The sequence below is a fragment of the Nyctereutes procyonoides genome, unplaced genomic scaffold (assembly GCF_905146905.1).
Source record: "Nyctereutes procyonoides isolate TBG_1078 unplaced genomic scaffold, NYPRO_anot_genome, whole genome shotgun sequence".
Classification (NCBI taxonomy): domain Eukaryota; kingdom Metazoa; phylum Chordata; class Mammalia; order Carnivora; family Canidae; genus Nyctereutes; species Nyctereutes procyonoides.
The window spans coordinates 27809917-27874557 of record NW_026575024.1 but is presented as its reverse complement, the minus strand read 5'-3'; the positions used below and the strand labels follow the sequence as shown (position 1 = coordinate 27874557).

The window sequence follows — 64641 nt, the reverse complement described above, 5'->3', positions numbered from 1 at the left end:
TACATGAGCTCAAAGAGAAAATTAAGAATTCTAAGATGTGACAGCAGAGCATTAAAACAATTAAAAATTTTTAATTGTTTTAATGCTCTGCTGAGCCCTGGGACCCTACATACAAGGTCAGTGTGTTATGGAAGCCACATAGCAGGCATTGCAGACCCATATTCAAAAGGAGTGCAGGGAACTAGCGTACATATACCCTCTTGCATAGACACTCGCTCCATTGTCCCATCAGACTTCACTTAAAAAACACAAGTGCAAAGATATACTCATTAGGAATTTCAAGACTGCAGCAGAGCATGAAAACAAGTGAATGGCCCTTCTGAACACAAGGCTCTATGCCACTAAATAGGTCATACGACCACAAAGTCCGTCCTGGTTCCTAAGCCAAATGAACAGAAGATACATGGCCTTTTATGACCTAGATGCTAAATCACATTTTAAAAGCATCACTTCCACCTATTCTACTGGCCAAAGCACTCAGATGAGCCCCAGTCCAGATCTGGGGAGTAGGAGGTCCTAGACCCCACCTCTCAATGGGAAGAGTATCAAGGAATATACAACCTTTTAACTACACACACACACACACACACACACCCTACATTGGGTGGTAATGTGCCCATAAAAAGTCACACTTCTCAGACTTCTTTGATATTAAAGTAAGACATATGACTGAGGGATACCTGAGTGGCTCAGGGGTTTAAGCATCTGCCTTTGGCTCAGCATGTGATCCTGAAGTCCCAGGATCAAGTCCCACATCGGGCTCTCTGCACGGAGCCTGCTTCTCCCTCTGCCTGTGTCTCTGCCTCTCTTTCTCTGTGTGTGTGTCTCTCATGAATAAATAAATAAATAAAATCTTAAAAAAAAAAGACATGTGACTGGTATCTGGGCAATTATATGTAAGAAGAGATGTCAAGTCAGGAAAATAAGAAAGCTGACTCACTGGAGGTGGACCCTTTGCCCTCCCTCTTTTCTTTTACCTGAGGTGCAGGTGTGATGGCTGGCACACCAGCAGCCTGGACCATGAGGTGAGCTGATAGACTAAAGCCACAAACTGGGCTGGAGGCAGAATGATGGAAGGAGCATGGAAACTTTGCAGAGCTGCCTCACCAGCCCTGTGAGAAACAGATTTTTATCTTCTTTAAGCTAGTGCTGTTTGGGGATTAAAATCTTAAGCAATACACATTTTTTTCCCCAGACAATGTGGGAAGATGTGAGATCTCAAGAAAGGCATCCAGAATGCTGCCTGGTGCTAACTCCACTGTGATTCTTCTACAAGAAAGGATTTTTAGAGAATGAATTTGTTTGTAATGACCATTCTGGACTTGCATCTTGGCTGATGGGATCTTCTCAGAACTCAAATAAAATCAGGTTATTCGCATGCTCAAAATCCTTCCATGGCTGCCCATGGCCACTAGACTCCAGAGTAAAGAAGAAAACTGAGCAGAGAGGTGAGGAGCATCTGACACCTTGCTACCTTTCCGGCCTCATCTCCCATGTTGCTTAATGCTGTTGGCATTTTGCTTTCCAAGATGAGCCTGCCTGTGCATGAGGACAAGAGAAATGCAGGGTCTGGGGATGATGTCAGTGTCTTGAACCAGCCCCCCCGCCCCTCACCGCCACGGAAGCCAGCATCACTGCAGGCTTTTCAGCTCCTTGAATCAATGGAAGGTCTGGTTTTGCTCAAGCAATTCTGAGTTGGGTTTCTATTACCTGCAGAGTAAAGAAACCCAAATGGCACAAGAGCCCAGCTGTGAAGGGTTTCAGAAGTCAGCAGAGGATGTCGGGTGTCTGTTGTGGTCCTCCCCGGTCTTCACAACTAAGCCATGCTGTGGTGACCTGCCCTGAACAATTGTTCTCATCTTTTCTGAGATGAGAAATCACAAACAGGGGCACCTGGGTGGCTTAGTCAGTTAAGTGTCAACTCTTGGTTTCGTCCCAGGTCATGATCTCAGGGTCATAAGATAGAGCCCTGAGTCAGGCTCATGGCTCAGCAGGGAGTCTGCTTGGGGTTTTCTCTCTCCCTTTCCCTCTGCCCCTCTGTCCCTCCCTTACACTCGCCCACTCTCTCTCTCTCTCTCCCCCAAATAAATAAATAAATCTTTTAAAAAAAATCACAAATAAGAACTTCCAGAGCCCCTGCTATGAGACACATCGTCCTCTAACTCACACATGTGGAAACATTTATGGGTGATGCACATGCTCATTACTTTGACCGTGGGGGTGGTTTCACAGGTGCACACATATGGTAAAACTTAACAAATGATTCACTTCAAATATGTGCGGTTTATCACATGTCAATTTAACTTCAATAAAGCTATTTAAAAGAACAAAAGTTACCGAATTAGACATTAGAGACAAGATACAGCTTTGTCTTCATGCCCAAAGTTCCTCAGACATATGTCCACCAGACATGGAGGCTACTACCATTTAGAATTGAGAAAACACAATATTTCATTTAGTCCTCACAGCCCAGCGTGTAATTGTCCCTGTTCTTTAAAGATTTTATTTATTTGAGGGGGGAGCAGAGGGAGAGGGACAGACTCCTTGCTGAGTGCAGACCCTGATGTGGGGCTTGATCTCAGGACCCCAAGATCATGACCAGAAGTGAAACCAGAGTCACATGCTTAACTAATTGAGCCACCCAGGTGCCCTGGTCTCTGTTCTTTATATTTATTTATTTATTTTAGATTTTATTTATTTATTCATGAGAGACACACACACAGAGAGAGAGGCAGAGACACAGGCAGAGGGAGAAGCAGGCCCCATGCAGGGAGCCTGACATGGGACTTGATACCGAGTCTCCAGGATCACATCCTGGGCTGAAGGCAGCGCTAAACCACTGAACCACCTGGGCTGACCTCCCTGTTCTTTAAATGAGAAAATGAGATAAAATGACTTGCTGTAATTTTTCCATTCTCCCCTGATGCCTTATAAAGCACCTCACAGAACTGTAATACCTGATCCAATGTGGCAGAGGTATGAGAATTAGCAAATAATGACCACAAATAGTCCATGTGGCATATAAGTACTATTTTTACTGATGTCAGTTAAGCTTGAGGAAGAAAAGAACTAACCAGAGTTGCTATCAAAGGGATGCTTCTGGGCAACCCCTTTCCCAGGGGTCATGGAGTAGGAGGAGCCTTCAGTTCTCTGACTGGGATGGCCCACATCCAAAGGCCTTTCTGAGGACTCACTGCCTTCAGGCTAGGGACCCCAGCGCCCCTGTGTGGGTGGCAGGTTTTACTAGGTTCCTGTGATGTTATGGTTTATAATAAGAAACATATAGATTTGCTCTTCATCTCCATTTCAGGCACACAGTTCCTAAATGCTTGGAATTTCCTGAACAATAAGAGCCATGAGAGTATCTTCTGTTATATTTGGTCGGTTTTCATTGGTTCCTGAAAATGCTCTCCAGCCCTGTTGGTGAAAGGAATTTCTCTTTACTCACCTGTTTGTTAATGAGGTGACTCTCTCGGAAAGCCCCAAGGCTGGGAGCTGGTTGCCAGGGGAACCAAAGCCAACCCGACTTTCAGGCCCCACCTCCAAGCAGTGGGCAGTGGTGGGAGCTGGGGGTGGAATCCTTGGCCAATAGCCAATGATTTCATCAATCGTGCTTATGTAATAAAGCCTCTATGAAAAAGCTCAAAGGGGGTGGCCCGGGTGGCTCAGCGGTTTAGCGCCGCCTTCAGCCCAGAGCATGATCTTGGAGACCGGAGACAGGAGATCGAGTCCCACATCAGGCTCCCAGCATGGAGCCTGCTTGTGTGTCTGCCTCTCTCTGTGTCTCCCATGAATAAATAAATAAGATATATATATATATATATATATATATATATATATATATATATATATAAAGGACAGGGTTTGGAGAGCTGAGGGGTTGGTGAACACATGGAGGAACAGGTTGTGTGGCACGCCCCAGGGAACATGGAGGTCCGCACCCATCCCACATACTCTGGCATCTTTTCCAGGTTCCTGCCTGTATCCCTTTATAACACACAGGTAATCTAGTAAGTAAACCGTTTCCCTGAGTTCTGTGAGCTGCTCTAGCCAATTAGTCAAACCTGAAGAGGGAGCCTTGGGAACCTCTGTTTTATAGCCGGTTTTCAGAAGCATGTCGAGCTTGAAGCAAGTGAAAGGAGAGTGGTCCTGTGTGTCAGAATGGACTTCAGTTGTGGGACACCCAGCTGGTGTCGCAGAAGCTCTTGATGCCTGGAAAACCCTCAGAAGTTCTCGATGCCTGGAAAACCCGCACGTCTGGGCTCAGAAGGGAAGTGGTGTTGCAGTGCAGTGCTGAGAGCCCAGGGGCCTCACACGAGTGTGGCTTTCCTTTCCAGCTCCCCACAGCACCCCCACCCAGGCAGCCTGGCACCGGGACCATGGTCTCAGGTATTCTTGACTCCCAAGTGCCTGGGGGAAGTTCTCACTGTGAGACCTGCATCCTCTTTCCTCCGGATTCTCCATCCCCCAAGCTGTCCCAGGTCACAAGAGTAGCTTCATCCCAGAGGCCAAGCCCTGGAGCTATGCTGGCCCTCCTACCCCATCCACTTCACCTACTGCCCACCTCCCCCCAGCCTGGCCCCTGAACCCTCCCCAGCCCAGTGTTTCAGCCTTGAGGGCCCAAAGAATATGAGGAACAGTTACTCAAAGTGACCCCAGAAGTCACACAGTTGGCCCAGAATGGTCAAGAATTTGTGGTTCTCTTTTCCATGCATTCATTGCACACACCCACACATAGAAATGAAGATCCATAAATCCATGTGTCTGACACCTGCCTCGGGATAATCACATGCATATGCATAATACCGAGGACAAGCCCACAGCAGCTCATAGGCTGTCAAAAGAGCTGGAGGACTTAATAATGCACAACCACAAAGGCGCCTGGGTGGCTCAGTCCATTAAATGTCTGCCTTCAGCTCAGGTCATGATCCCAGGATCCCAGGATCTGCTCAGCAAAGAGCCTGCTTCTCTCTCTTCCTCTGCTGTTCCCCCTTACCGTGCTCTCCTTCTTTCTCTGTCTCTCTCTTCCTGTCAGATAAATAAATAAAATATTTTTAAAAAATAATGCATAACCACTCGATATCTATATGACCATGGGCAAGCGACACACCTTCTCTGTGCCTCATGTCCCCTCCATTAACAAGCTGGTAATAAGACCTGCCTGTGGGGCCATTGGAGGAATGAATCAATGCACAGGGCTCTTCGTGTGTGTCTTGCCGTAGATCCCTTTGGCATCTAGTGAAATCATGAAGCCCTTCTCAGAATGCTGTTTTCAACTGCTTGAAAAAAAAAATACATTGGATTATGAAGGAAACAAATTATATTAATTAAAAACATGATCCTCAAAATATTTCTAAAGAACACAGTTGTACTACAGTCCTAGACATGCTTTTTTATGAACATATAACTAATAAGCTCTAGCAGTCTCAAGATCTCACAAGTACTCTAGTTGCAAAGTAATGATGAGTACTAACCATATTTTCAGATATCCATAATCACTATGGTAGGATATGAAAGTAGCTATGATTTCTAATGGTGGCCAAGTCCCAGGCACTGCTGACACTACTATGGCTTGTGTCTCATGTTCATAATTGAAGGAATTGCTGAGTTTAATTACAGGTGAATGAAGATGAATCCCATTCATAGGCCCCAGTATGACCCCAAGTTAAGAATCCTTGGATTAAGGGGCGCCTAGGTGGCTCAAGCAGTTGAGCATCTGTCTGCAGCTCAGGGCATAATCCCAGGTCCTGGCATGGAGTCCTGCATCAGGCTCCCTTCAGGGAGTCTCTTCTCCCTCTGCCTATGTCTCTGCCTCTCTCTCTGTGTCTCTCATGAATAAATATATAAAATCTTAAAAAAAAACATATAAAGTGCTTAGAACAGCACCTAGTACATAGCAAGTGCTTGATAAATATTATCATTACTATATCTTATTAGCAATATAATCCATTTGTGTATATATTTTTTAAAGATTTTATTGAGGGGATCCCTGGGTGGCTCAGTGGTTTGGCGCCTGTCTTTGGTCCAGGGCATGATCCTGGAGTCCTGGGATCGAGTCCCGTGTCGGGCTCCCAGCATGGAGCCTGCTTCTCCCTCTGCCTGTGTCTCTGCCTCTCTCTCTCTCTCTCTCTCTCTCTCTCTCTCTCTCTATATATATATATATATATATATATATATATATATATAATGAATAAATAAAATCTTTAAAAAGTAATAAAACAAAAATTAAAAAAATAAAGATTTTATTTATTTATTCATGAGAGACACACAGAGAGAGGCAGAGACACAGGCACAGGGCGGAAAAGCAGGCCCCATGCAGGAAGCCCGATGCGGGACTTGATCCCGGGACCTCAGGATCATGCTCTGAGCCAAAGCAGACACTCAACAACTGAGCCACTCAGGTGTCCCAATTTGTGCATATTTAATACTGAAACTGAGATTTAGATATTATTAGTAGAATATGTAAATAGGAAAAGAAAAACTTCTGGGATGAGAGAAGTACTTAAAGATACTGCCCAATTTGAGCAAGAATGAGCTTCTGGCTCCAACTTGAATAATATCTGGAGATCTTTAGGGAGCAGGAATCCTCCCAGACCTACCAGCATTAACTTCAATTGAGAAAGAGAGAGCAGCCCCGACATCTGGCTTGGATGTGATCAGCTGAGCCTGATCCTCACGGGTACCAGCTGATGTCTTGTTGAATAGAAACAAGAAACAGAAACAGACAAGGTATTCTGTGCCCGATGAACCAAGACAAAAAGCCAGACCACTCTGTAATCATGTCTGAACAAAGACAAAACTTGACCATCTCCAGGCCACCAAAATGATGGCACAGGCCCCTACCCTGGCAAATACAGTGACTGCGGCCCCTATAGGACTCACTCAGGGCCTTAGCCCTACTCGAGTCTGGCTTCTCACCCGGAGAAGGTTGATTGGGAGCCCAACTGTGGAACTACTCCCACTTCCTGAAAGCACATAACCTCAAGAGAAACTGACTTCCTTAAACTCTCCTCAAGATGGCCTAACGCAATCCCAGATCCTCCAAGAAGCCTTTTCTTTTTTTGTTGTTTTTAAGATTTTATTTATTTATTCATAAAAAACATAGAGAGAGGCAGAGACATAGGCAGAGGGAGAAGCAGGCTCCCTGAGACGGAGCCCCATGTGGGACTCGATCCAAGACCCTGGGATCACGACCTGAGCCAAAGGCAGATGCTCAACCACTGAGCCACCCAGGTGCCCCTAAGAAGCCTTTTCCTACACGCTCTTCCTTAGACACCTCAGAGGTCCCCACAGTGTGCATTCTCTCTTGCTGCAATGAGTCGTCGGCCCAACTTGCCTGACTCCCAGAGCGCTCCTGGTGGTCGTCAGCTGGTGGACATGGACAGAGAAACACTTGTTTGTGTATACTCATAAAATGGGCTCTCAGCTCCTTTGCTTATAGTTCTCAAAGAACTGGGGGCAGCTAGCTGGCTCAGTTGGTAGAAAGTATGACTCCTCATCTCAATGTTGTGAGTTCTAACCCCACATTGGGTGTGGAGCATACTTAAAAGAAAAAATCTGAACACAGTTCTCAAACAGTTAAAATTTGGGACAAAACTACAAATTAAATACTAACACACTACAAAAATAGTTAATATTGTCATTATTAATCCATCCAAACAATTATATGTACTAATCCTGTCTCATTCATATTTCACCACCTCCCTTGAAATCAATTCTGTGTCCATATAGGGTCAGGTTCAACATCATGTAACAGAAAACTCAAAAGCCATAGACTTACAAAAGAAAGTGGTTTGTGTAAGTCCTTCATTATGCATGGGACTTAAACTAACAAGGGATTTGCTCATGACTCCATGGGTTGGCAGTCTGGACCAGGCTCAGTGGAAACAGCTTGTGTCCATCTCTCATTTGCAATCAGCTGTGGTGAAAGGCCTCCCTCCTGTGGCTGCTTGCTGGCTATAGGCAAGGGGAGTGGAGGTAATTGGGCCACATACTCTCTCATCTTCGAAGGCTGGCCGGGTTGCCCCCATGGTAGTCTCAGAGTCCCGAGTCCCTGGAGCAGTAAGCCCCCATGCACAAGGCCTTTTCAAGCTTTGGCCTTTTCTCATTGACCAAAGCAAGTCACAAGGCTCAGCCCGGATTCCAGGGACTCAGATCTTGATGAGGGAAGCTGCAAAATCACATTGCAAGGGGGGGGGGGGGGGCGAGTATACAGGAATGGGAGGTATTTGAGATCACTACTGTAAAATACCTACCTCAGTTTGTTTTCCTCTCATGTCAAAAACTCTGGGGAGCCAACTGGAAAAAACCTCAATGACCAAAGTTGGAACAATTTGAGCGAAAACATAAAGTTGTTTTGAGTTATAACCCAAAGAATAAAGTAAATATCCCTGAGTCCATTCTGAAGCATGGATATATTCAGATATGATATTTATTGTATCAAATAAATGATTAAGTAAATTAGTAGATAGATGGATAGATGATAGATAGATAGATAGATAGATTAAATAAATCTCTTGTGCAGAAAAATTCCAAGTAATTTATGTAAGATACTCCACCCTTAAGAAAGAGAAAAAAAAACCTCCCCACGCCTTAAGTGTGGGCTGCACATAGTGACCTGATTCCAAAGAGCACTGCATGTAAAGAAAGAAAAAAGAGTGACTTTACAGTAGAGAATCTGACAGTGACCAAAGTTCAGGTTCATACTAATAAGTCATGGTGGCAGTATCTACCTTTGAGAGGAGGTGAGAATAGCCACTTTATCTCTGAGGTCTTCCTCCCCAAACACATTCCTCTGGTCTAATCGTCACAAAATCTTCAGACAAACCAGGCACAACATACCTGACCATTTCTCCTCAAAACTGTCTAGGTCATCAGAAACAAAAACAAACAACCTGAGAAACTGTCATAGCCAAGAAAAGCCTAAGAAAACATGACAACTAAATATAATGTGGCATCTTAGATAATATCCTAAAACAGAAATAAAGGACATTTAGAAAAACCTGAGGAAATCTGAATGAAGTATGGAATTTTTTTTTAGTTAATAATATGTAACAGTATTGATTTTAATTGGTACCATACCAGTATAAGATGCTAATAATAGAGGAAACTGGATGTGGGCTACATAGAAACTCTGTGCTATCTTTGCAATAATTGTGTGAATCAAAAGCTATTGTAAAAAAATTAAAAGTGTATTAAAAAAGAAGTCTGAAAGACAAATCCAGGCCAGGACTGATGCAGTCTCTACGGTATGATCAACATCTCCCATTCTCTCTAGTGTCGCATTGCTTCATTCTTACCTTGTGGCTTCATCCTCAAGATCAATTCTGGATCCAAAATGGCTGCTGGGGCTCCAGCCATAATTCCTGAGTCCCATGTAGGAAGAAGGAGAAAGAAGGGCGAGTCTGCATTCTACCAGCTGCATCAGTGTCTTCCAAGGATATTTCCCAGAAACCTCACCTAACAACTTCGAACCATTGCCCACCAGTAGCTGCAAGAGAGGTTGAGAATGTAGTCTTCTAACTGTATACATTGCAAGTGAAATAAAATCAGGGTTTGGTCAACAAAGAAAAAGGAGAGAAGGGAATTCCATAGGAAACTGGCAGCCTTTCAGGTGCTCTTAGAATTCCATTTAGGGATGAGAAAAAAAATGAACTTTACAGAAATCGAGGGACTTGCCCATAGTGTGAGGACCAGGCAAGGAGGAAGGTGGATTTGCCCCCAGAAGTCATAACTCTTAAGCCCATGGCCTTAACTATGGAGGCACTGATGCTGCCACAGCGTCAGTGTAACAACATTAATTCAGCAATAAGGATGATGTTGCTTTGCTAAACCTGAATTGCCACTCACAGTGTGAATGTGGGACACTCAGTCATGCTGCCATTTCTGTGGGTTCGTCACACGCTACTGCCCAACTCCATGTGCCAATGACATTATTCTCCCACTACCTGGCTCTATTTCACCCACAGTGAAAATTCCTTCCCACCCTCTACCTCTGCATCATCTGGCCTTCACTTAGCAGGAATTCATCTTTACATATCAAAGCCATCTCTGCCCTCTTCTCACCCCTCAGACTTGGCGACAGTGGTAGAGCACAGCAGTCAAGATCACAGGCTCTGGACTCTCAGCCTGAGTTCAAATCTTGGCTGTGCCCCTTGTTAGCTGTTGACCTTGTTGTAAGTTACATAACCTCTCTGTGCCTCAACTTCCTGATCTGTAAAATGGGGATAAATAGTCCCTATCTTATAGGGTTGTTGTGAGGGCGAAATGACTGCTACATGAAAAGTGCAAAGAACAGTGCCCGGCCCCAAATTAGTTCTCAGTAAATGTTATTCCATGGTGCCAACGTGATCTCAAGCCCAAATACAATCTCAGGTAGGACTCACCTGTGGCCATGCAGATGATACATGAGATGCTTGAGTTACATTTCTAGGGCTATCACCAAAATGAAATCAAACAATTTAAAAATCCCTCTAGAGAACTCCTTAACCACCATCCTCATAAGTCCCCATATATCAGGTTGAAAACACTGATTTAGAGCAAAAAGCATGGGACTTTGGGACTCCTGGGTGGCTCAGTGGTTGAGCGTCTACCTTTGGCTCAGGTCATGATCCTGGGGTCTTGGGATCAAGTCCCACATTGGGCTCCCCGCAGGGAGCCTGCTTCTTCCTCTGCCTGTCCCTGCCTCTCTCTCTGTGTCTCATGAATAAATAAATAAAACCTTAAAAAAAAAAAAAAAGATGGCATTTCAGATCTGGCTCAGATCATTCTGCCATGAACGTGTGGTGTGACATTGGAAAAGCCCCTGTCACTCTCCGGAATCAGTTTGCTTGGCACCCAAATGGGACATTGACACTATTGCAGACCCAAATGTGACAATTACTTGGGAAAGGCATTTGTGATCTGTGACTTACTGGCAGGCCTGAGGTTCGTCTGGGGAAAACAGATTCTGCTACTAATTACGGAAGAGCTGCCTACTCCAAGAACTGCTCCCCTTCAGGGCTGGGATTTGAGGGACCCAGGAGCTGTCCAGTGTCTGTCCTAAACCTGCTGTGTGGCTGTAAGTAAAGCTCTCCCTTTCTCTGGTCCTGTTTCCCCATCTGCTCCTTGAGGTGTCCCTTGGTTCCATCCCACTGGACCACACAGGGAGGCTAAATGATTTGCCTAAAGTCACATGTGAAGAACCAGACTCTGATTCCAGTGCTCTTTCTGCACAGAAGCACCCCAAACTACCTGCATGGACCAGAGGGGTTACTACTCCATACCACAGTCTGCCCTCAACACCCACTAAGTCTCTGTCCCCCTCAGTCACCACATTGGCCAAGGGGAGTTAGGTGACAAACATCAGAAAGTGACTAACCAAGAAGCCCAGCAGTGGATTTACAGGAAGGAGTCCCCAGAATGGGGAAAGAACAAGCCCCCAGCATGCGTACTCAGGCATCTGTAGGGGCCCCAGTGGCAGAGCCTGTGGCTGTCCTCTCTAAGGCACTGGCCAGGATGACACATCTCCAACCACCCTCTGTACGCCCTCCATTTGAGTGTCAAACTCCCAGGAGAGACTCTGACCTGCCCAGCCTGCAGTCAGGTGTCTGTACCATGAGGAAGTCAGTTGTGAGAGAGGCCAGCAGGCTTAATTCAAACGTAGTCAGTGGGGACATTGCAGTGATGTCCACTGATTTGTGCCTATGACACACATTCTCACCTCCAAGCATTTGCACAAAACTATTGCCAACCCTCTAGAGAAAAATGAGGCAATTCCCAGAACTGGGAACAGAAATGGATGTGTATTTTTGTTTCCCAAAACCTGCCTGGGGGTTTAGCGTGATAAACACTGTGATACTTAGGGCCTGCTTTTAGATGGTGCAGGGCCAGAGAGTTGGGGGGGAAAAGAATGAGTTTTGTTTGACCAGAAATATAAGCAGGCCTGGCCCAGCCCACAAATATTTGTCTCCAAGGAAACTAAACTTCAGTCTCTAACCTGTTGCCCCTTCCAGCAGGCACTCAGAACAACGATGATGATGATGATGATTTCATGTAATGGTAGGAATGATGACTAGCTCCATTTTACAGGTGAGAAGACTAAGGCTCAGAGGGCTTAAGTGACTTATCCAAGGTCACAGCTAGTTAGAGGCAGAACCAGCATTTGAATCCCAAAATGGCCAACTTTTAGAGCTACAAGGGCTCCCAAATACATTTACGGCACAAGATCATTTGGCAAATGGGGAAATCAAGGCTCACAAGAAGGTAGAGTTTGGGGGCACGTACTTGTGCATCTACGGTGCCCCCATCAAGAGTTTCATGTACCTTAGCTCACTGACTATCTGGAGGAGAGCATTCTTGCTCCCAGTTTACAGATTAGATGCTGCAGCTCAGCAAAGAGGCACCCCTTGACCAGAGTCCTGCTGCTGGTGAGTAGCAGGGCTTGGATCCTAACCATAGTCCCTCTGACCTAAGCCTGTGCTTTGTCCTTCTCACCTGGGATCTCAGATTTAGGCCTGGCTTCCACTCCCTTGGGTCCTGTTCTGCTGTGGGGGTGAGAGCTCTGCCTCCTGGCCATCTGGCTTGGCCTAGCAGAGAGCCTGCCTGAGCTTGCTGCCCCAGGGGCTCAGGGCATTCAGTGGGTGGCCAGCAGCCGGCTCTCTGGGGGGCCAGTGCCCTGACGGGGGAGGTGTTAGCAGAGGGGCTAGTCCCGCAGCCTCCCAGGAGACGAGAGGCTGGGCCTGGTGGGGCCTCTAATGCTGGGGCAGCTTCTGCTGCCTAATGGCATCTCCTTGCAAGAACCAGTGCTGAAGTGCTAGTGGCTCTCTGGGCCTCAGTTTCCCCATCTGTACTTGAGAAGGTTGGACTCATGGTTGCTAAGGACCTTCTTAGCTCTGAAATTGTAGGATTCTAGGATGCTTGTATCAGTCACCTATTGCTGAGTAAACATTATCACAAACATCATCACCGAAAACCACAACCTTACAGTGTCTGTAGATCAGAAGTCCAGGCATGGCATAGCTGGGGTCTCTACTCAGGGTCTCTCCAGGCTGAAATCCAGCAGTCAGCTGGGCTTTGTTCCTTTGTGAAGGCTCAGGGTCATTCGGGTGGCCAGCAAAGTTCAGGTCCTTGTGGTTGCCGGTCTGAGGCATACATTTCCTTGCTGGTTACTGGCTGGGGCAGGAGTCACTCTCAGTCCCTAGAAGGCACCTCAGATTCCATCACCCTTCATGTCCTCTTTCCCTCACCTCCCACATCCAATACTTGCCCTGTTGGCTCCACTTTCTGAGCAGATCCAGAATCTGACCATCCTCACCCTCTTCCCACTCCAGCCCAGTCTGGCTCCTTCATCTCCGGCCAGGACTGCTGCAGTACCCTCCTCATTGGCCTCCCTACTTCCTCCCTTACTGCTTGCAGCCCATTCTCCACTCAGCAGCCTGACATGGGAGGAGACGTTCAAATACAAGTCTGATCCCGTCCCACCTCTACTCAGAAACCTCCCATGGGTTCTTAGGGTAAAAGCCATCGTCCTCACCATGACCTACAGGCCTCAGCCCATCCAGCCCTGTTACACACTGACCCTGTATTCTAGCCCTCTCTCCCTCACTTCATTCCCACCATCCTGGCCTCCACGCTGTTCCTCAAACACAGCAGGTACATCTTCTGCCCAGTTCCTCTGCCGACAACAAACAGTCTTATCCATGAGGCTCCCCTTGCCTCTTTCCAGTCTCTACTGAAATGGTATCTGGTTGCTGAAGCCTGCCCACAATCCGGGATGCCTGGGTGGCTCAGGTCATGATCTTGAGGTCGGGCTCCCTGCTGAGCAGGGAGCCTGCTTCTCCCTCTCCCTCTCCCCCTGATCATGTTCTCTCTCCCTCAAATAAATAAATAAAATCTTTAAAAAATAAAAAAAAATTTAAAATTAAAAAACAAAAGCACAATCCATGCTTCTAATAAAGTTAAGTATACACTTACCACCAGGCCCAGCAACCCTACTCCTAGGCATTTGCCCAAGAGAAATGAAAGTATATGTGCACACAAAGATCTGTACAGGGATGTTTATAGCAGCTTTATTTCTTTTTTTTTAATTTTTATTTATTTATGATAGTCACAGAGAGAGAGAGAGGCAGAGACACAGGCAGAGGGAGAAGCAGGCTCCATGCACCAGAAGCCCGATGTGGGATTCGATCCCGGGTCTCCAGGATCGCGCCCTGGGCCAAAGGCAGGCACCAAACCGCTGCGCCACCCAGGGATCCCAGCAGCTTTATTTCTAAAAGCCAAAAAGTGAAAACAACCTAGATGTCCATCAATAGGCTAGATGAATAGACAAAACATTGGTCGTCATTTGTACCACAGACTACTCAGCAATACAAAGAGACAGACGTACAACAACATGGGTGAATCACAAATGTATTATGCTGAGTGAAAGAAGCTAGATGCCATCTCCAGGAACCACAGAAAAGACAAGTCCAATCCTTTTTCATGAAGGAAAACTGACCAGCAGTTTCGCAAATGGGAAGTGGGGTGGGAGTCACGATGGACTACAAAGAGGCAGAAGGGAACTTTCTGGGATGATAGAAATCTTCTAGAACCCATCTGTAGAGGTGGATACACAGATGTATATAATTGTCAAAATTCATCAAACCATATGGGTTCATATCCAAAATGGGTCAACATTGTTGTATGTCGATTATACATCATTAGAAAAGAAAAAACCTAGAATCCCCCCACCCCAATTCTCTTTCTGGCTTCATTTTCTCCAGCACATTTCCACCCTCGCATGCATTGTTTTTCTCCCCACTAGAATGTCAGCAGCACAGGAGCAGGAACTTTTGTTTTGTTCTCTGCTCTATCTTCAGTGCCTTGAAGAGTACGGAGCATATTGTAGGTACTTACTAAATATTGGATGGATGGATGGATGGATGGATGGATGGATGGATGGATGGATAAATAGATGGATGGATGACACATGGATGGATTTAGTCCCTGAAGGCTCAGAGCTAGTTAATGGGAATGGCTGCTGAAAGTATCCACACACCCACCTGGAAGTTGCCAGACAAACACCAGACCAGTAGGGCCTGTGAGACTGTGGGAAGTGTCATCATTCCATCCGGGGCTGCATCATCCCTCAGGTATTTGGACAACGCCATCCTGGAGCTGTGTCATACCCACCACCAACCCTGGAAGGCTGCCCAGCTCAGAACCTGATGCCCATTGGTTGGCGTTTCCCGTGGGCGCTGTGCGTGTGGAAACCAAAATATTGCCGTAGAGGGTGGAGCCACAAAATGAAGCTGGGCAAAACCCAGAATGTGGCCTGTGGTTACTCTAGGCGAGGGGGTAGCGACTAGATGTGCAGGTCTGATGTCTTTCTGTTTCAGATTTCTTGTTTCTGCTTTATTTCCCTGTTTTAAACTTCTTTCTTTTCTTCTGCATAGGTAACACATTCACAGGGTTCAAAATTCAAAAGTTACAGAAGTGTGGACGTGAGTCCCCCTCCACCTCTGGCTCCAGCCAGCTGCTTCCCCCACAGCGGCCACCATGCAGTGCTCACTGTGTAACTCTCCAGGGACAGTTTATGCCAGCAGGAGAGTATGTGGACAGCTATTCCAGTTTCCAAAACAGTAGCACACCGTGCATGCCGTCCTACACCTTGCTCGTTCGCCAAACCAGGCATCTTGCCATCCCACGTCACAAACACTCACGGCATCTTTTCTGTGGCTGCCTGGGATTCCATTGTGTGGCTGGGACCAAGTGGGTTCACCCACTTCTCGCTGATGGCTGTTTTCAATTGTTCACTGTTACAAATAATGACGAAATAAATAACATTATATACACTTTGTACAGGGGCGTTTTTACATGTAAATAGTGACTTACCCACATTTAAGCAATGAGAGAATTACCTACTGATTTTTGAGATTTTTTTAAAAAGATTTTATTTATTCATGAGAAACAGAGAGAGAGAGGTAGAGTCACAGGCAAAGGGAGAAGCAGGCTCACCGCACGGAGCCCGATGTGGGACTCGATCTCGGGACTTCAGGATCACGCCCTGAGCCGAAACCAGATGCTCAACCACTGAGCCACTGAAGTGTCCCTGATTTTTGAGATCTTGATTCTCATGAGAACTTGGAAGCTTTGGTCCCACTGAGCCCACATTTGGGGTGCGGGGGTATTCATGGGCTGGGCCAAGCCCCTCTGCGCCTGGGGCTGGGGCAGGCCCTCTCCATTCACACTGCCCCACCCCATTTTGCCAAGAAGAACACCAAGACCCAGACACAGAGTGACACACCTGCCTGAATAAACACTACTGGATCTCAAGGAGCCCGGGGGGCGGGGGTGAATGCTGGGGTCTCGACAACCCCCCACTCACCTCCCTCCCTGCCTCTGCCCTCCCTGGCCATGTGACCTTGGTACATGGATTCACTTTCCTGAGGCTCCTTTGAAGTCCACTTCACAGTGGCACTCTCTCCCAGGAATGAGAACTTTGCTCCGTGCTGGACACACAGTAGGTGCTTGGGGCCTCATAGATGTGCATTAGTTGGTTTGTTGATGTGGTTCTTCCAATGGTTTAAATACTTCAAACTGGCAACTAATTAATTTTTTAAATTAGTCAATGCATAAAGTTAGGCTTCATAATGTCCAGGATTAAGGAATTTATCCTCATGATGGACACAGAGGTGGAGGAATGGGGAGACCCAACAGTCCAGGTAGGAAGTAGTTAGGAGGGTGAGATTTGAACCCTGGCAGCCTGGCTTTAGGTGCTACTAACCACCACCCCTAATTAAAGACCAGAGACCCAGGGGCTAGCAGTGAAGGAAGGGGACAGGTAATGAAGCCCAATGGCAGTCATGCCACCCCCAGCACACACATATAAGCACACATGCATGCTCACACACACACACACACACACACACACACACACACATTCTGGCAGGGCAGGACTGGGCCAGACCTGGGTTCCATTACTAACTGCGCTACGTGTGAGCCCATAACCTCCAATGAGGCAGCTGTCCTCTCTGAGCCTCGGTGTCCCCACTGGTAAGGCCCCTACTGTGCAGGGTGCAATTAGACACAGACCAAGAAAAAGTTCTGTGAGTTGCAAAGGCTGCAAGCATGTAGAGGATTAAGGGATTTATCCTGCCAGTGGACTCTGAGGGAGGAGGGATAGGTGGGGAGGGGGGTTGGGGACATCCAACAGGCCCGGTTTGCCCTTAAGAACCTCTCAGGGCTGCCTGGCCCAGCTGTCAGGAAGCTGTGATCCCAGCCCAGCGCCAGGCTGGCAGGATCCAGACAGAGCCCCCTGGCTCCAGCTAGATGCCATAGTCAGGGTAGGGGTCAACCTAGAGGCTGGACTAGGCTATTTTCATCCCCAGGAGGGCCAGGGAGAGGGCTCCAGCTCCCTTCCTCCCCCACAGGGCCCTGTTGCCTCCACAGAACCTGCCTAGAGACCAAAATGCCGCACAGCACAGCCAGGGAAACCAAGGAACAGAAAGGTTAATAGTTATCAAGGTCACTCAACTGGGGCTTGAACCCAGACCTCCTAATTTCCAGAAGCCAATTCCTTCCTGGATGCCATTCGCTCACTCCTCTACTCCTTTTTTCTTTCATCTAACAAATATTTGTGGACTACCTACTGCTCCCCAGGGACCCGTAGCCTAAGTCAAATCCTTGCCTCCTGGAGCTGCGTTCTAGTAAGAGACAGAGGCAAGAAATAGGTCACATGGCCTCTGTTTACTGTGAGTCAGGGGCTGATATGTATTTTTTCTAGGAAGAAAAATAAACCAGGATAGGGAACCAGTGACTTCTGGATGCTGATGGTTTAGGTAGAGAGGGCAGTAAGTGGGTGGGTCAGAGAAGGTCTCTCTGAGGAGGTAACATGTAAGCAAAGACCAAAATGAAGTAAGAGAATGAGTCATGTGGATATTTGGGGTAGGATACACACTGGCAATGGAAGCAGCAAGTGCAAAGGCCCTGAGGTAGGAATGTGTCTGATGTGTTCCCGGAACATCATGGAGGCAATATGGCTATAGAGAGTAGGTAAAGGGGAAGTGAGAAGGGTAACAGGAATACAGGTCATGATGGTCTTGTAAAGCATAGTTAGACCTATGGGTTTCATTTCAGTCTGTCTAGCAAGATCGACCCTTACATTGTTCAAAGGCTCTCATCACCCTGCATGGTCTGGCCCTTGTACTCCAGGTTCAGCCCCATTCACCTTCTCTCTGTTCCTAGAATCTACTCTCACCACAGGGCCTTTGCACAAATGGTTCCTTCAATCTGAAATGCTTTTCCATTCCTATCCCCTCTTCTGTTTAACTCCCACCTATCCTTCATATCCCAGCTCAAATAGCTCAGGCTTCCAAACCTCCCTGGTCAAGTCAGCAATCCCTCCTTCCTTCCAGGACCTAATTTCAGTGACCATAAAATTATTGGGATGGCCAATTAAGGTCTGTCCTTAACCAAGACTGAGCTTTCCAAGGGCGGGTGTTCTGGTTAATTTTGCTCACTATGGTGTCGCAGGGTGTGCCTCACGCTAACAAATATGTGTTGCATTAATGAACAAATGAATGGCACAGGCACTTTACAAAGATTGTCTCCTTAGTTTGTGTGAAGCTCAGAGAGGTGAGGTAGCTTGACCAAGGACAGATAGTAAGTAGGAGGCAGCACCAAGAAATCCAGGTTTCTCTGATTGCACAATTGGGTACTTTCCCTTGGCACACATAGGTCATGCTAAATTGAAAAACGGCTGTAATCATTCCTCCACGCTTGTCCTCATGCCCTTTTGCAATGTGACTAAGAGATGGAGTTTATCTCTCAACTCCTTGAATCTGACTCAGCCACATCACTTTGTCTAGCCAATGGGACATTAGTAATCACAACACAAGCAGAGTCTTTCCAAAGCTTGTGTGCATTGGAGCTTGCTTGTCTTCTCTTGCTCAACGTGGTACTCCAAGATTACCATGTGAATGGGCCCAAGCTGGCCTCATGGGGGTGAACCTCATGGAGGTGACTGGAAGCACCCCTCAGCCTGCCAATTGCCAGACATGTGGATGAAGCCCTCTGAGACCAGCTGACTGCAACCACATGAGTGGGCTTAGGTAAGACCAGAAGAACCACCCAGCTGAGGCCAGTCCAAATTACCAATTGAAGAATCATGGACAAATAAATTGTCTTAGGCCACTAGGTTTAGGGAGATTTGTTATGCAGCAAAAACTAACTAATACACATAATCTGTGAATATACACTGTGGAGACAACACCCATACACATACACATATGCACGTAAGTGTATGTAAATGGCCTCCTACAGGTAATCTGTCAGCACCCACATAGACATACCCCTTACAGGTCACCTGCAGAAGATATTCCCAGCCATCACCCAACCCCACACACACCTCTATTCAGACCACTATTCAGGTTCACATGTCAATGTAAATATATTTTGGGAATGGGTAAGTCAACAATACCCAAGCTCTACATCCCTGGTACTGCCCAGCACAATATAGGGCATGGAAAAGGACTCAGCAGCCTTTAGTTGAACAAAGGGATGCATAAAGTAAAAGCGCAAAATGAGCCAGAGTTTGGCACAGTGAACAGATGGTGCTGAGAGATCCTCATGGGTACATAGAAAGGCCTGGCAGTGGGGGTCACAGCTTCAGTTTTTATCCCTCTTAGAGACCCACCAGCAGGGACACGCAGGGGATGCTCACAAATGCTTATATTACAGATTGTACATGTGCTTGATATTCTATTTTAGAAATTGGTCATACTTCTTTTTTAAGTAGGGGTGGTGTTAAAGATCACTTGAAGAGTTTCAGGAAGGAAGTTGGAACCAATACATTACCTTCTGTGTATAACTATGGGGACACTGAAGATGTCAGAGAATTAAGGATGAGTTGGTTATGAGGAAACCACAGGACTGAAAAACAAGGCTGATAGTAACTCCAGGGAAAACCAAGAGTTTCACAAGAAAGGAAATGTAACTGTCATATGCGATTTGGCTTGGCAGGAAACAATATTTGCATAGTTACAATATAAATAACACTAAATATTCACTTAATGGAAAATTGTAATAAATGTAGATTGAAAGTATAGGCGGGTGAGAAAAGTTAATCCCTCCTTGATAATAATAATTATAAAAAAAACATTTTTTACCACAGCCAGAATAATTATTCTGGTGCATTATTCTAGGCACTTTACATGTTGAATCCTCATAACAATCCAATAGCTCAAATATTCTTATTACTCTCATTTTACAAGTGAGGAAACTGAGCACAAGGAGGTTTAGTCACTTGCCTGTGGTCATATGGCCAGGAAGGTAAAGGCTGGGATTCAAATCCAGGCAGTGAGGTTACAGAAGCAACACTGTGAAGACATCAGACCAGAAAGTCAGGCAATATTTGCTAAAAATTAATCCAGAAAACCACAAGAAAGCATCTTACTTAAAAATATGGAAGAAAGTACCAGAAAAAATAGTTAAAAGAGTTGAATGTGGCTGTTTAACGGATCAGGAGTAGGAAGGACACAGCGAGAAAATGTTTCTTATTAGTACTATTTAATTTATACAGATACATAGATGTATCCATGAGCTAGGGACAGGAATTGACAGACACGGGACATGAGGGAACTTTCCATGGTTATGGTATTGCTCTATATCCTGGCTGGAGTTTGGGAAACAGTATACATTTGTCTAAATTCTGCAAAGGGTACCTTTAAGATCTGTGCGTTTCACCAGATATAAATTTTACATACACACGGGAAAAAAAGAATCATAAACAAATATTGGGCTCTAATGGAGCTCTAGTGGTATACATGCTAAAGTGCCTTTAAGGGAAAGTGTACTGATATTTGCAACTTACTTTGTAAAGCTTCAAAAAATAGGTTGTCTTAATTGATGTATAGATGGATAGATGCCTGTAGAGCAAATTTAACAAAATAGTAAGAACTGAACATCCAGTAGGTGGATATGTAAGTGTTTGCTGTATCATTCTTTCCAGTTTCCTTTAAGTTTGAAAATTTTCTTAATAAAGTGCTGGGGTAAATATATGAATGCACTATCTGAAAAAAAAACCTGAATGGGGTGTTCTGTCTTGGACCTGGGAAGACCCACACAACTCTAAGCCTACATGCATGTCTACCTGAGGGGCAGCTATCACCATACTCTTGCATATGTCCTCACCTATCCTGAGATCTAGTCAGGGCCCAGTAGACTAATTCCTCACTCGCTCCTTGCTGCCCTGGACACAGGGTGTCAAGCAGGATGGGTGTCTCCTCTCCCTGGTCCCCTTGAATGCCTCTGTAGCAGAACCAGAACCAGAACCATTTCACCAGGAAAAGGAACAGGGCCCTCTAGCTACATCCCATCCTCTGCCAAAAGGGTAGACTGAGGCCTGGCAGGCGGGGACAGGTGCCTTTCCCAGGGGCCCATCACACCTTCATGACAGGAGCGAGCAGCCAGATTGCTGGGCTTCCAAGCCCACGTGTATATAATTAGCTGCTGGGAAATAGATCTGGGAGCAGATCTCATCTCTGCCTAATTAGGGGCTGGGCAGCTGGGGCCAGTCTGGCCTGGGGGCGCTGCTATGGAAGCCAGGCAGCCCCAGGGGATGGGGCAGCAGCTGCTGGCCCTCAATGCTCACTGTCCCTCACACTCCACTAAAGGCAGAACAATAGAGGGGCTGTTCCCACAGATCCCTAAGGCTGGCAGAGGCCCCCAGCCGCTCTCTCCACAGATCCCCCACATGGGAGGCGGATAGGTTCCAGAATCCTGGTAGAAGGGAAGCCCTTGTGGAACCAGAGACCCGGAAACACCTTCTCCACTTCCAAGAATGCTTCCCTGCTCTCTTCCCAACAGACTCTCCCAATGCCCTCTTGACCACCCCTGGCCCCAGCTCCTGGCAACAGGTCTGGTCTTAGGGCAGGAGTCCCTGCTTCACATGATACAACTCTGTGTTTGCTGATGAACTGCCCACTCACATCCACCAAATATGTCAGGACCCACGCCTGTCATACTCATAGCTGGACACCCAGCAGATGCTCCATAAAGTGACAGGAGGAAAGGCTGCCAGGACCCAGGACAAGGAAGAGAGGAGTCAGAGTGCCCCTGACTGTGTGTGTGACCCCAGGCTGGAATGCAGACCTGCTCTGTGTCATCCCCCAAGCCATGACCCCTCCTGTTCTCAGACAGACCCTGGCAAGGTCACCTTGAAGATTCAGTGACGAGGTGAGTGTGAAGGGTCTGCACCTACGACTTAACCTCCTCCAGGAACAAGGGCTCTCCCGGCCCATCACCCACCAGTCCTGTGATCTAAAATGCAGCCAACACATCCACTTGGGCTTCTGGGATGCTGGCAGCTCCCAGGGAGGGGCAACACTTAGCACAGAATTCAGGCCAGGTTGACTGGAGGAGCTGGTCTTTGACACCTCAAAGGATTGAGGCCAGGATTATCCCTCCCCACCCCATCACTTCTTAAAGGGGGGGACCAAGACACTCAACTCCTGCATCGTCAGACCTGCTGGGTGCCCCTGTGCTTCAGTCTCCCCTTCCTTATCATGAAGGGGGTGGACTCCATTCTCATGAGCTGGAGCACCACTTTCTATAACCCAGTTTCCCTTGTCCCCTGCACTGCCCAGGCCCAACCCAATCCCCTGGGGGCTGACCATAGACTGTCAGACAGACAGACAGACAAACAGCTGGGCTGCCCTGGATGTTTGTCAACAGCCCAACGGAAATCTCCTCTTTATGCCTAAAATAAAACTTACATCAAACCTGTCACCAGGGCCCCCATTAGAGCTTCCTGTTTCTGAGTGCTGCAGCCAAGGCAGCCTGCAGGAGAGGAAGCCCCGCCCAGCCCCTCCCCGCTCCCACCCCGGGGGGTGGGCAGAGGCCACCCAGGCTTTCACCATGTGTGTGCCCTGTGTGACCCGCCCTCGCCTGGCGGCACTAGAGGCCAGGGGGCATCTCCCAGCAGGGAAGCAGCCTGGAGGACCTCACAGCCCAGTGCCAGCCATCCTTCCCCTTCCCCCAGCCCCCTGAGGACTTGCTGCCTCACTCTCCCACTGAGGCCCAGAGAGGGAGACTGGCTTACCCAGGCTAACCCAGAGTTGGAGGCAAGGCTGCTTGTTCTGTGCTGTCTGCCCCAAGTTGTCCCTCTTCCTCTAAGAACTCCTGCTTACAACCCCCAATCTACAAGCCTGTGTACAGACTTTGTGTGGAGTTTCCTGCCCCCCTTGAGAACAGGGCAGCAGTGGGAAGGATTCATGCCCCCATCAGCTCTTCCCCTGCAGGTCCCCTTCCTGATGCAGGGGAAAGACCTCACTCCTGGCTCTACCCAGACTCACTCTGTGGCCAGACCCACCACTGACTTCATGCCCCACCAGATTCTGGGGTAAACAATTATGGTGTTCAGAAGGCCCTATCCCAAGACTTCTCCCACCCCTTTCCCTTGTGAACACAAAAAAAAGTCTGATGACCCAGCACTTGAAAAACAAGCATTTGTGTTTATTAACCAAAGGGAGAGAAGTCAGAGCGGTACAGACTCCTACTAGTCCCTCCTGTAGTCTACCCACCTAGGTAGGCCAGGCCGCCACGGCCCTGCCCCCACCCACAGCCAAGTTCCCAGGGAACCAGGGCCCACTGGGAAAGGAAGAGGAAGTCAGCAAAGGTTAGAGGCCAAGGAAGAAGGAAACAGAACCGCTAGGTAGACAGGCCTAGTAAGATCCTTTGGTCCTTCACTCTCAGTGGAGAAGGCTGAGTGCCCTGGATCCAAACCCACAAGAAGAACCAGGCAGGGCTAGTGTCAAAACCCCTACATGTGAGGGGTAGAAGGTGGCCCAAGGTCAAGAGGCAACTCTCTCCAGGGTCAGTCCTTGCCAGATGGATGCTGGTCCAGCCTCTGAGTTCTGCCCCCATGCCAGGTTCACACAAGGTAACAACCTCTGGTCTGCCCAAGCCAGGGAATAGATACTGAAGAGGTCAAGGGGCCAGTTGCCCCTCTAAGATCTGTCCTGTGGCAAATGCCAAGTCCAGTGGAGGCCTAGCCCTCAGCTGCTGGGGGATCCCGTGCTTGCCGCAACCCGTACAGCCACTTGATCACACGGGCGTTGCGCTCTACTACTGACACCCCATAAGGGACGCGCTCCCGGGCCCGCTCCTCAACGGTGGCAGAGCTGCGGCGGGAGCAGTCCCCCTCAGAGCTGCCAGGCCCAGCACTGGGTCCAGCCAGGGATACGATGTCTGAGCTAGCCCGTGCCAGATGGGCCACCCCCAACCCCCGTGCCTCCTCCGGGTCTAGGCCACAGAAGTTAAAAAATCGCTCCAGGTCAGCTGCTGCCCTTGAGAAACGCTCACTCAAATCCGACTTGGAGCGTTGCAAACCTGGGGGCCGGGCTGGGCTGGAGGCAGTGGCAGTGCCTGGTGATGGGCAGGGCCGGGCAGGTGAGGCAGGCAGGGGACGGACATCCACTCGGCGGACAGCAGTTGTACTGGGTGGCGGGCGTGGAGGGGTGGCTGGGGGTGCCTGGTGGGCTCCCTCTGTCCGTGCAGGGGTACGGCTGGCCTCAGTAGGGGATGCGGGACTGTCACACAAGTCGATGAGGTTGCTAAGGATGTCCAGGTCCAGCTGGGGCCGGCGGCCGGGGCCAGGCAGGACTCGGCGGCTAGGTGTGAGCACGGTACGGCGAGTCCCAGGGCTGAAGAGTGGCTGTTTGGACAGCAGGGGCTGCACAGGTTCCTGGCGGGTATTGGCCACATGCAGGCTCTTGACATACTTGGCCTTGTCAGCTTCCAGGCGCTCCACAGCACTAGGTTTCCGGGCTCCACCATCTGCTGGCCGCCGTAGCAGGTAGCCAGGGACCTTGGTCCGCAGGCGGAAAGGTAGGGCAGGGGTGTCCCGGGCTCCTGGAGTCAGTGTGTCCACGGGCATGACTGTTACATACCCCAAGGGCTTCGGTCTGAGGAGACAGGAGAAATGCGGAGAAAGATCCAGGCAGAAAGCTGGCAGCTGGAGGCCGGCAACGGCTGCAGGGGAGGAAAGAAAGAGGTTAAGCAGGCTCAGACAAAGGCTCAGCCAGACTCAAAGGGCCGAAGACGCCTTCCCTATTAAAAGGTAATAGCCACGCCCCTGGCTTACAGGGAGCCAATCAGCATACAGAAAGCCACCCTGGAGGGTGGCCCCACCCACATCCCCGCCTCCTTTTCAGAGGACCAAGCTCAGCGGAGGCAGAGAGGAAAAAAAAAGTGCCAAAGAAGACAGAGGAAAGCAGCCTGGGCAGAAAAGACAGGGCAAGGCACGCTTTAAAGGAAGCCAAGTGGGCTCCAGACCGTATGCTGGGCACCAGCCAGCTTAACCTCAGTGGTCCCCTTAACAGCCCCATTATTGCAGGTAGGGAAACTGAAGCGCAGGGGGCTCAATCTACCTGATTAAGCGAACCCAGTAAGTTGGTAGCTCTACCCCCTTGCTTCTAGCAGGGAGGTGCTGGCGCACCTGATGACCCAGAGAAAGGGCTCCAACCCCACGCCTCACCTGGACTGCCCCCAGGGAACCTGGTACCACCTCCTACTCTTACCCACCCAGGCAGGAAGCTGCCCGTCTAGACATGCCAGGCCCCAGGCATAGCAGTAGAACTGGTGGGGGAGGAGTGTAAAAAATCCCCACCCCCTATCCCAGTGACTTGCAGACAATTATCAACTTCCAGTATGGGACTTCAGTGCCAGGCCCACAGTGATCCATGGATGTCTGTCAGCTAAAATGTCAGCCCTGAGCTATGCTGTTCCAAGAGAAGCTAGAAATGCCCACCACAATCCCAAGACCCTGCTGGAGAGCACCCAGAAGACCCTGGATCTACCGACAGCTAGGACAGGCACTCATTGGCAAGGGGACCCACACCTGGGTGCACACGTGTCCATATGATCACCTAAGCAGCAGGACCTGGTGCCCCAGGCCTTTTTCCAAGAAAGGGCTGGAGTCACAGTGTCCCCTGCCAACTCTCCCAGAGGTGGGCCAGAAGAAAATTCACAGACCAAGTCCTGAAACTTCTCATCTGTAAAATGAGAGGAGGACTTTATCTCAGTAATTCCCAAGAGGACTTGTCATTCAGACCATCTACACCTGTGTTATCTAATTCAATGGCTACTACTCAACCTTAGCGTTAAATTTAAATTGAATAATAATTTCCGCTTCAGTTCCTCAATCACACTAACTACATTTCAAGTGCTCAACAGCCACTACAGCAGTCTAGAGCAGACAGTGCAGATCAGAGATTTTCATCCATAGCAGAAGGCTATAGTGGACAAGCCGCACATCGTCACCCAGAATGACAGGAGGAGAGTCTAGATTGGGGTGGGAAGGCAGGGATGCCTACCTGTGTGCTAGACATTTGACACCGTCTCGTGGAATCCTCCAACAAGCCTGTGAGAAGGGTCATTATCATCTCATTTTACAGTTGAAGAAACTGAGACTAGCCTAGAGTTGTGACCATCCTAGGTCCCAGAGTCCGTAAATAAGACACAAATTCATATGAAGCCTACTTCACTCATCTATTGCCTTTATTTCATTTTACTCTTTGTTCTTCCCATTCCCCTACAACATCAGCTCCATAAGGGCAGGGGGTTTGTCTTCTTCGCTCACTGAATCTGTAGCTTTTCAACACACAATAGTTTCAATAAACTGCTATTGAATTGCAGTGACCATGAGGACAAGGTGCGAAAGGGCAGACCTTGGATAAACCAGAGACACATTCAGTGTATTGCAGGCATACGTGCCCAAGATGGTAGGTATGGAACATGCTAGGAAGCTGGAAATCCAGATGTGCACGAACACACCAGGTTCTTAAATCTTAGCATTTCCGACATGACTTTTAAAACATGCGTGGACGGAGCAAACACGTCTGCAAGCATATGTGCTCTCCCCACCCCAATCTAGCCCCCAGTCTGAGACCCCTGCAAGGGCAGGCAGCAATGCCAGTTAACAGAACCTTGGGGGCTGTTGGCCTAGAGCCAGAGCTGACGCCCAGGTAGAAGGGATGGAGTGGTGGGAAAGGAAGGCTGCCTCACTCCAGCGACCCCAAGGAGACCTCAGGCAGGAAGGGTCTACCAGGAAAGGCAGCCCTGCCGAGCCCTGTGGAGGTAACTAGACTCTGCCCCACCTCCTCGGGCCACCGCCTACCAAACCAGTCCGACCCGTTGGCGGTGGCAATTCCCTCCCGGGCACCATCCGGGGACACAGAGGGAAGGAGGAGGTCAGGTGGGCAGGGGCAGGGCCGAAGCCCCACGCCCTGGGGCCGACCTAATGGTCGCAGGGGCTCCCCGGGGGCCCGGACACCTGCAAGGAGCCGCCCCCGGCTTGGGGGCCGCTGGTCAGCTTGCCCACCTGTGCGCCTCCCTCCAGCAGCTGCGCCTCTTAGGCTCGCGGTTCCTTATCTGAGATGCGGTTAAAAATAGACCTGAGCCTCGAGGTCTCTGCGGGGATGAGAGGTAAAACAGGTCGAGGACTTTCCCAGCACCTGGCCAGAAGGCTGCGCTCCAAGAACTGGGCTCCTTGGTTTTTAGGGCGACGCTGACGACCCAACCAACCCCGCAGACCACCCCCTCCGGCTGCGGTCTCTAAGCGCGCTCCAGAACCGCCGGTCGGAGCCCGAGCCGCAGACAAAGGAGGCACGTGATGCGGGCTAAGCCTACACTGACCAGAATAAGCTCCATTTCACAGGTGGGCAAAAGGAGGTGTGGCGGCTCCTGCGAGTTAAAACCCCGGGTCGCAGTCCCCGGGTGGGGCTCGTGCTGAGGCCGCCTCTCCCCGCCGACGCCCCCACCCACGTATTTCAAGTGCTACCCACAAAAGGCCCCCGGAGCGCCAGCCGTTAGCGCTCCTCTTCGGCCACCCCGGGCTTGCAGCCCCGCCTTGCCCCTTCCCACCTGCTTCCCCGGAGGCAGCCTTCGGGGTTGGGGGAGCTCAGATCCGCGGCCCCTGGGGACTCCCCGCGGCTGAGGCCGCAGCCGCCGGCGCGCTGTGTGGCTCCGTGGCTCGCCGCCCCTCTCTGAGGCCGGGTCCACCTGGCTCGCAAAGTGCGGGCGCTGACGGCACGATGCGTGCGGTCTCGTCCGGGCCGGAAGGGGAGCCCTGACCCGTCTCCGCCTTCCCGAGGAAGGCGGGGTGCCCGGGGAGCCCCCCAGCCCCGACCCCGCGCCCCGGGCCCGCACATACCTGGCTACGCGCGCCGCTACCGAGCGCTCCCCGGGCCCGGCCCACCTGGAGCTCAGGTAACACGCGTTTGCGCAACTTCCGGCGGCCTGCCTTGGGCAGGTGAACCCGCCGGCCCAGGTTATTACCCGAAAGGGAAGAACGAAAGCCAGGCAGGGGGCAGAACCTGAGCCCAGGAGCGCCGGGGACGCGGGCCCAGCTGCCCGGTCCTACCCAGGAAACTGTCCCGCGAGCCGGGCCGTCCCCCCACCCCCCCACCCCCCCGTCCCGACAGTTGCACCGGCCACACGCGCGCACATCTGGCCCCCGGCACTGCGCGGCCAAGTGCGCCCATCCTGGAGATGGCAAAACGGAGTCCCCCGCTCTCTCACAGCCGCAATGACGGCATGAATGTTGGCTGTGCCAGGCACGAGAAAGTGCTGTTCCTGCTATTCATTAACCCATTTTAATCTTGGCAACAACCCCTATGAGGTGAACTCTATTATCCGCATTTGACTAATGGCACACTGAGACTGCGACAGGCTGAGCCAGTTGACCAAAGTCACCCTGAGAAGTCCGACCTGGGCACTTTCCCTGTAGATCAACCTCAAGGCCACCCCTTTCTACAGGTGTGTCCCTGGGCAGGTTGCTGGACCCCTTGGGCCCTCCATTCTGCCAAGTGAGAGGAGTCTCACCTTCCAGGTCAGGTCAGGGTCTGAGAGTGCCTGTAAAAGCTCTGTGCCAGCCATAAACATTTACTAACGATGGCAGCAATAGTAATAACTAGAATGTTTGAGTTCCAGGCACCATACTCCTGTAAGTCTCTGGATATTCCCCACCATCACCGCCACCACCCCCAGAGAGAAACTATTTAATCTTTTTTTACAGATGAGAAGACTGCAACACTGCAGGAATGAATCCTTGGGAGGGACATGATTGTGTCCTCTGCCAACCCAAGCCCTACTGTGTCACTTCAGGTGGCACATTTGATTAGGCCAGTTTCCACTGGGATCCTGAGGCCCAGAGAAGGAAGTGCCCCACTGGCCTCAGTCCTGAGCCCTGGGGAAACCATATCTGCGCCCAGTGGGGGCTGCACCCTGACTGGGGTGGAGGGCTATGAGGGGACAGGAAGTGACTCAGAGAACAACTCTCCTTCCCCTGGGAGTGAGTCAGCTCTGAGGTCTCCTCCAGGCTCTGGAGCCTGGTTTTAGGGGAATGAGAGAGATCAGCCTAAAGACCATCATCCCCTACAATGTTCTGCTGAGTCCCTGCCTGGCCCTTACTGAGGCAACAATGGGGACAGGGGTCAGTTAGGCAACAATAATAGTAAAAGCAAAGAAACACTAACACTTTCATAATAGGGAAGAAATTTTCTAAGTGTTTCTCTGCACCTGGACTATTCTAAGCTCCTTATATATGTTGACTCATTGAATCCTCACACTCACCTTGAGGTACTCCTATTATGCTCATTTTACAGTTGAGAAAACTGAGGCACAGAGAGGTGGGGCCACTTGCCAGAGGTTCTATGGCAGGTAAATGGCAGAACTAGGATATAAACCCGGGAGCAGGTCTAGCGGACTGGAGAGAGGTGGAAGAGACAGAATTTTCAGTGTTGGACTTCAGCCACTCACCAAAAGACTCTACAGCCTCCCTCTCTGGGCCCCAGAGGGAGAAGCCACCTTAGGGAGCATTCCTGGCTGTGGTTTGGAGTCTCAGGTTCCTCAGTTGTAAAATGGGGGCAAGATGGCAATATTTTCCCAACAATCATATCTCATCACTGCTCTGCTTGGCCCACTTGTGGATCCCCATCACCTTAGAATAAAACCCAAACTCTCCACTTGGTCCTCAGACCTTCCAGATCCAGTCCCTGCCCTCCACTCCTGCCTCATCTCCAGCCTTTTCTGCTCAGCCACACAGTTCCCTGTTGTTCCTGAACACACCAAGCCCTTTCCTGCCTCAGGGCCTTTGTACCATCTGTCCTCTGCTTGGAACCCCTTAGCTCACCTCCTTCAGGTCTCACTTCCTCAGAGAGGCCTCCCTGGCTACCCTGAGGCTCCTGCCAAGTCTCTCACCTGGTTGTTTCCTTCCACACATTATCCCACCTTGTCATTTTAGATATTCACTTATCAATCACTCGTTTCCTATTTCTGTATTTTCATCCTCCAGTGACCAAGCCGACAGGCACACCATTGACTAAGTAGCAAGACTGGAACCCAGGCCACTTCAAAGACCAAGGCCCTTCAGTACCAAGCCTCTTCCCAACCCCCTGTCCCACCCGAGATCTTCCCTCACCTCTCCTCCTCCCCTCCAGCCTCATGTCACCCCCCATTCAAGTTGGGCCCTGGCCACTTCTAGATGAGCCCTATTCTTTCTCCAAAGACATCATGTCCAAACCCTTGCACTTGAGGGTCTGCTCCTACAGTGCCCTTCCCTACACCAGCACCATGGCTCCCTCTGTAGCATGGACTCTGGAACCAGCCTACTTGGGTTCAAAACCCAGCTCCACCAGTGATTAGCTATAGACTTGGGGTAAGACAGTCAACTGTCCCGGGCCTCGGTTTCCCCAACTGTAAAACAGGACTTGTAACAGTGCCTCTTTCCCAGCCTATGCATGACAAATGCCACCAAAATGTCATACTGCGGTGCCCAGCTCCTGGGCGAGGACCTCACACCCAGAATGTTGACCCACTTCTCTCAGAGTTTACAAATCGAAGCACACAGGGCCACTTGAACAGACGTTTCTTCCAAGAAAGTGCACACCTGGCCTACGGGCACATGAAAAGATGCTCAGCATCATGCATCATTAGGGGCATGTAAATCAAAACCACAGTGAGATAACATGTCACATCCATTAAGACGACCAATATCAAAACAAGCAAGCAAGCAAGCAAGCAAAAACACACACACAAAAAAAAAAAAACAAAACCCAAAAACACAGAAAATATCAAGTGTTGGTGAGGATGTGAAGAAATTGGAACCCTTGTGCACTCTGGGTGGGAATATAAAATGGTGCAGCCACTGTGGAAACAGGATGGCAGTTGGGAAAAAGTTTTAAAAAGAATTACCATAGGATCCAGCAATCCTAGTCCTGCGTGTAAACACAAAAGAATTGAAACCAAGCACTTGAACAGATATTGTACACCAATGTTCCATTGTGTGGAACACACAATGTTCCTTTGTGTGTTCCAAAGGTGGAGGCAACCCAAGTGTCCATGAACAGATGTACAGATGAACATACGAAGGAATATTATTTAGCCTTTATAAGGAAGGAAGTTCTGTCACCTGCTTCAACCTGAGTGAACCTTGAAGACATTATACTAAATGACATAAGTCAGACACAGAAGGACAAATACTGGGGGAAAAAGGACAAATATTGTATAATTTCACTTACATGAGGTGCCTAGAATAGTCAAATCCATAGACACAGTAAGTAGAAAGGTGCTTTCCAGGGACTGGGGGAAGAGAAAATGGGGAGCTGATGTTCAATGGGTACAGAGTTCCCATTTAGGAAGATGAAAAGGTTCTGGAAGTGGATGGTGGTGAGGGTTGCACTTAATGTACTTATTGCCGCTAAACTGTACACTTACAAATGGTTTCAATGCTAAATTTTATGTTATATACTTTTTACCAAAAAAGAAAGTGAGTCTGGAGCCAGACCCCCCCCCCCCCCAGATTCACATTCTTTCCCTGGATAACCTGGTCCAAGCTCCTAAACCTCTCTTGCATTCAGTTTCCCTTTGTAAGGTGGAAAAAATAGCAGCAGGAACTACCTTACATCATAGAATTGAGGGAATTAAATGAGTGCATGCTTATAAAGCACTTGATGCATAGTAAGTGCTCAGAAGGTGTCAGTGATTGTTTATTCCTCACCGAGGGGGCAAGAGGTGTGGCTTCCACGTTTATAGTTATCATGACATTCTGCACCCCCCCACCCCACCCCTTCCTTCCACCTGCTTCGCTGTTTCCATTTCGGCAGAAGCCAGGCCCTGACTTGGGTGGAGACAGGGAGGCCCTCACCTGCCCCAGAGGAGGATCAGGAAGGCTCCAGGCAGCAGGGAGGGGGCCAGCCAATAGGGCAGGCCAGCTCGATTTCAGCCCAGCTGTCCGGGTCAGAGACACCCAGCTGGGCATCCTCCAGGACCACGCAGGGCTCCGTGCTATTTCTGGAGTCTCCCCAGACACTCATGCCCTGGCCTGCTTGCAGTGGGCCTTGCCCAGGGCACACTTGCACACATCTCAGAAAGAGAGAGGTGAGCGGACTGAAGGAGGGCTGTGGGCACAGATGCCTGAAGCACTGATCTTCTATCGGCCAGCGATAGCCCAGCTCCACCAGCTCAATTATCTGTGCCTCAGTTTGTAACTGAAGTTGCAAAATGAGGACAAACGGGCTTGCAGTGGAGACAGAGACCGCATGCAAAGCCTCAGGGAACACAAGGATGGTGAAGGTGGAGGTTGGGGTAGACTCCGGGGCAAGCCCACTTCCTGTCCTGGACTGCCTTCTTCCCAGACCTGAGTTTGCCATCATGGCTTCTTATCTTGGCCCAGAGAGGTGAAGAAACTTGCCCAAAGTCACACAGCAAGTCAATGACAGATCACAGATGGGGCACTGGTCTTATGATCAATATATCATCTATAATGATTCATATGTATATAATTTTTCAACCAGATGATATATGCCCATGACTCAAAATTCAAAAACTATGAAGAGAATGAAGTAAAAAACAAAATCTTTCCCACCCCTGTCCCCAGCCACCCAGTTCCCCTCCCTGCAGGTGCCACTGTAACCAGACAACTGTGTGTCCTTCCAGGGAGATTTTAGATAGATCAAGCAATAGTGGGTATAAATTCTTTCTATTTTTGTACACATATGGCAACACGCTGTGTGTACTGTATTCACCTTGCTCTTTTTACTCAATAATAAATGTTGTTTTAATAATGTTAATATAGTATTAATTCTAATATATGTATTAATATACTTAATAATATATGTTGCCCAAAAATATGTGTGGTGGCACATCAGTAACATAAAGAGCTCGTCAGCCCCTGATGATGACAATTTAGTGTGTGTCCAGACCTGCCCTATTACAAACCAGCCTGCGGCGTCACTGCACCTACATTGCGTTGCCTAGAAGTGAGACAGCTGGGCTGAGGACGTGCTTGTAATCGTGACAGAGACGGTGTACTGTGTTCCATAGAGGCCATGTGAGTTGATCTCTACCAGCAGAACACGCAGCAAATAGTAACAGCTTTAGGGCACCTGGGTGGCTCAGTTGGTTGAGCTTCCAAGTCTTGGTTTCCATTCAGGTCATGATCTCAGGGTCCTAGGATCCAGCTTCCCCTCCTCCCCCCTTGAACTCCCCTGCAAAAGGAGGATCTGTTTCCCCTCCCCCTCTGCCCCTGCCCCCTCACCCTCAATCCCCCACCCCCACTTCCACATTCCATCTCTCTCTCTCTCTCTCTAAAATAAAAAATAATATTTAAGAAAATAATAACTGTTAGCTTTAGTTATCTTGATTAGAGGTTTTGGCACCCCTCAATTTTGCCCTGGAGGCAAACTTAGCCCCTCCTCCTATCACATTCCAGTGGAAGACGATATCAACTCCCTAATAAGTGAAATACAGAGGACATTAGATGGGTAAATGCCACTGAGAAAAACAAAATAGACAAAGGGGAGGGCAGGGCATGGCATACAAAGTCAATAAATATTTGTTGAAAGAATAAATGAAAGACCTATTTTCTTTCTGAGTTCCCAGAGCATCCCCAGGAGTCAGGGCCTGGTCTAGGTATGATGCTCCAGCCAGAGGTGTCAGCAGCCCCATCCTGAACTCCAAAGTCTCTGCTGACTAGTGGCTTAACGTTCAGTGGCTGCCTTTACCCATTTCCCCCAGCCTGGAGCAGATTCTCAAGAATCTAACAGTGGTTCCAGGGCCAAAGCACCTGCTGCCCACCTAGCACCTAACCAAGACACGTCGGTCCAGTCGGATCCCCCAAAACAGCCCTTTGAGATGGCACTGCGATTCAGTACCCTGTGGGCAGAAGGACCCCAAACGAGCCCTGAATCCAACCTCTGGCGTCCTAGAGAAGGGAAGACAGATGCCCAGAGGGGGCACCCAGGGGGCAATGCAGGAGCGGAGCAGGAGGTGGGTGATCCAGCCTGGGCTCCAGGGCATAGCAGCCTTGCAGGCTGAGGATCTGACCACCAGCTGAGCGTCTGGACCTCTCCAGGCAAATCTAGGTCTACCCAGACTGGAGATTTCGAGGTGGAGCTGAAAGATGTGAATTGGATTCTCAACCAGGGATGGGACACTTGCCTCCGGGCGCCTCAGCGTTCTCCTCCGTGAAATGGGGTACCACCTCCTCCCGCACGTACGACGCCGGGAGGACGTATACAGCAGGCGCTCGGCGACCGGACCCCCTCCGACCCAGACCACCCGCCCCCTCACCTGAAGCCCGAGCTCGGCGAGTCCCGGCTCCGCCCGTGCGGGTCTCGGAAGAGGCTGACAGCTCCGACCCGGGCTGGGAATGGCCGCGTCCAAGGCGGCTCGGTGCGCCCCCAACCCGGCGTGGGGACCCGCAGGGGCCTCCTCCGAGCGGCTGCGCGTACCCGAGACGAACCGGGGCACCAGGCTGTCCCCAGGCCCCCACCGGCCCGGAGGTCCCCGGGGCGCAGAGGAAAGGGAAGTGAGCTCGCCGCTCTCCCCCCGCCGCCGGAATGGTTTGCCCCGGACATCCTGATTGGCTCCTCGCTTCCGTTCGAACGCCGCGCCGCCGGGGTTGCCAGGCGACCGCTTAGCTTGGGCCCCGCCAGCGAGCGCCCCGCCTCGCCAGCCCAGCCCAGCGCCGCTCTGCCCCGCCGGCCTGCTGCTCCCGCGGCCGCCGCCGCTCTGGAGCCTCGTTCTCTCCCTTGGCCAGGCCTTCCACCCGGTCCCCGACACGATGAGGCGCCCTTTGGGCTCCCCAGCTAGTCTCCAGGTCCGCCTTTGCAGCTCGCTGTGTGAGCCTGGGCCAGCCCCTTTCTCTCTCTGTTCCCCTACGTGCTCAGTGGGAAATTGTGAAATGTGCAAACCCAGCAGTCCTGAACTTTACTAAGGAAATGACCAAAGATATGAGCAAAGATTAATATAGCCCAGCGTTATTTGCCATATCAAAATAATGGAAATAACTCCAATGCTCAGCAAAAAAAAAAAAAAAAAAAGGATTGGTTATATAAAGCCATCCTGCGGAAGAGCTAAGTTTATCTAGCCTTTTACAAATGCTGGGTCTCTTCACATGACATAGCTCCGGTCAGTGCTCATGGCATAACCCTTTGAGATAGGTACCCTTAATTATCCCCACAGTCCCGATGACTGTAATGCAGTCATTAAAAATGATGTAGTTAAAGATATTTAAAGTATGAGGAAAATGCAACTAAAGCTTTTTAAAAGTATGTTTCAGGGATCCCAGGGTGGTGCAGCAGTTTAGCACCTGCCTTTGGCCCAGGGCGTGGTCCTGGAGACCCGGAATCGAATCCCACGTCAGGCTCCCGGTGCATGGAGCCTGCTTCTCCCTCTGCCTGTGTCTCTGCCTCTCTCTCTTTGCGACTATAATAAATAAATTAAAAAAAAGTATGTTTCAAAGCACTATGTACACATAACTACATATTAAGTACATAATTGTAATGTCACATGTATAACCATTTATAATAGTAGTTCATTTCTTTGTTGTGCTTTTGTGGATTTTCCACTTTCCAACACTTAAATACGTCAATGGAAAAAACCACAGGTTTTTTTTTTAGATTTTTTTATTTATTTTATGATAGTCACAGAGAGAGAGAGAGAGAGAGAAAGAGGCAGAGACACAGGCAGAGGGAGAAGCAGGCCCCATGCACCGGGAGCCCTACGTGGGATTCGATCCCGGGTCTCCAGGATCGCGCCCCGGGCCAAAGGCAGGCGCCAAAACACTGCGCCACCCAGGGATCCCAAAACCACAGGTTTTTAAAAAGGATTCGAATAAATGAACTCTAAGCACCCTTTGAGATGAGGAAATTTCACAGCTGTGAGTCACTATTTGGGTCTAGGGCATTGTTGAATCTGAAGCCAACCTGTTTTCTAATCCAGATGGAGACTTTCATTCTTTGATTGGATTGTCATTGACTGAGCACTTACTATATACATATTTTGGGCCAGTGGGGGAGGGGGGACTAATCACCAGCTATCACTAGCTCACAGTGATTGCTCGTTCTGGCATGGGCACCAAACAAATCAGAATAGATACCGTCATAAACAGGGAGTCCCGACTATATGTGATGACCAGCTAAATGTCAACTGTGGCACTAACTATGCCCTCTGCTAGACTGTGCTCAAGGCCTGACACATATTTTCTCACTTGACTTCATTACTATGTGGGGAGAGAGATTCTATTAGTATTCTCATTTTATAAATGAAAAAAACTTCGGTTTGTCTGGATCCCGCAGGAGTCCTCTGAACCCTTCTGTTATATTGCCATGTAAACTTTGTACAACACCTGTTGGCAGCAGCAGTGAGGAAGGACAAGGAGAGTTCTGTGATCATAAACGATAGAGAAAACTGAACAGGGTCAGATTCAGACTATGTACTTCCTGAGGTTTATGCAATTTAGGGAGATTTATTTAAGAAAAAAGCTACAAAATTACTAATTTAGAACTAGGTAGTAAAAAGTGATTGGTTAGAAAGATAAAAGAAACCTCAACAAATGGCAAATTCCACAAATTTTACAAAATGTAGAAAAATAACATTATTTCTGTGAATTACAAAATTGGCATACCTCCATAATACTTGTCACAAACAAGCTTATTCTGGCCCAATATATATATTTCATACCTCTTCTCTACATACTCTACATACTGGTGGTATTGGGCACTGTAGAACCATTCATCTATATATACTGAGATATGACCTCTGACCCTGCACTTTTATGTCACAGTGTTGGTTGTGGCAGATGTCACAGAACACCTCAGTGTGCTAGGTAGGGGTATTCCTGGAAGTCATCACCAGTTGGTAATAACTTTTCACAAAAGTGACTGGAAACAACATAATAAGACCACTAAACCCACACTAAATGTCAAGGTCCCCTTAGCCAAATCCCCAAAATGCTTACACTCACTCCAACAGCATCTGACATGAAGGGAAGTCAGAATGGAAGGAGATGGTGGTTTCACCAGAGTGAGGTTCAAATATCTCACTTTGGCAAGTTTTTCAGAAGCATATGACCCCACAAACGCATTGCTAGGGTGCCTGCCAGGCCTTAGCTTCCCTGTCATTAAAATGAGAATGACAACAATTGTGTTGTGGTTGGATTCTTCTCTGAGATGTAAAACTTTAATCAGGGGTTGGGAGGTATTTGAGATGTTTGGATAAAGGTCCTGCTGACCCTTGCATCTTCAAAACTTGCCTCTGCCCTACATGCCCTGGAGCTTAAAACAAATAGGATAACACAAAAATCCTGAGCTTTATTCCCTTTGGCAAACAGAGGGCAGACAGAGGGCAGAAGGAACTTCCCCTGGACTCCAAGTTAGGCCACATAAAGAGACATTCTTTGGGTACACTCAGATTCTAGAACTCTGGGCATCTTCACTTGCCACCAGCATATTGGCGATGCTCCCTGTCTTCGAGGATTTGTTAAGCCCCTGGTAGCAGCTCACGTGATTAAAATCATCCGGGGCCTTCCCTTCTCCCACCATGTGGGAGTGGGGAGGGAGAGCCTGCAAGAATAGGAGGGTGGACAAGCTGTCATTAGTGTGCCCAGATAAAAGGGAGCTAGATGATCCTTATGGTCTCATCCTGACCCAGGGTGTGAACAACAATAACATCTTGCCCCATCCACAGGCCTGCAGCTGCTTCGGTGCTTCCCCAGCACCCTGACCTTGGCAGTGTTTCCTCTACTCAACTTGAAAGTGATATGAAATCACCCTCGGATACCAGCTCCCGATCCCTTGTGCCTCCCATGGCTGTATTTTGTTTTGGCCGGTGGAAACTGGCTCTTTGGAGGCCTCCAGGTGGTTTGAGAGGCAGGCACTGGAGTGAACTGTAGACCAAGGACAGTTCCTTTCTGGTCCCAGGGGAGGCAGCCTATCAAGCCTTCACGTGAGGCCTAGTGAGAGGTTCTGAGACAGAACTGCTGAGCCAACCCCCTCCTCAGTTCTTATCCAACAGAAACTGATCCAAGAGATGAAAAAAAAAAAAAGATTATTTTGTCTTAAGCCACTGAGTTTTGTGATGATTTGTTATGCCGCAATAGATAATACCTAGAGACTTTCACAAATCCCAATGTCCAGGTTGCAACTACATCGGAACCTCTGGGACAGGGGCTCGTGCATGCAGCAGGCTTCCATGTGCAGCCAAGGTTGAAACTCCCTGAGGGAGCTCCTATCAGCTTCTAGCCCAGGCAGCTCCCACAGACCTCGAGCTGGTCAGGTGTCTCTCCTCTGGGCTCCCACGCCCACCGCCCCCCACCGCCCCATTCCATACTGTCTCTGGGACCAAGTCCCCTGGCCCTGCAGTCTGAAGACTTCCTGTCAGGTAAGTAGAGGTGGCATAGCCCCCAGCTGACCTCCTGGACATCTCCTGGTGTGCCACCTGAGAAAGGGCTTGGGGAGCACAACAATGGGCTCTGGGGGAGGGGGCTATTATCACTGAGCTGCTGCTTGGGCTGGGCATTCCTCTGAGCCTTGGCTTTCCATCTGGGCAGTTAGGAAAGGGCAGCTGCCAGTTTGGAAAGAGGACTATGCAAGTTGCACTCACCCCTGCAGACCACCCCACCTTCGCCTCCTCCTGGTTGGTTTCAGGATGTATTTCATTCAACAAATATTTTCTGAGCCCCTGGTCTGTGCCAATTATAGGAAGAAAGGTGGGAACACAGAAGTCACATTCTAGTGAGGGAGACAGAACAATAGATGAGTAACTGAACCAACAAGCGAGACATGTTATAAATAAGAGTAAAGCAGAGAAAGGCAATGGGTGTGATAGAAAAGGGACGGCTTTATATATATACATGGTCAGGAAGGCCTCTCTGAAGTGAGGCCTGAAGCATAAAAAAGAGGCAGGGGTGCCCAGATGGTTCCGTCGGTTAAGTGGCCAACTCTTGGTTTCAGTTCAGGTCATGATCTTGGGGTGATGAGATGCATTGGGTTCCTGCTTGGGCATGGAGCCTGCTTAAAATTTTCTCTCTCCCTCTCCCTCTGCCCCTCACCCCATTAAAAAAAGGGGGCTGGGAGGAGAGACAGTCATGTGGAAATCTGAGAAAGGCTGAGAGGGAAAACATGTGCAAAGGTCCTGGGGCAAGAATGAGTTTGGTATATTTGAGCCAAAGGTCAACGGCTGGAACAGAAGGACAGGAAAGGATCAATGTGAAATTGCTCTAGGCCACAGGGAGGCGTTTAGAATTTAAAGATAAAAAGCAGCAATTTAAGACCAAGATCAAGAATTCTGGGGTCAGTCAGTCAGGGTTCCAGTCCCAGTTCTACCACCCACCTGCTGCCAGACTTGGGAACATTCCTTAAACTCTGGACTTTCAGTCGCTTTATCTTTAATGGAAATAACTGCACCTACATTGTAAGGAGTTACCTTGAGTCCCTAGGATGATGCCCGCAAAACGCTTAGCACAAGACCTGACCAAAGTACAGCGCAATAAATGTGCACTATGCTAATTGCGGATGACAATATCAGAGATTATACAGTACATTCATAGGGACTCCTGAGAAATCGCAAACCCTACACGCTTGCACCATGCAGCCAGCACAGAACAAATCAGGGCTTCCAGAAATCTTCTGGAGGTTAGAAATAGGCTGGCAGCTGCAGGAAACAGGGAAAGGAGCAGACAGTCCTGAGGATCCCTCTGGATTTGGCCCTGACTGAGCCCCATTAGCTCTTCACTCCAAAACCCTCATGCCCCAGGACCAGGGACAGATTTCAAATCTGAATAGCCCAGAATTTTTTAATCCTGAGGTCTTCAAATCCTTAGAATCCCCTCAGTCTAAAACTCTAGATGCCCACCACACGCTTGAAGTGGGAGAGCCAGGTTCTTGTCTCACGGAGTCGAAGAATGAATCTCTTTGACAAAGGAATTTTAGTAAAGCAATAGAAGTTTATTAAGTAAGGATACAGAGAAAGCTCTTAGAAGTGAGAGATGTCCAGACAGGGCTGCTACTGAAGATTTTTATTGAAACCAACAAGCTGGTCTTTTATTGAAAACTTGGCCAGGGGGGTAGCCCGGGTGGTTCAGCCATTTAGCACCGCCTTCAGCCCGGGGCCTGATCCTGGAGACCTGGGATCCAGTCCCCTGTCCGGCTCCTTGCATGGAGCCTGCTTCTCCCTCTGTCTATGTCTCTGCGCCCCCGCCCCCCCCCCCCTCTCTCTGTGTCTCATGAATAAATAAATAAAATTTTTTAAAAAAGAAAAGAAAACTTGGCCAGGGAGCTTGTGGCCTTGAGATTCTTGTGCTGTCTTAGTTTGAGCAAGGACTATTGATAACACCCTTCATGACTTACTTCTTTGTGGTCTGTCATTTTCTGTGATTACATTGTAGCCACCAAAGAAAAATACTCCTAACACCCAGGGCCAATTGGTCTGGGCTATTCCCTTATCTCTGGTTTCCTTATATCTCAGAATTCCTAGGATTTTGTTTTATGAGCCTGATTCCATGGCCCCCTATCTATCTCTCCCTACCTGACACTGCCTGTCCCTTACTCACTCTGCTCTTAGACCGCATAAGTGAAATGGTCTTTGGGTCATCATGCAAAGTGAAAAGAGGTGGTGGCTTTCACACAGTGAGGTTAGATCAAACCGAGCAGCGTTTCTCAAAGTAGGAGACAGGGGCATGACTGTTTTTAAATTATATGCATCAAATAGATCCTCTAGGGCAGTGGTATCTACCAAGACTTGCTGTGAGGGAGAAATGTTCTGTAGTTGCCCAGTACAGTGGCCGCTAGCTGCTTGAAATGTGGCTCATATGCTCATTTTAATTTTATTGAGTTTGGATTAAGTTAAACGGCTTTTTGCCACACAAGGCTAGTGGCTATTGTATTAGCACAGCTCCAGAGTGGAAGCTGTCTTCCCCTGGATACCCTTCCATCCTTTTTTGCTGTTCTTCAGTGAGTTAGCCTCTCCCTACATGTGCTAATTTTCGCCACAAGAGGGGTCCTCAGACTGAGGACCCAACTGGAATTTTTATTTGTTTCTTTATAAAAACTTGCCTTGGGATGCCTGGGTGGCTCAGCAGTTGAGCATCTGCCTTTGGCTCAGGACATGATCCTGGGATCTGGGATCAAGTCCCACATGGGGCTCCCTGCATGGGGCCTGCTTCTCCCTCTGCCTGTGTCTCTGCTTCTCTCTCTCTGTGTTGCTCATGAATAAATAAATAAATTTTTAATAAATAAATAAATAATTAAAACTTGCCTTGTTAAAGGAAATTTAAATATAACAGTTTGCCAACTTCAGGTGTTCACTTCTCTGATTTTTGACAAATGTATACACTTGCAGTCACTATAGTAGAGATGTTTCCATCACCTGGGGTACTTCCCTCTTGTGTTTTACTGTCACTTCCCTCCGCCTCACTCTGACAGCCACTCATCTGTTTTCTTTCTCCATAGTTTTGTCTTTTCTGCAATATCTTATAAATGTATCGGGCTTCTTGCACTTGAAGCAAGACGAGTATTTAATGACATTGTTCTATTCCCATTCCATTATTTTTTTTCTCCCCAGAATCTTTCCAATTATGGCAAACAATACTGAATTTCCACGTATGGAGATAGCATGGAATTTCTTTTCAAATTAAATCTGTTTAAGCAAAGGGGCACATGTTTCCTTCCAAAACTTGAAGTTACTAATAAAACACGTGGATTGTGGATATAGCAACAATTACAAGAATGAGACACAAGTCCCTCCTCTTTGGAAAAGCAACCCAATCCCACCTCTGCACGTGACAGAGGGGGAAACCAAGGCCCAGAAGGGGGAGAGGAGAGTTGACTGGCCTGGATCACATCAAGCAAGTGACAGAAGCAGGAGGAGGCTAGCGCTGCCCAGAACAGATGGCAGAAGCTGAGAGGAGAGGCTTGGGTCCCCCTTAGGGTTAGAGGGGCATCCCCTCCCCTACTCTTGGGCCTGAACTAACAGAGCTGTCCCAGGTCAGAGGCTGGGCCTGACAGATGGGATTCTATAGGAGAAAATGGTTCAGAGAGTGAGGATCCTTTGTCCTCCTAGTGTTCCAAACCCAGATGGCAGGGTCAGGCCAGAGGCAGGTGGAGAAATAGGGCTCCGCCTGAACTGCAAGGTCATGGCCTGGAGATAGAGTCTTTGTCTGTCATAGCACCAGAGACCCTACACCCAACGGACTGGTATAGGCCTCTACAGCTTTCAACTTGACCCCTTAGTTCCACATGCAAATCAAATGCAAATGAGCCCAAACCCCACGGCCCTTTCATTCTTGCTCAGGCCCATCCCACAGGTCCAGACACCGACAGACACTGGGAGCCCCAAGCCCACAACCCAGGCCATCCTCAGCACATGCTCAGGCAGCTCAGACAGCTCATGCTAGAGCTGGGTTGGAAAGGGGCTCAGCTAACCCATCTCTGCCTGGAGGCTGCGGCAGACCCGGGGGCCACTCCTGCCTTCTCTCCCCCACCTGCCCTCCCTCAGCTCAGGGAAATCTTTTAAAACATAAATGGGCATTACAAAACTATAAGAATCAAAACAGTATGGTTCTGGTATTAAAAAAATCAAGAGCCCAGAAATAAACCCATGCATATATGACCAAATGATATTTGACACAGAATACTCAATGGAGAAACCCCACTGTCTCTTCAACAAGTAGCATTGGGAAAACCGGATATTCACATGCAAAAGCATGAAATTAGACCACTATGTCCCACCACTCACAAAAATTAACTAGAGGGCCCCCTGGGTGGCTCAGGGGTTGAGCATCTGCCTTCGGCCCAGGGCGTGATCCCTGGGGAGGATCGAGTCCTGCATCGGGCTCCCTGCATGGAGCCTGCTTCTCCCTCTGCCTGTGTCTCTGCTTCTCTCTGTGTGTCTCTCATGAATAAATAAATAAAATCTTTTTTAAAGATTAACTAGAAATTGATTAAAGACTTAAACCTAGGACCTGAAACCATAAAACTCCCAGAAGAAAATATAGGGAGAAAGTTCCAAAAAAAAAAAGAAAGAAAGCTCCTTGACATTGGTCTTGGCAATGATTCTTTAGATATGACAACAAAAGCAGAAACAACAAAAGCAAAAATCAACAAATGGATCTACATAAAACTAAACAGCTTCTACAAAGCAGAAGAGAAAGTCAGCAAAATGAAAAGGCAGTAGCCCAAGTGTCCATTGATATATGAATGGATAAAGAAGTGGTATATATGGTGGTATATATATGTGTATAGGCCATATTTATGTGTATATGTATGTGTGTGTATATATATATGCATATATATATACATACATACAGTGGAATATTATTCAGCTATAAAAAGAATGAAATCCTGCCATTTGCAACAACATGAACAGAGCTAGAGAGTGTAAGAGTATAATGCTAAGTGAAATAAGTTAGGGAAAGACAAATACCGTATGATTTTGCTCATATGCAGAATTTAAGAAACAAAACAAATGAGCAAAGGAAAAGAGAGAGAGAGAAACCAAGAAACAGACTCTTAAGTATAAAAAACAAATTAATGGTCACCAGAGGAGAGGGTGGTGGAGAGTTGGGGGAGACAGATGAGGAGGATTAAGGAGTACACTTGTGATGAGCACCAGGTGTTGTATGGAAGTGTTGATTCATTATCTTGTACACCTGAAACTAATATTACACTGTATGTTAACTATATTGCTATTTAAAATAATAATAATAATAATAATAATAATAATAATAATAATAAATGAAAAGCCAACCTATGGAATGGGAGAAAATATTTGCAAACATATATCTGATAAGGGGTTGATATCTAAAATATATAAAGAACTCACATAACTCAACAGCAAACAAAACTTCCAATTAAAAAATAGGCAGAGTTTTCGAATAGACATTTTTCCAAAGAAGATATACAGATGGCCAACAAGTACATGAAAAAGTGCACGTCATTCATCATCAGGGAACTACAAGTCAAAACCACAATGAGATATTACCTCCCACCTGTTGGAAAGCTATTATCAAAAAGACAAGAGATACCAAATGCTGGCGTGGATGTGAAGAAAAAGGGAACCTTTGTGTGTGCTGTTGGTAGAATTATAAATTGGTGTGGCCACTATGGAAAACAGTATGGAGGTTCCTATTTTATTAAAAATGGAACTAGAATATGATCCAGTTATCCCATTTCTGTGTGTATAACCAAAAAAAATGAAATCAGTATCTCTAAGATATCTGCACCCCAATGTTTGTGTTAGCATTATTAATAAGAGCCAAGACATGGAAAAACCTAAGTGTCTAGCGACGAACTAGTAAGTATAGAAAATCTAAGACGGATGGATGGATAGATGGATGGATGGATGGATGGATGGATGGATGGATGGATAGACAGGTAGATAGAATGGAATATTGGTCAGCTATAAAAAAAAAGAAGAAGAAGGAAATCCTGCCATTTGCAACAACATGGATGGACCTGCAGGGCATCATGCTAAGGGAAATCATTCAGAAAGAGAAAGATCATATGTGATCTCACTTATATGAGGAATTTTAAATAAAACCCTGAATTTACAGAAACAGAGTAGAATGATGGCTGTTAGGGGTTGAGGGGAAAATGGGGAGATGTTGGTCAAAGGATCTAAACTTCCAGTCATACCAGTCATAAAAGGAGTAAGTCCTGAGAACCAAAATGCACAGCATGGTGACTACAGTTAAGATTGCTGTATTATATATTTGACAGCTGCTAAGAGAGCAGATCTTAAATATTCTCACCAAGGCACTATGTTATACACACACACACACACACACAGAGGTAACTATGTGAGGTGATACACATGTTAACAAGGCATTGTGGTAGACGTGTGTGATATATATATATACATGTATTAAATCTTCACATCGTGCACCTTGAACTTACACATTACATGTCAGCTATATCTCAGTAGAGCTGGAAAGAAAGCAAATCAGATCCCAGCCTCTTCCCACTCACATCTTCCCACTGGCCTTGGAGGACTCAGAACAGCCTTCCCCGCCCAGCCTGGCCCTGCTTCCTCTCAGACCTCATCCCTGCACCTGCCTTTTGTCCCCCGCCATAGCTGGTTCGCCCTTCAGAGCCTTTGCAGATGCAGTTCCCACTGCCAGGAATGCCTTTCCACTAGATCCTCGCCTGCCAGCTCCTTCTCACTCAAGGCTCCACTCGGATAAATGTCACCTTCTCAGCAAGGCTCTCAAATGCTGTTCCAAAGCTCCTGTCTGTCTTACACTCCATAAATAACATCTGAGACTATTTTGTATACTTGTTTTCATTTGCCTCTCCTCACTGACTGTCAGCTCCACTAGGGCAGGTGCCTTGCCTGTATCTCCCAAGCCTAGAACATCGCCTGGCACAAATACTTGTGAGAAAAGGAAGAAGGGATGGGGAGAGAGGGAGGAAAGGCCAAATGCCCAGGCCCAGAGCCCTGAAGAGGCAGACAGATTTGACAAAATGTAGTAATAATCATTTGTTCATTCAACACATTTATTGAGCCCCTACTATGTGCCAGGCACCAAGGTAGGGGCTGGGGACACAGTGGAGAAGGAGACAAATGCTCTCAGCTTTTCCTGCCCACAGCTGTCAGGAGAGACAGAGAAGCCATTAGGGTTACAGTTCTGAGTCATCAAGGGCAGTGGTGGAGTCCAAATGAGGGGCCTGAACCCATGCCAGAAGTCAGGGTGGGCTTCTAGGAGGAGGTGGCATCTGGTTTGAAACCTGAAGAGTGAACAGGAGGGAGCTAACCAGCCCAGAACAGAGAAAGGTTTGAGGTAGGAAGCCGGGTTACAGGGTTCACACAGGTCACACAGGTCCTAATGAGATACTGTCAGGTGGTGGCGTGGCAGGGAGTGATGCAGTGGGGAGGCCCTGTCCTAGCATTACCACTTCCCCCATTTTACAGACAGAAACACAGAGACCCAAATCAGAGTAAGGACAGGCCCACACCCTCCCAGCTCCCTGCCTGGTGATCTTCCCACTACATCTCCAGAACCTTCTGCAGCCTTGGGAAGGAGCTACTCTCTTGTCCTGCTCACATCTCCCTACCCCTGCAGACCAGCCCTGTGTTAAATGGCACACATCCTGACATGGAGAAAGAGGTTCCCTTTCCAAGTTCAAGTCTTATTCCAACAGTGAGAAAGTCTCTGCTGCAGCTGCTCTGTCTTTAACAACCCATGCCCACTCATCACTCTTACAACAAATAAAGGGCAGGCCTCAGCTATAGCCTGGGTGCCATGTAGTCTGGCACTGGGTCCATTTCCAGAGGTACCTTCTATTTATTGCAGAAGACACTTGCTTTCATTTCATGCATCAAGTTTTCTTTCACAATAAATCCATTGTTGGGGCATCTGGGTGGCTCAGTCAATTGAGCATCTGACTTTTGATTTCTGCTGGGGTCATGATATCAGGGTTGTGAGACTGAGCCCTGCCTCAGGCTCTGCACTCAGCACAAAGTCTGCTTGAGGTTCTCTCTCTTCCTCTGTCCCTCCCCCCTACTTGTGGGCATGTTTGCTCTCTCTCTCAAATAAATAAATAAAATCTTTAAAAAATAAAAATAAATAAACCCATTGTCAACTGTGAAACACGTTTTGGGGACACTTGGGCAAGTCAATTGTGGACTAAATATTAACTATCAGAGAAAAATCAACATTCTGGAGTGAAACAATGCTCCAGTGGTATGTGGGGAAATAGCCTTATTTTTTAGAGATGCAGACTAAAGTATTTGAGGTGAAAATTCATATCTATAATTCACATCACATTATCTCAAAAAGAAATAGAAGTAGTATTATGGGAAATGCTAATGGTAATCTGGATGTTGGGTATATGGTTAACAACATTATTCTCTATTTTTCCATGTATCTAAATTATTCAATGTAAAAATAAATAAATAAATAAATAAATAAATAAATAAATAAATAAATAAATAAATAATAAAATGATTCAATGTAACTCAGTGCAAACCAAGTGACATAAAGAAAAGCATTAAGAAGGAATCATGAGGGCAGAGCCTGGGTGTGGCCACAACTGTGAGCATGAAATGAGAACGGGGGAAGGCAGAGCAAGAGAGGAAGAACTTTCTGGGCCCGGCAAGCCAGGCCTGTGTGTGGGCCCAGCCCTGCCCTGAGGCTCCTTCCTCTGGAACACCCTGATTCTCACCCCTAGCACTGGCCCCTGGTGCTCTGACGGTTCTAGGGGCCTGGCCACAAGGTGTTTGCTCCCCTTTCCCAGGATACCAGCTCTCGGTTCTGGGGCCCGGCAGGAGGTCAGCACTTTAGCTGCCTGGGAGCCCTGAGAGGCCAGGCTGCCCTGCCGGGGTCTGTAGGGGGTAGTGGGCAGAGGGGCACTGCACCTTCCCAACAGCTCATCTCACCCTTGGGATCTGCACCTAGGCATCTGCCCTCTTGCACTGTCTACCTCATTGGACAGGCAGAGAAACTGAGGCCTAGGCCTGACCCAGGTTCCCTGTTTCCAGGGCCTGGACTCTTCCTGCAGACCTCAGACACATAATCATACAGAGAGAAGAGGAAAGAGAAGGCCCGGTGCACCCGAAGGGCCAGAAGCTCATGTCTGGCCCCCAGCAAGTCAGGGTCATAGGTAGAGGGTAGGGGATAGGACCCCAAGAGTGTGAGGTCTCTGGATGGGGAAGTCAGCACAGGCTGTGAGCCCCTAGTCCTAGGGAGACGGTTCTCCCTCCCCAACTGTGCCCCCTCCATCAGTACAGCCCCAGTGTCCCCAGCCTGCGGCCAGGTGATCCCTCTCCTCATTCAGGCAGAAACCTCAGTGTCACTGTCAGTCCCTTCCTCTCACTCACTGCCAAGCCAGGGAAGTGTGCTCCTCAAGGCCTCCCCTTTCATTCAGCCAGTGAACAAATATCCTTCCACATGCCAGGCACCAACTAGGCACCAGACCTCCCCTCTGAGCCAAACAGACACAGTCCCCCCACTGCTGAGCTGACACTGGAGGGAGACAAACAGTAAGCAAGTGAAACAGTGAACACACAGCACACCATCGAGGGCACAGTTAACAAAGCTAGAGAGGCATAAGAAGGTAGAGAGTGGCAGTGACCAGACTATTTTAATTTAGGCTCACCTCTGAAGGGTGAGATTGAACAGATGCCTGAATAAAGTGAAGGAGAGGCCACGGGGCTTACCTGGGAAAAGAGGGCATGTGCAAGGGCCCTGAGGCAGAGAACAAGTTTGCCACCTGAGGCGACGGCAAGGAGGCCGGTGTGGCTGGAGTGGAGAGTGCAAGGCAGGAGGGAGAGCCATGTGGTCCCATGTAGTGGGGCAGGATAACATTGGGCCAGGTGAGTTCTCCGTTGGAGAACAGATGGGGTTGGGAGGGTTCTGAGCTGAGGGGGCAGGCTCTGATGAGTTGCAAGAGCATCCGGTTGGCTAGAAAGGGAGAAAGAGGAGAAAGGGCGGCAATGGGATGGCCAGTGAAGAAAGTACTGTGACAGCCAGGCAGCAGGCAGGACATGAAGGGCTGGCCGGCGGTGGTGGCAGTGGAGGGGTACAGAGGTGGTCCTATCTGAATCTGCTAAGGAATCAGAAGTGGGGTGTGCGGGCAGCCCCAGTGGCGCAGCGGTTTGGTGCCGCCTGCAGCCTGGGGTGTGATCCTGGAGACCTGGGATCGAGTCCCACATCAGGCTCCCTGCATGGAGCCTGCTTCTCCCTCTCCCTCTCCCTCTCCCTCTGCCTCTGTCTCTGCCTCTCTCTGTCTATGAATAAATAAATAAAATATTTAAAAAAAAAAAGAAGTGGGGTGTGGGAGAAAAAAAGAAGTTGGGAGGGAAGATTAGCAGCTCCATTGTAGAGCCCTTGCTGCTGACCGTATCCCCAGTGCACGGAACACTGCTGATCTCAAGTTCCCGGAAGAGAAAAAGCAAATAAAGGAAGAATCCCAGCCTCCGTCCCAGCTTCAGGCCGTCCCGGCTTTTTTCAGTCTGTCAGAAGGCGAGCTCTGCTGGCTAATCTGGTAACTGCAAACCCTCAGCTTGCAGGTGATCAGGACCGAAAGAGATCCTGGAAGATTCCCAGCTGGATAAAATCAGAGACCACACCCACCCACCACCTATTTTACTGATGAGATACCGAAGCCCACCGAGGGTTCAGGTCTAATCTGTATCTCAACGGCCACCCATTCTGGTCTCCCAGCTATTGTTTTCCAGAGCTGAAGGAGTCTTTCAGAGACTCCCCTACCCTCCCATAGGGTGCTGGGAGTTCCATCCTAGGTGTTCCTAGTTCCCAGGAACCATCATGCTGTCTTGGCTTGCATACATTCCAAGTCTAGGCACTTCCCAAATCCCCAAATTATCCCACACCATCCCCACTTAGCTGGACGGGAAATCTCTACCCCATCTGGGCAGGAGTCTCCACTATCCTTCACTCCTGGAATCCTGCCCCTGGGACCTAGCAGAAATCTGCCTGCAAGAATGCATTTGTCACACATACCCCTCCCAGCCCAGCTACTGCAGCTTGAGTAAAGAGCATGCTCACTCCTCTGCACACATTCAGATGGCACCACAATTTCCTCCCCTTTCAACTCTTGGCATGCCCTTGAGCTGTCACTGTTCTTCACACAGGACAGAGCCAAGGAGAGGAAAGGAGGTCCTCCTGGGTATGTTCTGAGAAGAGCACGGGAGGCTCTCACCTCCCTTGAGCTACATGGAAGACCTCTATTGATGCAATACAAGATGGCATTTGATGTTTCTGTCATTTCTTTATCTTCATTTTTCTTTTCTGAAAGTAATTTTTTTAAGATTTTATTTATTTATTCATGAGAGACACAGGTACAGGGAGAAGTAGGCTCCCCACAGGGAGCCCAATGTGGGACTCCATCCCAGGGTTCCAGGATCCTGGCCTGAGCTGGAAGGAGATGCTCAACCACTGAGCCACCCAGGTGTCCCTTTAAAGTAATTTTTAATTGTAGGTTACACAACCAACAGGATTTAGACTCCTAGGAAATTAAAGTATTTAAGGCTAAAGTCCTCTCTGATCACTCCTCATCACCCTTCCCATTCCCCGACCCCTTCCACACACACAATTCCAAAGGTAACCACTGTTGCTGATTTTGAAATTCCTCCTCCTAGACTTTTTCCTATGGATGTATATGTGGTAAACACCACACACACACACACACACACACACACACACACACACACAGCCCTAATGAATATGTAGCATTTATTGGTAGGAATTTCTTTTTTACACAACAAACGGCAGCACACTGTACGCATTCATCCTGTGACTTTTTTCTCCACTATGTTCTGGGCTCTTGAATTCAACTCACAGATAAGAGGTCATAGTCACTTTGATGGGGGTTCCATCATGAGACCAGTGCTTAGAGAGAGCAGACTGCTTTAGAGGCACTCTTAGAAGCTCCTCTAACCCTCCCTAACTCTACGTCTCCCTTTCTCTCGCTCTCCTTCCTCTCACCTCCCTCCTTTTTCTCACCCTGGCATTTAGGCCCCACAGGACCCCTTGAGAGAAGGTCCTAATTCCCCGGGGATGCCCCGACAGGCTCATCGTGGGAGGTGGTGGCGCCTTGCGCCCCCTGGTGGCCTCTATGGGTAACTTCGGCAGCGTCCCCAGCCCCTCTTCTGCTCACCCACCCATCCACCCATCCACCCATCCACCCATCCACCCATCCACCCATCCACCCATCCACCCATCCACCCATCAGGAAGCCCTGCCCACACACCACCTAGGCGTGAACCTTCCCGCGCCTGCCCCGGGGGCCCTGTCGCGGATTAGCTGATTTCCGCTCTGGAAACTCTCCTGGTGGAATGTGAGCGCCCTTGTGACCTGCCAGAAGAATGTACACGTTCGAGAACTCCCGGAGGGCAGCTCTTTGTGGGAAACTCGTGGCCCTGGTGCGGAGCCTTTGGAAGGCAACCGGATGGTCCCTCTCCGAGTGTGTTGTAGTTCACTGCGAGGAGTGGATCCTCCAGGTATTCTGCACATGGACAGACGGACAGATGACCCGTGTTTGCTGCTGCATTGTTCTTGATGGTAAACGATGTGTGCCCAGCCCTGGGGACCGGCTAACATTCATCCCCGTGCACTGGGATAATGGACACACCCCTAGTCCTGCCCTTGCCCAGCCTGGGACCCTGTCCCCCCGCGTGCCTCTACTGGGTGTCCCCACTCTCTAGCCTGCCCCCACTTGCCACTCTGGGGCCCCCTCACCCTGCTCTCTTTTTTTCTACCCACTCCACCTAACATACTAAATAATGTCCTCACTTACTATGTTTATTGTCCCTCTGGCTCCACAAGAATGGCAGATCTCCAAAGACAAGGGCTTTGTCTCTTCTGTTCAATTCTAGGTCCCAACTGTCTCTCACAAGGATGGGGGAGCAAGGGCCCCGTGTGCAGCAAAGCCAAACACTGAGACTGGGTCTGCAGTAAAGAAAGAAGTTTACTTTGCAAGGCAGCTAAACAAGGAAATGGGGAGGAGGAGTGAGATCTCAAGTCTGCCTGCCCTGAGAAAAGGGGTCTTGAGTCTTCATTGGATTTTAGGGAGAGTGTGGTCAAAGGGTACTGGTAGCTATAGAGGATGAGGAAAAAGTGAGTGATGCAGGAAAGACGTTAGGGCTCAAAGTGGACACCCAAGAAAGAATTCTTGAGATGTCTTTGGTGCAAAAAGGGTGGTTTTCTTGAAACACGGGCAGAAAGAGCTGCCCTGGGGTCATGAAGAGTGGCCTATTATATATTTTCAAGTTGGGAAAGGGATTAGGGAGAGCGTAAGTCTCCCAGGTATTTTGGAAACAAGGTTTCCAGGATCCTGGGGTGAGGGGGGGACAGGGGCTAGCTATTGTTAGGAAAGGTCATTTATTACCTTTGGTGAAAACTCAGCCATGAGACCCTTCAGATGTTTATCAGTGGGTCATATATCAGTGGGATGATTGCTAACATGTATCTTAGAGGATAGAGGTAAGGGGAGTTTCCAAAGGAATTTTTATATGTTAAAGTAGATTTATGGAGTCGTGGGGGCTGGACTAAGACTGCCTTTTGCCCTTAGCCAAGTATCAACATCGAGGCAGTGGAGTCCCTAGAGGAAGGTCACTCTGCCTGTTTCAAGGACTTGTCAATGGGCGGTAGGGAGTAAGGAAATTTCATAATTTCTCTCCTGCCTTTGTTCCCACATCAGTGAGGGCGTTGCTGACCTACAGGCACACTGGCGCATCACGCTCCTTAGGTCCCCGGCCTCTCTGTTTGGGAGAAACAACTTATACAAACGTCTTGTGACTCGTGACTCGTGCATCAGAGAGATTTCATCCATAAGAAGCAGTTACAAGGCCTCATGATATATTACCTAGGCTAATTCCATTTAGAAATGGGCAGTTAGCAAGTCTATTGTGAAAAGATGGGGCCCTTGGGCTAGAGCTCACTTGCCTCCAGCTACCCTAAACACAAGGCAACAACAATTCTGCCTTGTGTTCAGTAGGTTAAAAGTAGAGCTTTTATTATAAAGCGCCGGTTTCACTGGCACTTAATAAACGTCGTTCTGTGACTGAAGCCAATGAACGAGGGTCCGGATGTGCAGGATATAGAGAGAGCTCCCAGATAATCAGCGGAAAAGGCAAGCCTCCCATCTCAGTGGATGGGATGCCCCAGTCTGTAAGGAATGGGGGGAGGGGGATGCTCTTCTCGAAACCTAAAACTGCTACAAAAAATAATAATAATGGTCTTCATTGAACAACAGAGGCTGTAAAAATATCTGGAGGTGACAAGGAAAAGGAGAATATTCTGGTTAGGATTCATTCATCGAGGCGTGTAAAGAGTTCCACTGTCTCTATTTTGGCCTCAAACTTTTCAGTTGGGTTCTTCTTTCCAGCGCATCTCTGGGCTCAGGTGGAAGAGCCCGAGGGCAGAGCATCCCCTGCAGCAGCTGAAATGCCCCCTCAAGCCATGAGGACTGCCCTGAGCCAGCAGGACCCCCCCCCCCCCCCCCCCCCGTGAGGGACTCCAAGACACTGAGCGATTTGACCCTCACTGCCCACCTGCATGGGCCCACCCACCTGTGTCCCACATCTTCCTTATATAAACCTGGAAGTATTTTCAGCACTTTGGACACAGTCTATGAGGCATTAGCCCGCTGTCTTCCCGGCGCTGGCCTCACTGAAATAAATTCCTCTCCTGTTTCACCTCTACTCATCTCTCTGCCTTTGGATTTTGTCAGCGGCCAGTGGCCGAACAGGATCTCTTTGGGAGCCCTGGAGCCGGCTACATATGCAACATTTATTAAGCTCCCAATGTATACCAATTATATTAGAAACAGCCAGAAAAGTTCCTTTGGTGGAGGTAACGTTTAAGATTGGTTTTGAAATATGGATAGGATTGTGCTGGAGAGAGATGAGGCAAAAGGCTTTCTTTTTTTCTTTTTCTTTTTCTTTTCCTTTAGGGGGAGGAAGAGGGGCAGGGAGGGGCAAAGAGAGAGGGAGAGAGAGAATCCCAAGCAGGCTTCAGGCCCAGCACAGAGCCCAACCTCAGATCATGACCTGAGCCAAAATCAGGAGTCTGAGGTTTAGCTGACTGAGCCATCCAGGCGCCCCAGAAAGGGTATTCTAACAGAAGAATTCATATGGAAATTTTGGTGGCTTAGACTTACTATAAATACTTAAAGAATGGTAAGCAGTTCTGGCTGGAAGCAAGAAAGACTACATATAAGAAAGAGCAAGTGATAAAAATTGTCAAGGTTTATTGGTCCCAGCTGAGAAAGGACAGAAATGTGACCCTTAGGCTTTTTTTTTTTTGGTTTTAATTTGGTGAGCCACAGGGGAGTCCTTGAGGATTGATAATAAAGATATGTTTTTATTTATTTTTTTATTTTTTATTTTTTTTAAAGATATGTTTTTAAATTAAAAATAAAAATACCACAAGATGCACCGGTGAGGTGGCCAGAAGGGAGATCACACCAGCAGGGCTGTGGATCCCACCCAAGGGAGAACAGTCGGAATCGGAAAGGAACCTCAGTGGGTGGGAGGGATCCGGGCCAGGAGCGTCCTCTCACTGCTGATGTGCTGGTGGAGGCTCTCCTAGGGAGCACATTCCTAGGTTCCCATAACCCAAAGTGCCCCTTAGCCCCTGACAGCTGAGAGAGGGGTCTGGGGTCCTCCTCTGTGGTCTGCTCACCTCTCATCCCAAGCATCTGCCTGGAGAGCGATTGCTTATCAAGCAAATGAATATCTCAGAGAATAAGGCAAACAAAAAGCTGGCCAGAATTCTCAGGAGAAGTCAATATGCAATGGGCATTTACCAGGTGCCAGGCCCTGTGTGAGCGCCAGTAGGAGTCAGCTTCGAATCTACCCTGCATTTCCCAGCTAGGGCACCTCCAGCAAGTCACTTGACCTCTGTGAGTCTCAATTTCCCCATCTGTAATGCAGGAACTAAATCCTGCTTACTGTCTAGGATTCCGGAAATATTTAATCAGATATGAACTATTGCTTTTTGTCCGAGCAGTAGGACGTCATCAGTGGACGTCAGAGACCACCTGGGCCAAGACTCGACTTCTCTGGGCCTCTGTTTTCCTAATCTGTAAAATGGGATTCTAATAGCATCTCTCCCCCACACCCCACACCCCAAAAGGTTATGGTGAAAAGTAAATGTATTAATGCGTGTCAAGCTCAGTGCCTGGTACAGAGTCAGCTTGGCACACACTGGCTATTAGGATTTCTGCCCCACAAGAAGGATGCTATTAATACCCTCCACTTCCAAGTGACTTGCTTCAGCTCCAGCATTTGAACCAAGAGTTTTTGTTCCGGGGAGCCCTGTTACTGTGTAGAAGGAGTTACGGTGGCCCTGGGGTCAGGCCAGAGCAGCCTGGGCAGGTCTTCCGTCTTCTTAGGAGCCAACCCTCCTAAGAAGTAAGCAAGTAAGCGCTCACTGACAACGTCAGCCCGTCCTGTTACTGTTCATCATCAGGATCGGGGGCTGGGGCGGCTGGGCAGCCTGCAGACACACAGTAGGCTCAGCCTGCCACCCGCAGCCCCGCCCACCCTCCCGTGCCTCTCCCCTGCCTCTCCCCTGCCTCCCCCTCCACAGGGCGGGGCCAGGCAGGTTAATACTAACCCGGCTGCCTCGGTCCCTCCCAGGCAGAGCCACTTGGGACGGGGACCTGCAGGTAAGCTGGCCTTGCCAGAGGCTCAGGCCTGTGAGTCAGCTGCAGATACCAGGGGCCGGCTGGCACTGGGCACCGGGGGTCGGTGGGGGGTGAGGGGTACTTCTCTGGGGACAGCGGCGGGCCTGTGGGGTTTTTTCCCCTGGTTTTGGGCTCCTGGGCTGAAGCCAGAGGGTTAGAAGGGAAGAAGAGCTTCCTCCTCTGTGGTCAGGTTGGGGCTGGCAGGGTGGACTTCAGCCCCCTCCTCCCTGGGTTAGAAGACGGGTCCCCCACTGACCTCTGGCCAGCTGTATCTCCACGCCGCTGGGAAGTCTAGAGGGCAGCTCCTGCCAGGTTGGGCCGGAGCCTCACCAGCCTGGCACGGGGCGGGCGGGAGTGGGGATGGGAGTTGAGGGGAGGTTGCTTCAGCAAGGTCAGCCTCGTGGGAGGTCTACAGCCCTTCCAGGGCCTGAGAGGGAGGGAGGAGGAGGAAGGGAACATCAAGTCCCTTGCCAGCCAGCCTGGGGCTCCCATTATCTCCTTGCTTCCTCCCTATCAGCCAAGCCCAACAAGACAGGGGCATCCCCACACCCTTTCTTGGATGGAGAAAGCAAGACCCAGAGAGGGTGAGCCGGTGGCCTGAGGACACACAGCCACTGAGCACAGGCCTGGATGACCACCACCATCTGAGGTGGGGGGCGGGGCGGGGGAGGGGACACAGTGTGGGCAAGCACTGCCTCCTCTCTGGGCCTCCATTTCCCCACATTTGTGAGATGGGAAGGTGGAGTTGGAGGAGGCGGGGGACTCTGAGGTGATGAAAGGTAAGAGATGAATGGATGTGAGCAGTTAGGTGAGGGCCATGGCCGAGCTGGTGCCAGGGTTCCAACACTCCCAGCTGCTCCTCTATCTCCACCTCCTCCCCTCCTGCCCCTGCCCTCTCTGTCCCATCTCCTCCTTTTACCTTGCCTCTGTCCCTCTTTCTGCCCATTCTGGCTTCTGGCTTTGGTCTCTCTCTTTTCTTCCTCCGTCTACTCAAAGCCATCCTGCCTCCATCTGGACAACCTCCCCACCCTCCCCATGAGGGCGGGCCAGGTCCCAGGCTGGAGTAGGAGGAAGAGGACCTGGAGGATTCACTCTAGGCCAACACTGACTCAGACCCTTGTCCAGGATCGAGTGTAAACAGTGCCCGCACTGCCGGCTGGCACTGTCCAGGCCGCCCTGGCCAACTCAAGCTGCATGGCCGAGGCAGGCTCGATTGGAGGCCCAGCCCTTTGCAAACCAGGTGGCCACCTGGACACTGGAAGAGAGGGCTCTGCTCACATGGAGATTATACTCCAGTGGGAGAGGTCAGCACTTAGAAGATAAGACACAGATAAACCTCCGAGAGTGAGCTGATGCTCGATAATATTGTGCGAGAACAAAGCAAAGAGAGGCACAAGTGCCAGGAGTGGAGGCTGCTCGGGCTCCAGTGGTCCTGGTGGGGCAGGAGGTGGCTCAGCCACACACTGAGGGCACACTGGCCCCCTACCCCCACTCCCTTGGGCCAGGGACTCTCAGCTTTCGATACAAGATTTCGAAGGAAAGGGATCCCTGGGTGGTGCAGCGGTTTGGCGCCTGCCTTTGGCCCAGGGCGCGATCCTGGAAACCCGGGATCGAGTCCCACGTCGGGCTCCTGGTGCATGGAGCCTGCTTCTCCCTCTGCCTGTGTCTCTGCCCCTCTCTCTCTCTCTGTATGACTATCGTAAATAAATAAATAATTAAAAGATTTCGAAGGAAAGAGACACCTTTGCCAGGGGCTGTCCTGGCATCGTGTGGGTGCCCATCTGCCATAGAGCAGACTAAGTGCTAAGTGTCTCCTCCAGAGCCTAGGTTTCTGGTCTCCCACTGTCGCTGGTGGGGCCCAGGAAGCAAAGAAGTCTTGAAATCTCTCTCAGGTTCTCCCCCCATTTCTCCCCTTCCCAGCCCACGTGTTGGGGAGGCTGGAGGTGAGTGGAAGGGGATCCTGCTCCACCTGGCCCCTGCCACCTCTTCATAACCCCCTCCCTCCTGGGCTCTGCTCAGGCTGGGTCCACAGTCAGCTGTGCCTAGGTTCAAATCCCAGCTTCCAGATGACCAGCTGGGTGACCTTGAGCAAATCACTTTTCTGAGCCGCCGTAACTCATTTATAAAATGGAGATCCTCACACTGCCTACCCGGGGATGATTGAGAGGATCTGATGGATATTGTGTGTCAAGTGCTGGACCAGTAATAAATGGTAGCTACCCTTAGAATTCTTGGCATTGTTAGCATTACTATGTTTTTTGCCTGAATACCAGCTCCCTAATGGATTAATAGGTTCCACTCCTACTTCTGCCCTGGCCCCCCATTACTCTCCCCATAACAACCAGTATGATTCTGTTAAAACCCAATTAGAGCTGGTCCTCCTCCTGCCCAGGAATGGAGATTTGGGCTCAGAAAATACCCAAACTCTTGCCTAGAGGGCCCTATGTGACCTGCCCATCTCCCCACCCCCCAACCCCCCACCCCCTCTGCTTGCAGGGCTGCAGCCACACTGGCCTCTGGGTTGGCCTTCCAACATCAAGACCTTTTTCTGGGACATGGCAGGTGAGGTGCCACCCCCAGGCCTTTGCACTTGCTGTTTCCTCCCCCTGCACTACTCTCCCCTGGCCTGGCTCACTCCCATAATTCCTTCACATTCCCTCTGACAACCCCATTTACGATCACCTGCTCCTCCCAACTTTGCTTCCCTCCCGCAGCCCTTATCACCACTGACTTGTTCTAGGTTTCTGTTTTTTATTTCACTTAATGACTTCTCACACTTTCCCAAGAGCAAAAATTATTGTTGAGCACACAGCAAGTGCCCAATAAACACTAGTCGAATGAATGGACAAAAATTGCAAAGTCACTATAGGGAAAAGAGAAAAGAGATACATATTTTTTAAAAATATTCCCACCATACTCATTCTGAGCTACTCCTTAGTGCTCTGAAGCCACCAAGCTCTGCACATGCAGCTCCCTCTGCCTAGGACACCTCCCCTCTTTGTCATCGATGGCTGCGTACCCCTCAATGGGGTCATTGTGTCTCCAAGGTCCAGGAGCGTAGGGCATTTGGTGTGGCTGCCTGGAAGCAGGCCAGGGCAGGGAAGCCACAGGGAAGATGGGTGGTGCTGGGCCATCCCACCATCATGACTGTTTTCCAGCCCAGGGAAGAGACTCACAGAGCCCAATCACTTCCCTCAAATTTCACAGCCATGGTGGTGCCTGCATCAGAACCAGACAGCTCAGCTCTGTGGGGTGTGGGGATTTAGCCTTTTGGTGCATTGAACCTATTGCACACAAAGGAAACTCAGACTACCTGCCCATCTGCCCTTATCTCCCCATCGGGCCCACTGCTCCAGCCACACTGGTCTAGGCTCATTCCTGCCCCAGGACATTTGCACAAGTAATTCCTTCTACTTATATGTTGGGGGGGCGGGGCGGCATTTTTATTCTTTTTTTTTTTAAGATTTATTTATTTATTTTATGATAGACATAGAGAGACAGAGAGAGAGAGAGGCAGAGACACAGGAGGAGGGAGAAGCAGGCTCCATGCCGGGAGCCCGACTCGGGACTTGATCCCGGGACTCCAGGATCGCGCCCTGGGCCAAAGGCAGGCGCTAAACTGCTGAGCCACCCAGGGATCCCCTATTCTTTTCTTAATTAATTAAAAAAATAGCTAAACATTTGATCCAGCTGGGGTTCTTTTTTCAAGGATTGGGGGTAAGAAGTAAAACAGAGATCCAGCTTTTTGCCCAAATGACTACCCTAGTAAGTCTTATTTTCTGGTTCTATGCAGGAAAACTACATATTTGTAAATGTATAACTGGACACCTGGCTGAACTCTCATTATTTTAATAGCTTTTCAGATGATAAAAGTAACCATCTTCAGCAAATCCACCTCCTCCCTTTCATTATTTACTTATTCCTCCTTATTAGAAATATCATTTATTGCCTCCTCTATATCCTTGTTTATTTTACTTTACTTCCTGTCATCAAGGCCTAGAGCAGTGAGTCACTGCCCTACCATGGACCGTGCTGTTGTCCCTTCCTTCCCATACATCTGGGGCTGTGGGGGAATGTTATTCAGAATACAGACATCCATTCAACTCCACTGAGGACTGCAGTATCTATCAGCATGACTATCAGTGTATCGATGTCTATCAATGACGATATGAAATGACTTAATTTATATTTTGAGCATCAAATCCCATATTGAGAGCTCTTTGTTCTCTCTCCCCTCTCTCCCCTCCCTCCCCTCCCTCCCCTTCCTTCTACCCCTCCCCTCTCTTCTTCCCCCTCTCATTTTCTCTCTCCATCTGTCCCTCCCTCCATCTCTTTGCATTTCTCTGGAAGACAAGTTTACTCTTAACCTTTCTTTTCTTTTTTTAATTTTTATTTATTTATGATAGTCACAGAGAAAGAGAGAGAGAGAGGCAGAGACACAGGCAGAGGGAGAAGCAGGCTCCATGTACCGGGACCCCGACGAGGGATTCGATCCCGGGTCTCCAGGATCGTGCCCTGGGCCAAAGGCAGGCGCTAAACGGCTGCGCCACCCAGGGATCCCACTCTTAACCTTTCAATGCCTCTTTACGGTGTATTTCAATAACTAATCCTAACTGATTTTGGTTTTAGATCAAATCCCATTTGGGGTAGGACCTGGATTTCTGAATTGGGACATTAAGAGTAAAGGAGATAAATGTACTCATTAGCTTTTCGCTACTATAACCAGTCCCTCTATATCCTTGGATGTCTACCTCTACACTTGGCCACTGTTTTGCTGTATATAAAATGAGTAGTTTAAACAAGAGAGAAGCTCATTTACTATGTCAACAACACCGTACAAACAAAAAAGTTCAGTGGCAGGCAGAACTGGACCAGTACAGCAGCTCTGTGCCACAAAGCCAATCTCCCTAATCTCCCTCTAGCCCCCACACCATCCCTCTTAGCACAAAACAACCACCAGAGTTCCGGCCATCACACCTGAGTTCCAGACAGCAGGGTGGAGGAAGGGCAGTAAGGTCCACTCCCTCATCTTTAAGACTTCACAACCTCCTTGGCCTGCCTTGATCGGATGGCCATGCCCCACTGCAAGGGAGGCCAGGAAATGGACTCGTAAAGCTTGGTGGCCATTTGCCCAGCCCAAAATCTGGTCTCTGTGACAACTAAGGAAGAAGGGAAGAGTGAGTAATGGGAAGCACCTAGCAGCCTCTGCCTTGGAATATCATTCAACCTCTACCTTCTCGTCCTTCCTTATCATGTCACCCATTATAGGCAGAATGCTGCCTGAGCAGATTCAGGGCAGCTCTTTTTTTAGTGGGATTTTATCTGTTCTGTACCACATCCTGGTCTCAGGTGGGAGTGAGCAGCCGAGGAGCTGCGCACGGCGCACAACTGGCCTGAGCTAAAGGTCCTCTCCACATGCCAACTGCCTGGAGCTTCCCTCCGTGGGTTCTCTCGGCTTGCCCAGAGCCACACCTGTCCCCGGCCATTAGGCAGGCAGTCCTCACAGCTGAGAGACCAGAGCTTAAGCCACCTGCCTAAGGTCTCTAGACAGAAGGTGGTACAGCAGGGCAGAAAGCAGGTCAGACCTCACTCTGCTCAGTGGAGGGAGGAAGAAGGGAGTTCTTCTGGGGCTGAGAGTCAGTTCTGTGTGTGGGAACCAGGAAAGGAGCCTCTGAGGTGTGGGGACTTTCCCAGGTGAGGCGTAGCAACAGGGACTCTGCTGCAGCTTCTAAAAGAGAAAGAAGTTAGACGGCCATGTGAACTGGGCAAGACTGAGAGATCAGGCCGTGGGGTGGAGGTGGGGGCTCAGGAGGCCACCTGCCACAAGAGGACCTGCTCCAAATCCCGCCTCCCCAGGCTCGCCCTATTTCCCATCTGTAAAAATGAGGTAATTGGCCTCATCAACATTTCTCTCCAAAATGGTTCTTATATCACAGTGAGTCCAAAATGGTGCTTATACCACCACTGGGCCACCCAGGTGCCCCCCCCAAAACATTAACTCTTTAACATATTTGCATCTCACTACAAACCATAAAGTCAAGACTCATTTCATCCTCTATTTGCAGATGAGGAAAATGAGGCACAGAGAGGCAAAGTCACTTGCCCAAGGTCACTCTGCTTAGCAAGTGGCAGAGCTGAGTACAAACCCAGATCTTTTTTTTTAATTTATTCATGATAGACAGAGAGAGAGAGAGAGAGAGAGAGAGAGAGAGAGAGGCAGACACACAGGAGGAAGGAGAAGCAGGTCCACACCAGGAGCCCGACGTGGGATTCGATCCCAGGACTCCAGGATCGCGCCCTGGGCCAAAGGCAGGCGCTAAACCACTGAGCCACCCAGGGATCCCCAAACCCAGACCTTTTTGTATGTTTAAAGCTTATGTGTTGGGAGGCCCGAGTGGCTCAGTGGTTGAGTGTCTGCCTTTGGCTCCGGCATTATCCCAGGGTCTGGGGATTGAGTCCCACATGGGGCTCCCAGCATGGAGCCTGCTCCTCCCTCTGCCTGTGTCTCTGCCTCTCTCTCTCTAGCTGTGTCTCTATGAATAAATAAATAAAATCTTAAAAAAAAAGAAAAGAAAGAAAAGAAAATAGAATCAGGGACGCCTGGGTGGCTCTGCGGTTGAGTGGCTGCCTTCCGCCCAGGGCATGGTCCCGGAGTCCCGGGATCGAGTCCCACATCGGGCTCCCTGCATGGAGCCTGCTTCTCCCTCTGCCTGTGTCTCTGCCTCTCTCTCTCTCTCTCTCTGTCTCTCATGAATAAATAATTAAAATCTTAAAAAAATAAAAGGCTTATTTGTACCTTTGAATCTGAACTGTGCACATCCTTTGCCCACTCTTCTTCTATTGGTCTTCTTGTTCTGAATTTCTTTTTTTTTTAATATTTTATTTATTTATTCATAGAGACAAAGAGAGAGAGACAGAGACACAGGCAGAGGGAGAAGCAGGCATCATACAGAGAGCCTGATGTGGGACTCGACCCAGGGTCTCCAGGATCACGCCCTGGGTTGCAGGCAGCGCTAAAGCGCTGCACCACTGGGGCTGCCCTGAATTTCTACAAATCCTTTACATAAGAAGAAAATGACCCCTTTGTCTCTGATTTACATTGCAAATATTTTCCCCCAGGTTGTCATCTTTTGATCTCAACTGTTGGTATTTCTCCTTTTTTTTTTTTTTTTTTTTTGGAAGAAGGTGCTTTGTTGTTTGATTACTTTTGTGTGTTTTCATATTTATGCGGTTAAATGTGTCAAACTTTTCTTTGGTGGTCTCTGGAATTACAAGCCATGGTTAGGAAAACTTTCCCCTCTGGAAGAGTTAGTCATAAAAGAGTTTGTGTTTTCCTATAATAAAAAGCCAGTTTGTTCATGAGAAGGGGAAAGATCAGGGAAAACCTGGGCACCACAGCATAGTCTTTTGACAGATGGTGACCGTGACATTGCTCACCTGGTATTTTTCTCCATCGGCCCCACTGCAGGTTGATCTGAGAGGTAGAGGCCTTCGGCGCAGGGCAGACGTCACCATGGCCTTCCTGATACACCTGCTGGTCTGCACCTTCGGGATGGGCTCCTGGGTTGCCATCAATGGGATCTGGGTAGAGCTGCCCCTGCTGGTGACGGAGCTGCCCGAGGGGTGGTATCTTCCCTCCTACCTCACCGTGGTCATCCAGCTGGCCAACATCGGCCCCCTCCTGGTCACCCTGCTCCATCACTTCCAGCCCAGCTGCCTTTCGGAGGTGCCCATCATCTTTATTGTGCTGGGTGTGGGCACCCTCGCCTGTACCCTCTTCGCCTTCCTCTGGAATGTCACCTCCTGGGTGCTGGACGGCCACCACAGCATTGCCTTCATGGTCCTCACCTTCTTCCTGGCCCTGGTGGACTGTACCTCATCTGTCACCTTCCTGCCTTTCATGAGCCGTCTGCCCGCCCACTACCTCACCACCTTCTTTGTGGGCGAAGGACTCAGCGGCCTCCTGCCTGCCCTGGTGGCTCTTGCCCAAGGCTCGGGTCTCACCACCTGTGTCAATGTCACTCAGCCATCAGACACCACCCCAAGCCCTGAGACCACCGGGAAGACGGTCTTCCCACAGGTACCTGGAGCATGACCCACTACAGAGCTTCGTGCTTGGTCACAAGGAAGACCACACAGAGGGCTTGTGTTTCCCAGCTGTTGGGTAGACGGGTGTTCTTGGCCTAGCCTCACTTCAGATCACCTACCTGGGGGAGCTACTGAAACACAGTCGGGGAGGGGAGGCCCACCCCATCCAAAACAATGAAATAAGACTCTCGGTAGGGGGTGTGGGGGAGGCTTCTCTGAGATCCTTGAGGTCAGAAGTGTGTTGGAATCTGGAGTTTCAGATTTTAGAAACACCTGTCTCGGTCTGTAATAACACCTGAGACATAGCAGTCTCACACAGTAACACCACCACCTACAGCCCGGGGGGCATTCGTGCCCAGTGGGCTGATGAAGACTATAAATAAACTACCTGCATTCAAGTATTGCCACCAACTGAGGCATGAAAAAAATCCTAACTTTCAGAGCTTTTTGCATCTCCAAGTTGCAAAATAGGGATGGTGAGCTTGTATTTATTCAAAAATCCTCAGGTGATGCTAATATACTGCCAGGGCTAAGAACTGTAGACTTTTTTTTTTTTAAGATTTATTTATTTATTTATTTATTTATTTATTTATTTATTTATGATAGACAGAGAGAGAGAGAGCCAGAGACACAGGAGGAGGGAGAAACAAGCTCCATGCCGGGAGCTCGATGTGGGACTCGATCCAGGATCGTGCCCTGGGCCAAAGGCAGGCGCCAAACCACTGAGCTACCCAGGGATCCCCAGAACTTTAGACTTTAGACATTGTTTCAATGGCTAGTGCTGTTAAAATGTCCAACTCATTTCCAGTGGGTATTGGCAGACCCTTCACGTAACACCTGGCATTGTCCAAACTACAGTAGTCCAACAGCAGGTGTGAACCAGGGGCCCTGGGCTACCATATCCTGCCCGCACACCACTTTCAGTGTTTGAATTAGTTGAAGACATTTAAGTGTTCTGAAATTTCACGTGTATGGGATCTCCTGGGAAGAGATTTGGCACACCAGGCCATGTCCACACAGGCAGCTTTGGGTGGGGCTGCCCCTCCTCTGACTGTATCTGTGGCTGCCAGCCCTGGAGGGCAGTAGCGTGGGAAAAGGTAGAACT

The 64641-nt window shown here is 49.2% G+C and overlaps 3 protein-coding genes across 8 annotated transcripts in view; 2 read left to right on the top strand and 1 right to left on the bottom strand.

Moving 5' to 3' along the window:
- Window positions 1-23451: 23451 nt before the first annotated feature.
- Window positions 23452-34829, bottom strand: FAM110A (family with sequence similarity 110 member A). Of its 6 annotated transcripts, none has more exons than XM_055307770.1 (3): window positions 28172-28197; window positions 26334-26380; window positions 23452-24990 (listed from the first exon to the last, which is right to left on the bottom strand). In XM_055307770.1, the coding sequence occupies exon 3, from the start codon at window positions 24893-24895 to the stop codon at window positions 24008-24010; it is 888 nt and encodes a 295-aa protein (XP_055163745.1). In that variant the 5' UTR covers window positions 24896-24990; window positions 26334-26380; window positions 28172-28197; the 3' UTR covers window positions 23452-24007. The 6 variants fall into 6 exon arrangements, with proteins under 6 accessions (XP_055163745.1, XP_055163749.1, XP_055163767.1 ...); XM_055307774.1 differs by lacking the exon at window positions 28172-28197 and adding an exon at window positions 27341-27776; XM_055307792.1 differs by lacking the exons at window positions 26334-26380; window positions 28172-28197 and adding an exon at window positions 34591-34829.
- LOC129522398 (transcription initiation factor TFIID subunit 4-like) lies at window positions 27260-35112 on the top strand. The gene is made up of 6 exons (XM_055344632.1): window positions 27260-27326; window positions 27551-27628; window positions 27862-28032; window positions 28116-28227; window positions 28443-28584; window positions 34597-35112. Exons 1-6 carry the CDS (start codon window positions 27260-27262, stop codon window positions 35110-35112), a joined length of 1086 nt encoding a protein of 361 aa, XP_055200607.1.
- A 27804-nt stretch (window positions 35113-62916) lies between these two features.
- Window positions 62917-64641, top strand: part of SLC52A3 (solute carrier family 52 member 3) — a 6315-nt gene continuing 4590 nt past the window's right edge. Inside the window, exon 1 of the mRNA XM_055303060.1 lies at window positions 62917-63528. Coding sequence (XP_055159035.1) covers window positions 62962-63528 — 567 coding nt within the window. The 5' untranslated portion in view covers window positions 62917-62961. The remainder of the gene's footprint in view (window positions 63529-64641) is intronic.

Excerpts from the sequence above, each read along its gene's own strand:
- LOC129522398 (XM_055344632.1), top strand. The coding sequence starts at position 27,260 with ATGGTCGCAGGGGCTCCCCGGGGGCCCGGACACCTGCAAGGAGCCGCC. Across the intron at positions 27,629-27,861 it reads GCCGCAGACAAAGGAGGCAC|CCCCGCCTTGCCCCTTCCCA; the intron begins GTGATGCGGGCT and ends CCGGGCTTGCAG. Across the intron at positions 28,228-28,442 it reads CCGGCCCACCTGGAGCTCAG|TTGCACCGGCCACACGCGCG; the intron begins GTAACACGCGTT and ends CCGTCCCGACAG.
- FAM110A (XM_055307792.1), bottom strand. The coding sequence starts at position 24,895 with ATGCCCGTGGACACACTGACTCCAGGAGCCCGGGACACCCCTGCCCTA.